General features: G+C 50.8%; 1 protein-coding gene across 1 annotated transcript; it reads left to right on the top strand.

Moving 5' to 3' along the window:
* The first annotated feature begins 38,310 nt into the window (after positions 1–38,310).
* LOC123371168 (scavenger receptor cysteine-rich type 1 protein M130-like) lies at positions 38,311–70,108 on the top strand. The gene is made up of 6 exons (XM_045018463.1): positions 38,311–38,432; positions 40,147–40,458; positions 47,477–47,791; positions 48,264–48,392; positions 69,555–69,623; positions 70,104–70,108. Exons 1-6 carry the CDS (start codon positions 38,372–38,374, stop codon positions 70,106–70,108), a joined length of 891 nt encoding a protein of 296 aa, XP_044874398.1. The 5' UTR covers positions 38,311–38,371.
* The last annotated feature ends 1,229 nt before the right edge of the window (positions 70,109–71,337 follow it).

The raw sequence follows: 71,337 nt of genomic DNA, 5'->3' as shown, positions 1-71,337 counted from the left end.
TGATCAGGAACAGTCAACATGGATTCACCAAGGGCAAGTCATGCCTGACCAACCTGATTGCCTTCTATGATGAGATAAATGGCTCTGTGGATATGGGGAAGGCGGTGGATGTGATATATCTTGACTTTAGCAAAGCTTTTGATACGGTCTACCACAGTATTCTTGCCAGCAAGTTAAAAAAGTATGGATTGGATGAATGGACTATAAGGTGGATAGAAAGCTGGCTAGATTGTTGGGCTCAATGTGTAGTGATCAACGGCTCGATGTCTAGTTGGCTGGAGGGTAGGGATAGGGTCCAGAGTGACCTAGACAAATTGGAGGATTGGGCCAAAAGAAATCTGATGAGGTTCAACAAGGACAAGTGCAGAGTCCTGCACTTAGGAAGGAAGAATCCCATGCACCGTTACAGGCTGGTGACCGACTGGCTAAGTGGCAGTTCTGCAGAAAAGGACCTGGGAATTACAGTGGATGAGAAGCTGGATATGAGTCAGCAGTGTGCCCTTGTTGCCAGTAAGACCAATGGTATATTGGGCTGTATTAGTAAGAGCATGGCCAGCAGATCAAGGGAAGTGATTATTCCCTTCTATTCCTCACTGGTGAGGCCACACCTGGAGTATTGCGTCCAGTTTTGGTTCCCCTGCTACAGAAGGGATGTGGACAAATTGGAGAGAGTCCAGCAGACGGCAACAAAAAGGATTAGGGGACTGGAGCGCATGACTAATGAGGAGAGGCTGAGGGAACTGAGATTGTTTAGTCTGCAGAAGAGAAGAGTGAGGCGGGATTTGACAGCAGCCTTCAACTAACTGAAGGGTGGGGTTCCAAAGAGGATGGATCTAGGCTGTTCTCAGTGGTGGCAGATGACAGAACAAGGAACAATGGTCTCAAGTTGCAGTGGGGTAGGTTTAGGTTGGATAATAGGGAAAAAAATGCACTAGGAGGGTGGTGAAGGTGGGTTACCTTCACAAGGAGGGTTACCTAGGGAGGTGGTGGAATCTCCATCCTTAGAGGTTTTTAAGGCCCAGCTTGACAAAGCCCTGGCTGGGAAGATTTAGTTGGTGCTGGTTCTGCTTTGAGCAGGGGTTGGACTAGATGACCTCCTGAGGTCTCTTCCAATCCTACTCTTCTATGATTCTATGATTCTACGGGACCCCCAATGACACGGGAGCCCCACAGTGGAGCAGCACAACAAAGAAAACAAATGACTCATTTTCCAACTTTGTGCTGTGTGTTTATGTTTACTCTTGTAGTAATGCCCACAAGGTATTTAGCCAGCACATGAAGGCAAGGGACAAGTCAAATAATGGAATTGAAAGGCTGAATGGCATATTAAGGAACGCAATAAACCCCCATGGTCGCACCCCTCATCAGCCCTGACACCCAACCCTGTCTACACTTGACCTAATGGACTTTTCCCCTCACAGAAAGGGAAGGGGCAGGCAGCGTTGTTTGAGGACCCCAGAAAGATGAGCCAACCAGGGAGGGGCTAGCTGGGGAGTGGGGCTGGGGTAGTTCAGCCTGGCTGGGGACTGCCCCTTTCTGGGGCTCATCTCTGATGTCTCCCAGGCCAGGAGGTGCTAGAGTCCTGCTTCCTCTTGGTCAGTGACTCAGGGCCTGCCCAGGTGAGCCCCTCCCCCGCATCACCTCCAGCTTGCTTCTGGAACTTCAAAGGTGGCAGCAGTGGCAATTGTACTCCTAATGCACCAAGGAGCACAGATGCCCAAGGGCTCACCTTCAAGCAGTTCAAGAGGGAACATTACCTAATCCAAACTGTAGCGAGCATGCCACCCTTGCTATGTGACTGCGCTTACCCATAGAATGGATCTATTGACTGCGTGCATCTCCATAGGTATTTTCATGTTGAAGGTTGTACTCACTAAAGAGTGAAGGTGTCTATGGGATGAAGAAGGAAAGCCCATTCCTGCCTTCTGGAGACACAGGTTATGATGATGTAGGACATGGTGACTCCCCTCAGAGTCATAATCAGTATCAGAACAAATTGATGAGATCAAATAATCTTGTGATGATGTAAGAGCTTTGCCTCTTTCTTTCAGAAATGCTTCTTCCGGCATGATTGGCTTACCTGATGCATAGACAAAACAGGCATTTCTATAGTGTGAGTATTGATCAGTGGAGAAGTCAGGAATGTTCACTGGATGAATCCTCCGTGAAATTAATACTAGAATGTAAGCAGAGTACATCACTATTTCACAGAAAGGCCTTTACTATGAAATGCTGCACACAAATGCTGCATTCTGTTTTGGTCTCTTCATCTCTAAATAATAAAATGGAAATAGAAAAGGTTCGGAGAAGGTGAATACTGATTATTGGAAGCAACAGCGCAAGGACTCATATGAAGATAGATTAGAAATAAAATAATGTAGTTTTGAGAGGAGAAAAATAAAGTCAGTATAGAGGCCTGTAATAGGGTGTACTGACCCTCAGAGACTAAGGATGGAAGTTGCTGTGATCATGCTAACCTTTCTGAGGTGTTGCAACCTCAAAACAGATCTGGGGACAAAGAAATCAACCATTCAGAGAGAGGAATAGGTCACAGGGTGGACGTTTGTGTTTTGGCAGCAACCCATTCTCCTGACTCTGCCTAAGGTCTAGGATTACAGCTGTCATAAACAGATAGTTAAGGGTTAAGGTCTCTTTTACCTGTAAAGGGTTAACAAGCTCAGTAACCTGACGAACACCTGACCAGAGGACCAATCAAGGGACAGGATAATTTCAAATCTCTGTGGAGGGAAGTCTTTGTCTGTGTTCTTTGTTTGGGTCGCTGTTCTCTCTTTGGATCTAAGAGGGGCCAGACATATATCCCAGCTCTCCAAGTTTCCTGAAGTATTTTCTTCTATTCAGTATAGTGAGTATTAGAAAGGCGGATTAGTCTTATAATTAATTTCTGCATTTGCAATTGTGTGTTTGCTGGAGAAATCTCTTTATTTCTGTTTGCTGTTACTTTGATTATTCTGAGAAAGGAGAGGGGGAAGTCTTTCCAAGTTCATAAGTTAGACCCTGTATATTTTTTCATCCTGGTGATACAGAGATAGTGTACTTTTTTCTTTCTTTTAATAAAATCCTTTTTTTTTTTTTAGAACCTGATTGATTTCTTCCCTTGTTTAAATTTTCAGGGGAAGGGGAGGGGGGAAAAGTGAATCCCTCTTTGTTTTGATTTAAGGAGTTTGAATCTGTGGTGATCTCTCCCAACGGCTAGGGGAGGGGGGAAGAAGGTGGGGGGGAATGGTTTATTTCCCTTTGTGTTGAGATTCAAGGAGTTTGGATCTGTGTTCCCAGGGAAAGTTTTGGGGGAACAGAGAGTATGCCAGACACTAAAACCTGACTGGTGGCAGCGTACCAGATCTAAACTAGGATTTAAGTTTAGAGGAGCCTATGCAGGTCCCCATTTTGTGAACGCTAAAGTTCAAAGTGGGGAATAAACCTATGACAACAGCCTTCAAGGGTGAGTGGGTAAAGGCGACCCTCTTCTTTAAGGGTGAAGGAAACCTGGCAAATGTATTGTCAGGGGCCGCTGGGATCTGGATGCGTCCACAGCCAGGCATGCTGAGAAGGGAGCAAATTAAGCAGCTTCCTTCTTTGTAATGGAGGATACTGCAGAAGGATCGGGAGCTGGAGCTGCTAACAGTCTCTTGTGCAGATGGGGAACCCTATTGTTTAATTTTTACTTTATCCATTAGGTCTCTGGGGATAGTGTGAAACCCCAGCAGGAATGCTGGGAGGCAGAAACCCGAGGGAAGAGTGATTTGTTTTTATTTGAACTTTATTTCAAGACTGTCACATTATTTATTTGGACTGTGCCACCAGATTTCTGGAGAGAGTCCGGTTCTCCAAAGAAAGTGGTATTTTTAAGAGAATTCTAGAGGTGTGGTGGCTTTCTGCAGGTGTCACTCTGCTATACTGTTCATAAAATAACATACTCTGATTACCCCTTGGGAACTTAGATTCACCTTTGCCTGTATAGCACATTAATACAGAGACACTCAGTATGGCATCTGTTGACATCAGCACAACTATAGCACTGGAATCTTACTTTAGTTTACATCTGCTCAGATTTATGTTGTTGATTTAATGAATGGAAGGGAACTAGCTGTCTTGGTGCAGTTTGAGAAAGAAGGTATTTTTTTAATAGTTCACTATTTCACTGATAATCAGGGCTATATTTTTAAAACTCCTGTGTACAGTAGCCAGAATCTCTGAGTAGGCTCTTGTCCCTAATAATATTTTTGAAAGTTTCTGTGTCTACATCTGAGTGTTAGAAATTTATCTTACATTTGCTGAAAGTTGAATTAGTTTTGCATACAAAATAATGTAAGTAGCTCTCAAAACCTGAGAATCTAGGAGGAGTCTGACGAGAGAAAAGATTTTCCAGTGGTTAGAGCTTTATCTTTTGGGAGACTCCAGTTCAATTCCCGCTCTGCTGCTAACATCCTATATGACTCTGAGCAAGTCACTTACTCTCTGCATCTCAGTTCCCCACCTGTAAAATGAAGATACCATCACTTCCCTGTCTCATTTGGGTTTTGTGAGGACATTGGAGGTTCTCAGATACTGCAGTAATTAGGGACACAGAAAAACTTAGAAGAATAGATAAGGGTTACAGGGACCTAGGAATTGCTAGATGGATCAGAGCAGGGATCCATCCAGTGGCCAGTACCAGCTGATTCAGGGGCAGGCGCAAGAACCCCTTGCAGATAACCTGGCCCCAGGAAAAGTTTCTTCTTGACCCCCAGTACCTAGACATTGGCTCCTGCCTGTGTTGCCTTCATGACCACTGAAATTAGCTGAGAGACTTTTGCTTACACATTCTCAATTTAAATTAATTTTGGCGGGCGGTTGAGCTTCTCTTCTGGAGAGACCTAGGGTGAATAGGTCCCTTTGAAGTCAGTAGGAGCTTTTTCATTGATTTCCATGGGGCTGGGATTTCACCCATAGAGTGTGGATGTTTCCCCTATATGTCAGAGAGAGCCAAAGTTTGCTGATCAACAGGGCAAAGACTAAGACTTGGCTATATACTGATAATGGACCCTGAAGAGACTGTATTTTATAGCGATAATCTCATTGTGTTATCATTTATTAATACATTATGTCTGTGTTAACTTCTTCTCCTGTCCCTGGAGCCTGGGCAATAGAAGCATTTTATACCTCTAGGGGAAAAAATAAATGCAGAAGATAATACCTGCCCCTGTCTATCAATAGGGATGATTGTAAATACACCTTTATTTACACAGACAGGAGGCTATGAAATGACACAGTTGAAATCAAACACACACATCCAGAGATATTGCTGAAGGCATTTAAAAATGAAGTCTCAAACAGTATTTTCTTGTTGTGATCATGTGATTAATCAACTCAAAGTTTGGATTCCAGATTCAGAAGCCACAGTGTAAAGCAATTTATCAACATAAGACATGCATCAGAGGGGTAGCCGTGTTAGTCTGGATCTGTAAAAAGCAACAGGGAGTCCTGTGGCACCTTTAAGACTAAGAGATGTATTGGAGCATAAGCTTTTCACCCACGAAAGCTTATGCTCCAATACATCTGTTAGTCTTCAAGGTGGCACAGAACGTAAGACATGAACTCCCTCCATCAGGGCCAGAACAAGGAAAAAAGTAGTTTTACCTCTGTGATGCGTTGTCATCCCAGGGGTGCATCCTGGGAGCTCTGCCCCTCTAATCTCCCATCTGGGCTGACCTTTTTCTCTCACTGCCTGGTTGGAGACACAGTCAGATGCACCAGGCCCTGCTTTCATCTAACACAACAGCAGGTGGCACCACTCACCCAAACTGAGATACCTGAATTCAGTACCTAAGCCACCCCAAGTACAAACAGCAAACACTTGCCAATTTCCCACCTCCCCAGGCTTGCACCTCCTGCTGGATTATAAACCTGAAATTGTACCACTTTGCACAGCACAATGTAAGCTCATAAATAGTGCACTCTCCCCTCAGTGTAGAAAAGATATGCAAGAGTCATAGAATCATAGAACTGGAAGGGACCTCGAGAGGTAATCAAGTCCAGTCCCCTGCACTCAAGGCAGAACTAAGTATTATCTAAAACGTCCCTGACAAGGTGTTTGTTTAACCTGCTCTTAAAAATCTCCAATGATGGAGATTCCACAACCTCCTTAGGCAATTTATTCCAGTGCTTAACCACCCTGACTGTTGGGAAGCTTTTCCTAATGTCCAACCTAAACCTCCTTTGCTGCAATTTAAGTCCATTACTTCTTGTCCTATCCACAGAGGTTAAGGAGAAAAATTTTTCTCCATCCTCCTGTAACAACCTTTTAGGTATTTGTAAATGGTTATCATGTCCCCTCTCAGTCTTCTCTTATCCAGACTAAACAAACCCAATTTTTTCAATCTTTCCTCATAGGTCATGTTTCCAAGTCCCCTAATCATCCTCCTTGCTCTTCTCTGGACTCTCCAATTTGTCCATATCTTTCCTGAAATGTGTCACCGAGAACTGAACACAATACTCCAATTGAGGCCTAATCAGCATGGAGTAGAGTAGAAGAATTACTTCTTGAATCTTGCTTACACTCCTACTAATACATCCCAGAATAATGTTTGCTTTATGGCAACAGCGTTACACTGTTGACCCATATTAACTTGTGGTCCACTATGACCCCTAGATCCCTTTCCGCAGTACTCCTTCCTAGGCCCTCATTTCCCATTTTGTCTGTGTGCAACTGAATGTTCCTTCCTAGGAGGAGTACTTTGCATTTGTCTTTACTGAATTTCATCCTATTTACCTCAGACCATTACTCCAGTTTCTCCAGATCATTTTGAATTTTCATCCTATCCTCCAAAGCACTTGCAGTCCCTCCCAGCTTGGTATCATCTGCAAACTTAATAAGTGAACTCTCTATGCCATGATCTAAATCGTTGATGAAGACATTGAAAAGAACTGGACCCAGAACTGATCCCTGTGGAACCCCACTCGTTATGCCCTTCCAACCTGACTGTGAACCATTGATAACTACTCTCTGGGAACAGTTTTCCAACCAGTTATACAGCCACCTTATAGTAGTTCCATCTAGGTTGTATTTCCCTAGTTTCGTAATAATAAGGTCATGCAAGACTGTATCAAAGCTTTACTAAAGTCTAGCTATACCACATCTACTGCATGTCCCCTATCCGCAAGGCCTGTTACCCTGTCAAAAAAAGCTATCAGTTTGGTTTGACATGATTTGTTCTTGACAAATCCATGCTGATTATCACTTATCACTTTATTATCTTCTAGATGTTTGCAAATTGATTCCTTAATTATTTGTCATTATCTTACCTGATACAGAAGTTAAGCTGACTGGTCTGTAATAGTCTGGGTTGCCCTTGTTTCCCTTTTTATAGACAGGCACTATATGTGCTCTTTTCCAGTCTTCTGGGATCTCCCCTTCTTGGTGAAAACCGAAACAAAGAACTCATTAAGCATTTCTGCCATTTCCACATTTTTTGTTATTGTTTTCCCCTATTCATTGAGTAATGGGCCTATCCTGTCCTTGGTCTTCCTCTTGCTTCAAATGTATTTGTAGAATGTTTTCTTGTTACCCTTTATGTATCTAGCTAGTTTGATTTCTTTTTGTGCCTTTGCCTTTCTAATTTTGCTCCTACATACATGTGTTATTTGTTTATATTCCTCCTATGTTATTTGACTTGTTTCCACTTTTTGTAGGACTCTTTTTTGATTTTTAGATCATTCGAAATCTCCTGGTTAAACCAGGGTGATCTCTTGCCACTTCCTGTCTTTTTTACACAGTGGGATAGTTTGCTCTTGTGCCCTTAACAATGTCTCTTTAAAAACCATCCCCTGCCTTTTATTGTTTTTCCCTTTAGACTTGCTTCCCATGAGATCTTACCTACCCACTCTCTGAGTTTGCTAAAATCTGCCTTCTTAAAATCCATTGTCTTTATTTTGCTGTTTTCCCTCCTACCATCCCTTAGACTCATGAACTCTCTCATTTCATGATCACTTTCACCCAAGCTGCCTTCCACTTTCAAATTCTCAACCAGTTCCCCCTCCTTTGTCAAAATCAAATCTGGAACACCCTCCCCGCTAGTAGCTTTCTCCACCTTCTGGAATAAAAAAATGTCTCCAATACATTCCAAGAATTTATTGGGTAATCTGTGCCCTGCTGTGTTCTTTTCCCAACAGATGTTTGGGTAGTTGAAATCCCCCGTTATTACCAAGTTCTGTGCTTTGGATGTTTTTGTTAGTTGTTTGAAAAACTCCTAATCCACTTCTTCTTGGCTAGGTGGTCTGTAGTAGACCCCTACTGTGACATCACCTTTATTTTTTACCCCTTTTATCCTTACCCAGAGATTTTCAACAGTCTGTCTCCTATTTCCATCTCAACCTCAGACCAAGTGTATACATTTTTAATACCTAAGGCAACACCTCCTCCCTTTTTCCCCCTGCCTATCCTTCCTCAGTAAGCTGTACCCTCCTATACCAATATTCCAATCATGCGTATTGTCCCAGCAGGTGTCTGTGATACCAACTATGTCATAGTTGTGTTTATTTACTAGCACTATGAGTTCTTCCTGCTTATTCCCCATACTACTCGCATTAGTATACAGACACTTAAGATACTGATTTGATTCCCCTCCCCCCCAAGTTCCATCTTGTATCTTGTTGATCCCTTCTATTACATCCCATGCTCTCCCCAATTTCTGACCCTTCTCCCAGATCTCCATGTATTTGACCTACCTGTGGACTTTGGTCTTCTGCCCCCTTCGAACCTAGTTTAAAACCCTCCTCAGTAGGTCAGCCAGTCTGTTTCCAAATATGCTCTTCCCCTTCCTCGATAGGTGGACCCCATCTCTGCTTAGCAGTCCTTCTTCCTGGAACAGCATCCCATGGTCAAGGAAGCCAAAGCCCTCCTGGTGACACCATCTTTGCAGCCAGGCATTCACCTCCAGTATGCCTCTGTCTCTGCCCGGGCCCCTACCTTTGACTGGAAGGATAGAAGAGAACACCACCTGCACTCCGAACTCCTTCACCCGTACTCCTAGAGCCCTGTAGTCACTTTTGGTCTGCTGAGGGTCATACCTCACAGTATCATTAGTGCCCACATGGATGAGTAGCATGGGATAGTAGACAGAGGGCCAGACGATCCTCGACAATCTCTCTGTAACATCTAGGATATGGGTCCCGGGCAGGCAGCATACCTCCCAGGATGCCATGTCAGGGCGACAGATGGGTGCCTCCATCCCCCTTAGAAGAGAGTCTCCAACCACCACTACTCTACGTTTCCTCCTGGGAGTGGTGGCTGAAGACCTCCCAGCCTTGGAGGTACGTGGCTTCTCCTCCACCACCTTAGGGGGAAATTATTCATCTCTCGTTGCCAGAGCAGCATAACGGTTCTCCGTCAACATAGGGGGTGGGATGGATGTACTGGTGGAACATTGCCTGTTGCCAGAAGTAACCAGTTGCCATTGTCCTCCCTCTGACAGAGCCATATCCTCCTCCCCCAGGGGTGTGACAGCAGTCCTCTGTAGCTGGATAGCTTCCCCTGTCTTGGACATCTCCATAGCTATACTCTCATTGAATTCCTCATAAGCATGGATGCTCCTCAGCCTAGCCACCTCCTCCTGTAACTCTCCCACTTGCTTCCTGAGAGATTCTACCCACAGGCACCTTTCTCATTGGATGGTCCCTCCAGCCTAGTTTTCTGTGAGTGGGTAATGCAGGCCACAGTCTCTGCAAAACCACACCAGGATCTGGGTAGAGGCATCCATGGTTGGGCTGTCTGTCTCACTACAGGCACAAGTGGAGGAGACAGGAGCAGTGTTGGCACAGGCGAGCTGGCCCTTCCTAACCATAGTCACTATCTCAAGACTCCCTTCTACAAACTCCCTCTCAAACTTCCCTGGCTGCTTAGCCTCTGGCTCATTGCTAGGTCAGTCCTACCCCCTCGTTAATCACACAGAGGGAGGGTGATTGAGGCTGATCGAGGGTGATCAAGGGAATAAAGGCTCCAACAGTCCCCAGACACATAATCCCAACTGACCCAGTAACTGAAATAGCTGAAATAAACCTGAAAGTGAAAGAAAGACACAAACAAACAGTCAAGCAAACAGAATACTCAGACTCACTCACCACAACGTTCATACTCACACCTTGTTCGATTCAGCAGGGGATCTCCTTCTCCTTCTCCCGTCTCAATTTCCTCTATTTGTGGTCCTCTGTTCGCTAGTTCCCCTTGGTCGCTTTTCCTGTGCTTAACCAAGCTGAAATTTTCCCCCAGACACTTCACTAAAAGGCATGCTGGTTTAGATAAAGCAAAAACCAAGTTTATTAACTACAAAAGATAGATTTTAGTGATTATAAATGATAGCAAACAGATCAAAGCAAATTACCTAGCAAAGAAAGAAAACACAGACTAAGCCTAACTTCTCTCCCTGGCTGATGATACAAGCAGTTTACCAAGTTTTCATACACAGGCTAGAAATTCATTTAGCCTGTGTCCAGAACTTCCCTCAATTTAGTCTTTGTTCCTCAGGTGTTTCCAGGAGTTCTCTTGTGTGGGGAGTGAGGCCCCTAGATGATGTCACACCCCACCTTATATAGCTTTAAAATATGGTGGGAACTCTTTGTTACAAAAACACTTCCCATCCCAGTTTGTGGAAAATACAGGTAAACAAAATGGAGTTCAGTGTCATGTGGTCTGGGCACAAGTAATGGCTGAGACATAGCAGCCATTACTTACAGGCTGGCTGAAATGTTTACAGAAAGGCTAAGCTCTGCCACAGCCCATCGTCTTTGCTGACGGGCCATCAGCACTGTTTAGCTTCTTTATGTTGTACCTGAAATGCTAGCTGTGGGTGTTTTCCAGAGTGAGCACATTTGAAATACAGATACATAGTCAATATTCATAACTTCATGTACAAAAATGGTACATGCATGCATATAGGATAATCATATTAATCAAATCATAACTTTTCCAATGACACCTTACATGCCCCATCTTGTACGAAATACATTACAACTATGTCTAAATCATATCGTAATTACGCCACTATGAAGAATATGGGCTGTACTCCCTCCATTCATTTCTTACCTGCAAAACTTAATTTTTAATGAGCTAGATAACATCAATTGAGCTTCGTTTTCCATTCAGACCAGCTGGTTGTAGGCATTTCCCTCCTATGGAACAGCAGAGAATTCATCACTTCGCTACACAAGAAGTGTGCTGGCTTCAGCACAGTAACGTCCCCCTTGTATTATTTGCTACAGATTTTATGAATTAATTGTTATCATATTCAATATTTTGTAAAAGCTTTAATTTATGGATTGTTAATTTGCTGTGAATGTTCATGCAAGTCTCCCCTATAAGTGACTTGCTATTCTCATTGCATAACCTTTAAAAAAGGGAAGAAGGAAGATCCAGGGAACTACAGGCCAGTCAGACTCACCTCAGTCTCTGGAAAAATCATGGAGCAGGTCCTCAAGGAATCAATTTTGAACCACTTAAAGGAGGGGAAAGTGATCAGGAACAGTCAGCATGGATTCACCAAGGGCAAGTCATGCCTGACTAACCTAATTGCCTTCTATTATGAGATAACTGGCTCTGTGGATGAGGGGAAAGCAGTGGATGTACTATTTCTGGACTTTAGCAAAGCTTTTGATACAGTCTCCCACAGTATTCTTGCCAGCAATTTAAAGAAGTATGGGCTGGATGAATGGACGGTAAGGTGGATAGAAAACTGGCTAGATGGTCGGGCTCAATGGGTAGTGATAAATGGTTCCAGGTTTAGTTGGCAGCCGGTATCAAGTGGAGTGCCCCAAGGGTCAGTGCTGGGGCCGGTTTTGTTCAATATCTTCATTAACGATCTGGAGGATGGTGTGGACTGCACCCTCAGCAAGTTTGCAGATGACACTAAACTGGGAGGAAAGGTTGATACGCTGGAGGGTAGGGCTAGGATACAGAGGGACCTAGACAAATTAGAGGATTGGGCCAAAAGAAATATGATGAGGTTCAACAAGGACCAGTGCAGAGTCCTGCACTTAGGACAGAAGAATCCCATGCACTGCTACAGACTAGGAACCGAATGGCTGGGCAGCAGTTCTGCAGAAAAGGACCTAGGGCTTACGGTGGACGATAAGTTGAATATGAGTCAACAGTGAGCCCTTGTTGCCAAGAAGGCTAATGGCATTTTGGGTTGTATAAATAGGGGCATTTCCAGCAGATCGAGGGATGTGATCATTCCCCTCTATTCAGCACTGGTGAGGCCTCATTTGGAGTACTGTGTCCAGTTTTGGGCCCCACACTACAAGAAGGATGTGGATAAATTTGAGAGAGTCCAGCGGAGGGCAACAAAAATGATTAGGGGGCTGGAGCACATGACTTCTGAGGAGAGGCTGAGGGAACTGGGATTGTTTAGCCTGCAGAAGAGAAGAATGAGGGGGGATTTGATAGCTGCTTTCAACTACCTGAAAGGGGGTTCCAAAGAGGATGGATCTAGACTGTTCTCAGTGGTAGAAGATGACAGAACAAGGAGTAATGGTCTCAAGTTGCAGAGGGGGAGGTCTAAACCTCCCCCTCTGCAACTTTTTCACTAGTAGGGTGGTGAGGAACTGGAATGGGTTACCTAGGGAGGTGGTGGAATCTCCTTCCTTAGAGGTTTTTAAGGTCAGGCTTGACAAAGCCCTGCCTGCGATGATTTAGTTGGATTTGGTCCTGCTTTGAGCAGGGGGTTGGACTAGATACCTCCTGAGGTCCCTTCCAACCCTGAGATTCTATGATTCTATGAACCTGTACCCTAAGTCATTAGAGTATTGCTTCTGCTCACTGACTGGATGACTGAAATATTTATAACCCACAGGAAGCAATGCCAACTTTAAAAAAGGCTCCAGAGGCAATTCTGGCAATTACAGTCCAATAAGCCTAACTTCAGATCAGGCATATTGATTATAATAAATCATAGAATTATCAGACACAAATATGGACACATTATGTTGTGGAAGAGTGAACACAGCTTTTGTAAAGGGAAATCATGCCTCACCAATCTATGGGAATTCTCTCAGGGGGTCATCAAACATGTCAACAAGGGCAATCTGGTAGATATAGTGTACTTGGACTTAGAAAATTCTTAAGGTCTGTCACCAAAGGCTCTTAAGCAAAGTATGATTAGGCATATGAAACAGCTTCCACATGAACAGAGAATCAAAAGACTAGGATTGTTCAGTTTAGGAAAAAGAGACGACTAAGGGGGGATATTATAGAGGTCTACATAATCATTAATGGTGCAGAGAAAGTGAATAAGGAAGTTTTATTTATCCCTTTGCATAACACAAGAACTGGAGGTCGCCCAATGAAATTAATAGGAAGCAGGTTTGAAACAAACATAAGGAAGTGTTTTTTCACACAAATGTATAGTTGACATGTAGAACTCATTGCTAGGGGGTGTTGTGAAAGCCAAAAGTATAGCTGGCTTCAAAAAAGAATTAGATAAGGAGAATAAGTGCATCAGTGGCTATTAGCTACGATCATCAGGGATACAGCCCCATGCTCTGGGTGTCCCTAAAGCTCTGACTTCCAGATGCTCGGACTGGAAAACAGAGGATGGATCACATGAGCCTTTCCCTGTGCTATTTATTCCCTCTAAAGCACCTGGCTCTGGCCAACATTCAAAAGACAGGATACTGGGCCCAGAGGGAGTACTAGTATGACCCAGGATTCTTATGTTCTTACGTTAAGTAAATCAAAATCTTTTCCAGATGACTGTGTAAATAATTGCCATGTGAATACTTGTGAGAATTATATATTTGTGAGAGTATTACCTCCAACACCATTTTGCTTTCCATAAACGTTCCTGGAAATAAAAATTAACTAACCTGGATATTCCCAAATTATTAAATAAAAAGTAGGGCTGTCAAGTGATTAAAAATCGTGATTAATGGTAAGATTTAAAAAAATTGTGACTAATCACAGTTTTAATCACACAATATAATACCATTTGTTTAATTAAATATTTTGGATGTTTTCTAAATTTTCAAATATATTGATTTTAATTACAACACTGAATACAAAGTGTACGGTGCTCACTTTACATTATTTTTATCTTTTTTTTACAGTGAAATTTTAATAAACGAAAGAAATAGCATTTTTCCATTCACCTCATACATGGACTGTAGTACAATCTCTTTTCTGTGAAAGTGCAACTTTCAAATATTTGATCCAGACTGACTAAGCTAGTGAGGAGGGCTTTAAACTAAGTTCAATGGGGGCAGGCGACCAAAGCCCATGGGTAAGTCAAGAACATGGAGACCTGGGAGAAGGGCCAGAAATTGTGTGTGTGTCGGGGGGGGGGGGAGCCTGGGCTGTAAGAGCAGGGATAAAGGAGAGACAAGTGAAAACCAGTGTGCGGGGGGATCAAATCAGTATTTTAGATGTCTGTATACTAATGCGAGAAGTATGGGGAATAAGCAGGAAGAACTCATAGTGCTAGTAAATAAACACAACTATGACATAGTTGGCATCACAGAGACTTGATGCGATAATACACATGACTGAAACATTGGTATAGAAAGGTACAGATTGCTCGGGAAGGATAGGCAGGGAAAAAAGGGAGGAGGTTTTTCCTTTTCTATTAAAAGTTTATACACTTGGACTGAGGTTGTGATGGAAATAAGAAGCAGCAAAGAATCCTGTTGCTGCTTCTACAGAACCAGACTAACACGGCTACCCCTCTGATACATGGAAATAAGAGACAGACTTGTTGAAAGTCTATGGGTAAGGGTAAAAAACAAGGGTGATGTCACGGTAGGGGTCCACTACAGACTGCCTAACTGGGAAGAAAGGTGGATGAGGCATTATTTAAAACAGCTAACAAAATCATCCAAAGCACAGGACTTGGTGGTAATGGGGGACTTCAACTAACCAAACATCTGTAAGGAAAATAACACAGCAGGAAGTAGGTTATCCAACAAGTTCTTAGAATGTATTAGAGACATTTTTTTATTCCAGAAGGTGGGGAAAGCAACTAGGGAAGAGGCTATTCTGGATTTGATTTTGACAAACAAGGAGGAACTGGTTGAGAATTTGAAAGTGGAAGGCAGCTTGGGTGAAAGTGATCATGAAATGAGAGAGTTCATGATTCTAAGGCATGGTAGGAGGAAAAATAATATAAAGACAATGGATTTCAAGAAGGCAGAGGTTAGCAAACTCAGGGAGTTGGTAGATGAGGTTCCCTGGAAAGCAAGTCTGAGAGGAAAAACAATTGAAGACAGTTGGCAGTTTTTCAAAGAGACATTATTAAGGGCAAAAAAGCAAGCTATTCCACTGCATAGAAAAGATAGGAGATATGGCAAAAGATCACCTGGGCTTAACCAGGAGATCTTGAATGATCTAAAGATCAAAAAAGAGTCCTATAAAAGTGAAAACTAGGTCAAATGACAAAGGATGAATATAAACAAATAACACAAGTAAATAGGGGCAAAATTAGAAAAGCAAAGACACAAAACGAGATCAACCTAACTAGAGACATAAAGGGTAACAAGAAAACATTCTACAAATACATTAGAAGCAAACGGAAGACAAAGGACAAGGTAGGCCTGTTACTCAATGAAGACGGTAAAACAATTAACAGAAAATGTGGAAATGGCAGAAGTGCTTAATGACTTCTTTGTTTCGGTTTTCACCAAGTAGTTTGGTGGTGACTGGATGCCTAACATAGTGAATGCTGGTGAAAATGAGGTAGAACCAAAGGCTAAAATAGGGAAAGGACAAGTTAAAAAAGTTAGATGTCTTCAAGTTGCCAGGGCCTGATGAAATACATCCTAGAATACTCAAGGAGCTGACTGAGGAAATATCTGAGCCATTAGCGATTATCTTTGAAAAGTCATGGAATACAGGAGAGATTCCAGAAAACTGGAAAAGGGCAAATATAGTGCCCATCTATAAAAAGGGAAACAAAGACAATCCAGACAATTACAGACTAGTCAGCTTAACTTCTGTACCAGGAAAAATAATGGAGCAAATAATTAAGGAATCAATTTGCAGACATCTAGAAGATAATAAGGTGATAAGTAAAAGTCAACATGGATTTGTCAAGAACAAACCATGTCAAACCAACCTGATAGCTTTCTTTGACAGGGTAACAAGCCTTGCAGATAGGGGATATGCGGTAGATGTGGTATAGCTAGAGTTTAGTAAGGCTTTTGATACAGTCTTGTATGACCTTATCATTAAGAAACTACGGAAATACAACCTAGATGGAACTACTATAAGGTGGCTGTATAACTGGTTGGAAAACTGTTCCCAGAGAGTAGTTATGAAGGTTCACAGTCAGCCTGCAAGGGCATAATGAGTGGGGCTCCACAGGGATCAGTTCTGGGTCCAGTTCTTTTCAATGTCTTCATCAACTATTTAGATCATGGCATAGAGAGTTCACTTATTAAGTTTGCAGATGATAGTAAGCTGGGAGGGGTTGCAAGGGCTTTGGAGGATAGGATGAAAATTCAAAATGATCTGGGCAAACTGGAGAAATGGTCTGAAGTAAATAGGATTCAGTTCAGTAAGAACAAATGCAAAGTACTCCTCCTAGGAAGGAACAATCAGTTGCACACATACAAAATGAGAAATGACTGCCTAGGAAGGAGTACCATGGAAAACAATCTAGGGGTCATAATGGATCACAAGCTAAACATGAGTCAACAGTGTAACGCTGTTGCAAAAAAAAGCAAACGTCATTCTGGGATGTATTGACACGAGTGGTGAAAGCAAGACACGATAAATAATTCTTCTGCTCTACTCTGCGCTGATTAGGCCTCAAATGGAATATTATGTCCAGTTCAGGATGCTACATTTCAGGAAAGAAGTGGACAAATTGGAGAAAGTCAGAGAAGACCAACAAAAATGATTAAAGGTCTGGAAAACATGACCTATGAGGGAAGATTAAAAAAATTGGGTTTGTTTAGTGTGGAAATGAGAAGACTGAGGGAGGACATGGTAAACGTTTACAAATACCTAAAAGGTTGTTACATGGAGGATGGAGAAACATTGTTCTCCTTAACATTTTAGGATAGGAGAGGAAGCAATGGGCTTAAATTGCAGCAAGGGAGGTTTAGGTTGGACAATAGGAGAAACTTCCTAACTGTCAGAGTGGTTAAGCACTGGACTAAATTGCCTAGTGTGTTGTGGAAGCTCCCTCACTGGAGATTTTTAAGAACACGTTGGACACACACCTGTCAGGAATGGTCTAGATGGTGCTTGGTCCTGCCATTAGTGCAGAGGGCTGGACTTGATGGCCTCTCGGGGTTCCTTCCAGTCCTATGATTCTATGAAATGTAGATTTTTTTTACATAACTTCACTCAAAAATAAAATAATGTAAAACTTTAGAGCCTGCAAGTCCACTCAGTCTTATTTCTTGTTCAGCCAATTGCTTAGACAAACAAATTTGTTTATAGTTATGGGAGATAATGCTGCCTGCTTCTTATTTACAATGTAACCTGAAACTGAGAACAGGCATTTGCATGGCACTGTTCTAGCCGGCTTCCACTATGAAATCTACAGCCACTGCCTATTTTCTTCTAATGCTATCTGTTGTAAAACAGTTTGCTTAGAATATTCTCTATTAGTGGCAGTTTGCTTAGAATAGTCACTATTAGTGTCTGACTGGGCCTGTGCCCAGAGGTCCTGGACAACTGGTGAGCCACCAGAAAAATCTGCCACCACCGGCATAAACCTCAAGCCCTGGCTGCTGGGTGGATAAGACAGGGGACGTCCCTGCACTCTGACCCCACTCTGAGGCAGCAGTGCTGGCAGGGGAAGCCCCTTTCCCCAGTGGCCCCCAACTCCATACACGGCAGCAGCCGCGGATGGGGAAAGTCTGTCTCCGGTGGCCCCCGACTCCCCCCAGTAGAACCTGGAGGATAAGGGAAGCTCCCCGCAGTAGCTCTTTCCCCAGCAGCAGCTGTGGGGAAGGGGAAGCCCCCACCAGCACCCCCAACCCATTCCCGGCAGAAGCCACAGGGCGACGGAGCAAGCCCCCACGCTGGACCCACTCTCCAGAAGACACGGCAGATGGGCAAGGGAGGAGAAGCCCCAGCACCCTGACCCTGGTCCCCTACAGAAGCCCAGGGTCACAGGGGAAGCCTCAGCACCCGGATCCCCGGGTGGCCCTGGGCCTTGAGGAGCTCTCACTCCCTGATGAGGCACTGGGCTGTGGCGTGGGGACAGAGCCTCTCCAGTCATGGGTCCACAGGAGGGTGGTGGGGGGCAGAGAGGAGAAAAAGGGTTTGTGGAGCTGCAGTGGGTGGGTGGTACTGGGGAACCATGGGTGGAGTGGGGTGGCCTGGGGAAGGGGCAGAGAGGGACGGGGCTGTAGGTTGGGCTGCAGGCGGAAGGGGTCGGTAAGGGTCCCCAACTTGTTCTGGCCCAGGGCCCCAGGAAACCTCAGTCCAGCCCCGTTCACTATGTGCTTCTGCGCGGAGCCAGGGAACGTGCGTGTTAGACAGGAAGGTTTATGCTGCAGTTAACGGCTGTGTAGCTGAAATATTTACTTCCAAAACCATTGAAGATTAACTCAGTAACTTTTTCATTCTCACGATCTCATTTTTTTTGAGCGCATGCTTGTATTCCTGTATTCCTAACTTTTGTTTCCGGTTACATTATATTAAGAGCTAAGAGTGGAAGGACCACATGCATATTGACCTATCAAGTTTTAGATCTTTTTCCATTCGGGGTACAAAATGAGATGTTAAGGGTGATTCCCTTCTGTAGGAATACAGGCCCACATAGATTTAGGTGAGCTGTGGTTTTTAATTGAGTTGGGATATTAGCATGAGCCATAGATCCAAAGCGTGTGATCAAAAAGAATGAGATCGTGAGAACGAAGAAGTTATTGAGTTAATCTTCAATGGTTTTGGAAGTAAATATTTCAGTTACACAACCATTAATTGCAGCATAAACCTTCCTGTCTAACATGCACGATCCCTGGCTCCACGCAGAAGCGCATAGCAAACAGAAGCGGATTAAGGTTTCCTGGGACCATGGGCCAGAGTAAGTTGGTAATGTCAGCACAAAGCAGTCAGCAAACTTTGCATCCTGTATTGCATTTTCTAACTGAGAGGAGGCATCTTGATGAGGAGAATATCCATTACTAGTGCACATTCACTTCCCATTTTAGTTTTATTTTTGAGCCAGTTCCTTTTGCCTTTCAGAAAGCTCTTAAGGTCTGTCACCAAAGGCTCTTAAGCAAACTAAGCTGTCATGGGATAAATGGTCAGTTTTCACAATGGAGGGAGATAAATAGTGCCCCCCACCCCCCACCCCACAAGGACTAAGCCATATTAGGCCAGTGCAGTCCAACATATCCTTAAATGATGTCTGGAAGAAGAGGTAAAGAGTGAGGTGACAAAGTTTCCAGATGATACAAAATTACTCAAGATAATTAAGTCCAAATTACTCAAGTGAAAAGTTACAAAGGGATCTCACAAAGGTGTGTGACTGGGCAACACAACGGCAGATAAAATTCAATGTTGAAAAATGCAAGTAATACACATTTGAAAACATAATCCCAACTATACATACAAAATGATGGCGTCAATATTAGCCATTACCACTCAAGAAAGAGATCTTTGGGTCGTTGTGGATAGTTCTCTGAAAACATCCGCTCAAAGTTCAGCAGCAGGCAACAAAGCTAACAAAATGTTAGAAACCTGCTAATGTTAGAGCTCCTGGCCGTCAGAGACCATGTACAGGCTTTGGAGACCAGAGTGCCTGAACTGGAGGAGCTGGGGGAGTCAGAGAGGTACATAGATGAGACTTTCCAGGACACAGTGGAGTGGGAGGGCCTGTGTCCCCCTACCCTGGCCACCCCATTTGTGAAGAGGCAATGCTTCCAACCACTCGCTGTCCTCCTGCCCCAGAACCCCAGTCCTGGAGGGGCACGAGTCCCAGTGACCCCCCACCCTACTGATCCGGATCACAAGGATGGGTCCTGAAGATGACCCAGAGGCATTTTTGATCACTTTTGAGAGGATTGCCTTGGCTGCCATGTGGGTCCCAGAACAATGAGCCACGCTCCTAGCCCCATATTTGATGGGGGCCACCCAGATCGCCTACCGGGGTGTTACGTTCCAGGGGAGCTGTAGGCCCTCCCAGGGTGCTCTGTAAGAACGAGGCCCACACACACTGTGAGTTATTGGCTTTAATGAAGGTAAAGTGACACATCCGCAACGGGGACTCCAGGCATTGCTGTCACGGAGATGGGGAACCCAGCGCCTTAGAGCTCGGCCTGGTTCGGAGTCCGAAAACAAACACAAAGCATGCTCATTTTATACAAACAACAGCAAACCAGCTCATACATAATGCAATAGGAACTCTCCACCCTCCGGGGCTGCCCCCCTGGCCAACAGCCTAGGGGCTTGCCACCCAGCAGTCCCAGCCGGTTACGGCAGGTTAAAACTAGCATGCCGTGTCCTACAATAACCTGAGGCTGAGAAAGCGGAACTGCCTAAGCTAAGCCGTAACAAAATCTTCCGTGGTTCCCTAACCTCCTACACGGGGCCTTCCTAATGATGAGGCCCGACACTACAGGGCCATTAAGGCTGCTATTTTGGATGCTCTGGACATAACACCCGAAACCTTCCAGCATAAGTTTCGTGGGAAGACTTATCTGCTGGGGGCGCAACCCTGCGTCGTGGCCCAGGAGCTTAAGGATGCCTGCTGGCGCTGACTCCAACCGGAGCAACACACAGCCACAGAAATGGCCAAGCAGGTGGTAGTGGAAGAATTTTTCCACGTCCTCCCACCTCGAGGGAGGGCGTGGGTCCTGCGGCACTCGCCTACAACTCTGAAGGTGGCAGTTGGACTTATGGAAGACTTCTTAGCAGCTGAGGCCCCGGTGACCCCCGGATCTCCAGACCCAGTGCGGACCCCCCTGCCAAATCGAGGAAAGCACTCCGTACTTTCTGTGACACCCCGCCCACCTTCAGGCTGCAAAAACAGCCGACACAATGAAGGCCCCCCTAGTTTGACCCTGAAGTCCCCCTGCCCTCTTATGAGCCATGACAGTGGACGAAGGACTCCTCTGAGAGAGATCCCGGATCGTCCTCTGAATTCGGAGACTCGACTGGATCCCACAGTGATCAGCTCCTGCTTCCAGTGTGGCCAGTTAGGGCACCTCCAGAGGCAGTGCCCTGCCATGGATTGTTCCTTCGGTGAGATCTATGCTGGAGATGCCCAGGCCCACCAATATTCCAGTCCGAAAGTGACCATCCTGGCCAGTCTCGGGGGGAAGCCAGTGGAGGCCATTGTGGATTCGGGGTGCAGCCTAACAATGGTGCAGGGAAGCCTTGTCCCAGCTGACTGCTTGACCCGCAGGCCCATCCAACTCCACTGTGTACATGAGGATGTGAAGGTGTACCCCAGTGCTCCACTGTCCCTCACAATTGAGGGAGTGACCCGGAGAATGACAGTGGGAGTCGCCCCGAACCTCCCCTATACCATCATCCTCGGAAGAGACTGGCCAGAGTTCCGCCATGTCCTGCGTGCAGCAACCCTCCAGATGCACCGGAGAGGCTGAGGTTGGAAGGAGACCCCCTTGAGGGTGACGAGGCAGGACAAAACCCCAGAGACCCTCTAGACTCCCCTGAGGGAGGTCTGACTAACTCTCCAGATGAACCCCGGGTGGCGCCCGAAGACCAAGGACCTCTCTGGGGCATAGATGGGGACTTCTGTCGAGATCAGAGAGAGGACCTCACCTTAAGCTGGGCCTATGACCAGGTGGCATATGTCGATGGCATCACTACAGACCCCCAGTGTGTGACTCAGTGGCCCCAGTTTGAACTCAAGGGTGATCGCCTTTGCTGGGTTTACCAGGACCCTCATACCTATGAACCCCTCTCCCAACTGGTGGTACCACATTGTCACCAGCAGACGGTGTTGAGGATGGCCTATGATATCCCCGCTGCGGGCCATCTGGGCCAAGACATAACCCAGGCTCAAATACTAGCCAGGTTCTACTGGCCAGAAGTACACCAGGACATCAAGAACTTCTATGCATCCTGTCCCAAATGCCAGCAGGCCGCATTGGCCAGAGTTCTGAAAGCACCACTGGTCCCTGTGCCAATGGTGGAGACCCCTTTTTAAAGGGTTGCTATGGACCTAATTGGACCCCTCACAAAGTGCACAGCAGGCTTTTGTTATATCCTAGTCATCATGGACTATGCTACCCGCTTCCCCGAGGCCATCCCCATAAAGTCTATCACTGCCCAGAGCATCACGGCGGAACTTCTGAAGATCTTTGCTCGGGAGATACTAACCTACCAGGGAACGAATTTCACCTCCCGGCTGCTCCGTGAAGTTAGTTGCCTGTTAGGGATCCAGAAGTTGCAAACCTCAGTTTATCATCCTCAAACCAATGGCCTCGTGGAATGATTCAATCAGGCACTAAAGGGGATGATGTGAAAATTTCCCCCAGAAGAGTTGTGCCGATGGGACCAACTCCTCCCACTGTTGCTACTGGCTATTCAAGAGGTACCACAGCTTCCACTCAATTTTCCCTGTTTGAGTTACTGTACGGACACCAGCCACAGGGGCTGCTGACCCAGGGGCTCCTGCAATACGTGATGCGATTGCATGAAAACCTGAGACAAGTTGGTGACCTAGCCAAAGGGAACCTGCAGGCCACCCAGTGATCCCAAGCCTACAACCGAGGAACCCGAGCCCAGACCTTCGAATCTGGGGACCAGGTCCTGGTATTGCTCCTCTTGGAGGAGTCCAAGCTGTTAGCCCGGTGGCAAGGCCCCTACAAAGTGGTTCACCAAGTGGGTCCAGTTAACTACAAGATACACCAGCGGGGGTGGTAGAAGAAACACCAGATTTACCATATCAATGTCTTAAAGGCCTGGCGTGATTGGGGCAGACCCAACATAACCACATATCCCCCAGGACCCTGAACTGAGGCCTCAGGTGCTTATTCCGATGGAGTGAGAAGAGCCCTTCCTTGGCGAAACTCTCACTTCTGAGCAAATAAAACAGACCAGATGCTTTAATTAAATTAATATGGAGAGATACCTAGCTCATAGAATTGGAAGGGACCTGGAAAGGTCATTGAGTCCAGTCCCCTGCCTTCAATAGCAGGACCAAGTGCTGATTTTGCTCCAGATCCCTAACTGGCCCCCCTCAAGGAGGGAACTTACAACTTGGGGTTTAGCAGGCCATTGCTCAAACCACTGAGCTATTCCTCTCCTTCCCTCTTCTCCCAAACTTTCATGGTTGCACCAGGGCAGACCCAACATACCCCCCTCCCTCTGTGGAGGTGGTATGGGAAACCACCTGACCCCTCCCACACTGATTGCGGGAGGCAATGGAGCAGGAAGTACAGGCCATGTTGGAGTTGGGGATCATAGAACCCTCCCAAAGTGAGTGGCAGAGCTCCATCATTCTGGTCCCCAAATCAGATGGGACCCAAAGATTTTGTATTGATTTCCAGAAAATTAATATCATTTCTAAGTTTGATGCGTACCCAATGCCCCGGATCGACGACGTCCTGGACCGATTGGGCAACGCCAGCTATATGACCACCCTGGACCTGACAAAAGGATATTGGCAGATTCCGCTCCAAGTCAACTCAAAGGAGAAGACCACCTTTGCTACACCTAGTGGGCTCTACCAATTTACCCACATGTCTTTCAGGTTTCATGGGGCCCCTGCAACATTCCAATGGTTAATGGACCACCTTCTTCATCCACATCTCGAATATGCCGCTGCCTATTTGAACGATGTGGTGATTTACAGCCGACACTGGGAAGAGCACATAATTGGGTGGTGGCCGTCCTGTGATCCATCCCAGCCACAGGCCTGACAGCTGTCCCCAAGAAGTGCTGAATTGGCTTCCAGGAGACCACCTACTTAGACTGATCACCAGCAGGGCACTACCCAGGGGCTGCTGGCCCTGCTTGAGAAACAGCAAGGAAGAGTGGTCTCCCACCCTGCCAGAAGGGGAGAGACCCACACCCCTCCGACAAGGAAGAATGGGCTCCACCTAACCCAAAATGGAACCAGATTGCTGGCACTTACCATTAAAAAGGTCGCAGAGCAGTTTTTAAACTAAGGGCTGGGGGAAAGCCGACAGGTGCGAAGGAGCACGTGGTTCAGACATCTCTTAGGGGAGGATCTGTTAATAGAGAAACTCTATGTCCTAGCAAGGATGAGAGGATGGAAAATGATAAAATACTTGCAGGGTCTGATCAGAAACAGTCAAATAAAAAAGAGTCTCATTCAATTACATCGTGTAATGGCAGACAGCTAAAAGGAGACAAGTTTTTAAAGTGGTTCTGTCATAACTATAAAGGGAAGGGAATAGCCCTCCTGTGTACAATACTATAAAATCCCTCCTGGCCAGAGACACCAAAATCCTTTTACCTGTAAAGGGTTAAGAAGCTCAGGTAACCTGGCTGACACCTGACCCAAAGGACCAATAAGGGGACAAGATACTTTCAAATCTTGGTGGGGGGAGGCTTTTGTTTGAGTGCTCTTTGTTTTGGGGGTTGTTCGCTCTTGGGACTAAGAGGGTCCAGACATCAATCCAGGCTCTCCAGATCTTTCTGAACCAGTCTCTCGTATTTCAGACTTGTAAGTAACAGCCAGGCAAGGCGTGTTAGTTTTATCTTTGTTTTCTCAGCTTGTAAATGTTCCTTTGCTAGAGGGTTTATCCCTGGTTTGCTGTAACTTTGAACCTGAGGCTAGAGGGGGTTCCTCTAAGCTCTATGAATCTGATTACCCTGTAAAGTAATTTTCCATCCTGATTTTACAGAGATGATTTTTACCTTTTTTTTAATTAAAATTCTTCTTTTAAGAACCTGATTGATTTTTCCTTGTTTTAAGATCCAAGGGTTTGGATCTGGGCTCACCAGGAATTGGTGGGAGGTGAATTAGTCTCAAATCTGCCCAGGAAAGTGGGGGGCTAGAGACTTGGAAAATATTTGGGGAAAGGCAGAGTTCCAAGTGGCTCTCCCCTAAGATTTGGAACATGCTTGGTGGTGGCAGCTTCCTGTTAACCTAAGCTGGTAAATAAGCTTAGGGAGCTTTCATGTGGGTCCCCACATCTGTACCCTAGAGTTCAGAGTGGGGAAGAAACCCTGACAGGTTCTATACCAATGCTAGAAGTCTAAACAATAAAATGGGTGAACTAGAGTGTCTTGTATTAAAGGAGGATATTGATATAATAGTCATCACAGAAACTTGGTGGAATGAGGATAATCAATGGGATACAGTAATACCAGGGTACAAAATATGTCGGAAGGACAGAACAGGTCGTGCTGGTGGGGGAGTGGCACTGTATGTGAAAGAAAGCGTAGAATCAAATGGAGTAAAAATCATAAATGATTCAGACTGTACCATAGAATCTCTATGGATGGAAATTCCATGCTCTAATAATAAGAATATAGCAGTAGGGAGATATTACTAACCCCCTGACCAGGATGGTGATAGTGACTGTGAAATGCTCAGGGAGATTAGAGAGGCTATTCAAATAAAAAACTCAATAATAATGGGGGATTTCAATTATCCCCATATTGACTGGGTACATGTCACCTCAGGACGGGATGCAGAAATAAGGTTTCTTGACATCTTAAATGGCTGCTTCTTGGAGCAGCTGGTCCTAGAACACACCAGAGGAAAAGCAATTATTGATTTAGTCCTAAGTGGAGAACAAGATCAGGTCCAAGCGATGAATATAGCTGGACTGCTTGATAATAGTGACCATAATATAATTAAATTTAATATTCCTGTGGCAGGAAAAATACCACAGCAGCCCAACACTGTAACATTTAATTTCAGAAAGGGGAACTACACAAAAATGAGGAGGTTAGTTAAACAGAACTTAAAGGGTACAGTGTCAAAAATGAAATCTCTGCAAGCTGCATGGAAACTTTTAAAAGACACCTTAATAGAGGCTCAACTTGAATGTACACCCCAAATTAAAACACACAGTAAGAGAACCAAAAAAGAGCCACCGTGGTTAAACAACAAAGTAAAAGAAGCAGTGAAAGGCAAAAAGGCATCCTTTTAAAAAGTGGTAGTTAAATCCTAGTGAGGAAAATAGAAAGGAGCATAAAGCAGTGAGAAGCAAAAAGGCATCCTTTAAAAAGTGGAAGTCAATTCCTAGTGAGGAAAACAGAAAGGAGCATAAACGCTGGCAAAAGAAGTGTAAAAATATAATTAGTAAGGCTAAAAAAGAATTTGAGGAACAATTTGAGCCAAAGACTCAAAAAGTAATAGCAAAAAATTTTAAGTACATCAGAAGCAGGAAGCCTGATAACCAATAGGCCACTGGACGATCGAGGGGCTAAAGGAGCACTCAGTGACAATAAGGCCATTGCAGAGAAACTAAATGAATTCTTTGCATCGGTCTTCACAGCTGAGGATGTGAGGGAGATTCCCAAACCTGAGCCATTCTTTTTAGGTGACAGATCTGAGAAACTGTCCCAGATTGAGGTGTCATTAGAGGAAGTTTTAGAACAAATAGATAAATTAAACAGCAATAAATCACCAGGACATGATGGTATTTACCCAAGAGATCTGAAGGAACTCAAATGTGAAATTGCAGAACTATTATCTGTAGTCTGTAACCTATCATTTAAATCAAGTTCTGTACCAGATGACTGGAAGATAGCTAATGTAAAGCCAATTTTTTAAAAGGGCTCCAGAGGTGTTCCTGGCAATTACAGGCCTGTAAGCCTGACTTCAGTACTAGGCAAACTGGTTGAAACTATAATAAAGAACAATATTGTCAGACATATAGGTGAACATAATTTGTTGGGGAAGAGTCAACATGGTTTTAGTAAAGGGAAATCATGCCTCACCAATCTTCTGGAATTCTTTGAGGGGGTCAACAAGCATGTGGACAGTGGGGATCCAGTGGATGTAGTGTACTTAGATTTTCAGAAAGCTTTAGACAAGGTCCCTCAACAAAGGCTCTTAAGCAAGGCTTAGTCTACACTATGAGTTTATTTTGAATTTAGCAGCGTTAAACCGAATTAAGGCTGCACCCGTCCACACAACGAAGCCCTTTATTTCGATATAAAGGGCTCTTAATATCTATATCTGTACTCCTCCTCGACGAGGGGAGTGGCACTGAAATCGGTATTGCCATCTCGGATTAGGGTTAGTGTGGCCGCAATTCGACGGTGTTGGCCTCCGGGAGCTATACCACAGTGCACCATTGTGACTGCTCTGGACTCATAGACTCATAGACTTTAAGGTCAGAAGGGACCATTATGATCATCTAGTCTGACCTCCTGCACAATGCAGGCTACAGAATCTCACCCACCCACTCCTGTAACAAACCCCTAACCTATGTCTGAGTTATTTAAGTCCTCAAATTGTGGTTTGAACACTCTGAACTCGGATGTACTGGCCAGGTAGACAGGAAAAGCCCTGCAAATTTTGAATTTCATTTCCTGTTTGCCCAGCGTGGAACGCTGATCAGCACAGATGACCATGCAGGCCCAGAATCAAAAAAGAGCTCCAGCATGGACCGTATGGGAGATACGGGATCTGATCTCTGTATGAGGATATGAATCTGTTCTATCAAAACTCCGTTCCTATAGACGAAATGCCAAAACATTTGAAAAAATCTCCAAGGCTATGATGGACAGAGGCCACAACAGGGATTCGACACAGTGCTGCGTGAAACTTAAGGAGCTGAGACAAGCGTACCAGAAGGCCAAAGAATGAAATGGACGCTCACGGAGGGAGGGGCGACTGACGACAGTAGCTATCCCACAGTTCCCGCACTCTCTGAAAACCATTTGAAATCTTGGCTGAGCTCCCAAAGCCTGAAGGGTCAAAAACTTTGTTGTGGGTGGTTCAGGGTATATGTCATCAGCCCCCTCACCCTCTCCCCCTGTAACACCAAAGGGGAAAAAATCGTTTCTTGCCTTTTTTCAATGTCACCATATGTCTACTGATTGCTGCTGGCAGATGCTGTGCTGCAGCGCTACAAACCAGCATCCCCTTCCCTTCCCTTCCGGACGGCTGATGGTGCAGTATGATTGATATCCGTCATCGTCATCCCGTGAGTGCTCCTGGCTGGCCTCGGTGAGGTCGGCCGGAGGCGCCTGGGCAAAAATGGGAATGACTCCCAGTCATTATCTCCTTTAAGTTTTGTCTAATGGAGATTCAGTCCTGCCTAGAATATCATAGCAGCTGGAGGCTGCCCTCCCCTCCCCTCTTTGATCTCTGCTTGCAGAGGCAATAAAGTCAGTGTTGTTTCTTATTCCTGCATTCTTTATTACTTCATCACACCAATGGGGAGATAACTGCCACGGTAGCCCAGGAGGGGTGGTGGATGAGGGAAGCAACGGGTGGGGTTGTTGCAGGGGCACCCCCTAGAATGGCATGCAGCTCATCATTTCTGCGGGATGTCTGGGGCTCTGACCCAGGGCAGCCGTTTGCCTCTCTGGTTCTTTAGTAGGCTCGCCTGATATTCTAGGCAGGACTGACTCTCCATTAGACAAAACTTAAAGAAGAGAATGACCAGGGGAGTCATTCCCATTTTTGTCCATGTGCCCCCAACCGACCTCACTGAGGCCAGCCAGGAGCACCCATGACAGCAGCAGACGGTACAGTAGGGCTGGTAACTGTCTTTGCTAACTTGCAAAAGGCAAGGGGATGCTGCTGTGTAGCACTGCAGTACCACGTCTGTTAGCAACATCCAGTAGACATAGAGTGACAGTGAAAAAAGGCTGAATGGGCTCCATGGTTGCCGTGCTATGGCGTCTGCCCAGGCAATCCAGGGAAAAGGGCGCAAAATGATTGTCTGCCGTTGCTTTCACGGAGGGAGGATTGACTGACAACATTTACCCAGAATCACCCGCGACACTGTTTTTGCCCCATCATGGGGATCTCAACCCAGAATTCCAATGGGCGGGGGAGACTATGGGAACTATGGGACAGCTATGGGATAGCTACCCACAGTGCAACGCTCAGGAAATCGACGCTACCCTCAGTACATGGACGCACACTGCCGAATTAATGCGCTTAGTGTGGCTGCGTGTATTCGACTTTATACAATCTGATTCCATAGTGTAGACATACCCATAAATAAACTGCCATGGGATAAGAGGGAAGGTGCTCTCATGGGTTGGTAACTAGTTAAAAGAGACGAAACAAAGGGTAGATATAAATGGTCAGTTTTCAGAATGGAGAGAGGTAAATAGTGGTGTCCCCCAGGGGTTTGTTCTGGGACCAGTCCTATTCAACATATTCATAAATGATCTGGAAAAAGGGGTAATCAATGACGTGGCATAATTTGCAGATGATAGAAAATTACTGAAGATAGTTAAGACCCAGGCAGACTGCGAAGAGCTACAAAAGGCGCTGTCAAAACTAGGTGAGTGGGCAACAAATGGCAGTGTAGTGAGGCGGTTATCCCGCTCCGTTTTGGAAGGAGTTAAAAACAGCCCTGGAAAAGGGCTGCCCCAGAGAGCCAATCACGAGCAGGCTTGAGGCAGCCAATCAGGGCCCGGCCAGGCCAGTGATGAGATAACTGGCTCTGTGGAAAAGGGGAAAGCAGTGGGTGTGATATATCTTGACTTCAGCAAAGCTTTTTGATACGGTCTCCCACAATATTCTTGCCGGTAATTTAAAGAAGTATGGGCTGGATGAACAGACTATAAGGTGGATAGAAAGCTGGCTAGATTGTCAGGCTCAACAGGTAGTGATCAATGGCTCCATGTGTAGCTGCCAGCCGGTATCAAGTGGAGTGCCCCAGGGGTCGGTCCTGGGGCTGGTTTTGTTCATCATCTTCTTGAATGATCTGGAGGATAGGATGTATTGCACCCTCAGCAAGTTCACAGATGACACTAAGCTGGGGGGGGCGGGAGAGGTAGATACACTGGAGGGTAGGGATAGGGTTCAGAGTGACCTAGAGAAATTGGAGGATTGGGCGGAAAGAAATCTGATGAGGTTCAACAAGGACAACGGGGGGATGGGATAGCTCAGTGGTTTGAGCATTGGCCTGCTAAATCCAGGGTTGTGAGCTCAATACTTGAGGGGGCCATTTAGGGATCTGGGGCAAAAAACCATCTGGGGATTAGTCCTGCTTTGCGCAGGGGGTTGGACTAGATGACCTCCTGATGTCCCTTCCAATCCTGATAGTCTATGATTCTAAAGGCTCCTGTGGAGAAAGAAGTCAGTCTTGCTCCAGCAGTGGAGCAAGAAGGACCTAGCTGCCTCATAGAGACAGGATTTACTTTGGACAGAGCACTGCTGGGAAAGGGCAGGCTGAGCTGGGGAATTCTGGCCTGGCGACTTCCCAGACTGAGGCCTTACAGCAAAGGCCTGAGGAGGTACCGGGGATGCAGCCAGGGCAGGAAAAAGCAGCCGGTCCAACCCCATTGCTAGTGATGAGTGGCCATTACAGACTGCAGTTTGCCCCTGAGAGAAGGGGCTAGAAGATGACTGGCAGTAGCCACTGAGGCCAGGTGGGTATAGGGGATTGGGGTTTCCCTGGGAGGAAAGACCCAGAGTGTGGGGACACTGCCAGGGGCAGTACCCCAAGGGAAGGGGAACTGGGGTCCGGGAGGGATGTGGGGCCTGAACTTGTGGAGATAAAGGGACTGCAGAGGGGCAGGTAAGGGCAGGGGAGAAACTGGCCAGAGGAAGGCACTCCTGAGCTGGATGAACTAATTCCCATACTGACCAGCAGCAGGTGCCATGGTGGTGAGTCACACCCTGCTACAGGCAGATGAAATTTATGTTGATAAATGGAAAACATAATCTCATACTATACAGATAAAATGATGGAGTCTAAATTAGCTGTTTCCACTCAAGATAGAGATCTCGGAGTCACTGTGGATAGTTCTCTGAAAACATCCACTCAATGTGCAGCAGCAGTCAAAAAAGTGAACAGAATGCTGGGAATAATTAAGAAAGGGATAGATAATAGGACAGAAAATATCATATTGCCTCTATATAAATCCATTTTACACCCACATCTTGAATACTGTGTGCAGATGTGGTTGCCCCATCTCAAAAAAGATATACTAGAACTGGAAAAGGTTCAGAAAAGGGCAACAAACATGATTAGTGGTATGGAACAGCTTTCATAAGTGGAGAGATTAATAAGACTGGGACTTTTCAGCTTGGAAAAGAAATGGCTAGGGGGAGATATGATCGAGGTCTATAAAATCATGACTGGTGTAGAGAAAGTAGATAAGGAAGTGTTGTTTACTACTACTTATAACACAAGAACTAGGGGTCACCAAATGAAATTAATAGGCATCAGGTTTAAAACAAATAAAAGGAAGTATTTCTTCACACAATACACAGTCAACCTATGGAACTCCTTGCCAGAGGATGTTGTGAAGGCCAAGACCATAAGTGGGTTCAAAAAAGAACTAGATGAGTTCCTGGAGGATAGGTCCATCAATGCCTATTAGCTAGGATCAGCAAGGATGGTGTCCCTAGCGTCTGTTTGTCAGAAGCTGGGAATGAACAACGGGGGATGGATCCCTTGATGATTACCTGTCCTGTTCATTCCCTCTGAGGCACCTGGCAGTGGCCAGTGTTGGTAGACAGGATACTGGGCTAGATGGACCTTTGGTCTGACCCAGTATGGCCAGTCTTATGGTTCTTAACCATTAGGAAAGGAATAGATAATAAGACAGAAAATATCATAATACTGTGACGGGTTTGGTCACAGAGATCCCCTTAAGACTGCCACTTGATGAGCTGGGATACCACTGAGAAACCTCCTTGCAAGAATGGGCACCCCTCTGCAGTTCCTTAGACATTGAGAGTCACTCAGCCCTGGGGCATCTCAGTTAACAGGGACTTGTCCAGCGCTCTGTGTACCACCTTTTTGGGAGCCTGAACCCCAAATAAATCCATTTTACTCTGTATAAAGCTTATTCTGGGGAAACTCATAAGTATTTGCCCTCTTTATCATTGAAAGAGAGATTGCATAGCAATTTGCCCTCCTCCCCAGTAACAATTACTTACACTGGGTTTATTAATAAACAAAAGTGATTTTATTAAGTATAAAAATAGGATTTAAGTGGTTTTAATTAATAGACAAAACAAAGTAAGTCACAAAGCAAAATAAAACAAAACACACAAGTCTAAGCCTAATACACTAAGAAAATGATTACCTGTAATATCTCATCCTCAACGACGTTCCAATGATCTTCTTTCACAGACTAGGATGACACAAAGCTGGGAGGTATTGCTAACACAGAGAAGGACCGGGATATCATAGAGGAAGATCTGGATGACCTTGTAAACTGGAGTAATAGTAATAGAATGAAATTTAATAGTGAAAAGTGCAAGGTCATGCATTTAGGGATAAATAACAAGAATTTTAGTTATAAATTGGGGATGCATCAGTTGGAAGTAACAGAGGAGGAGAAGGACCTTGGAGTATTGGTTGATCACAGGATGACTATGAGCTGCCAACGTGATATGGCCGTAAAAAAAGCTAATGCGGTTTTAGGATGCATCAGGCGAGGTAGTTCCAGCAAAGACAAGGAGGTGTTAGTACCGTTATATAAGGCACTGGTGAGACCTCATCTGGAATACTGTGTGCAGTTCTGGTCTCCCATGTTTAAGAAGGATGAATTCAAACTGGAACAGGTTCAGAGACGGGCTACTAGGATGATCCGAGGAATGGAAAACCTGTTTTATGAAAGGAGACTGAAAGAGCTTGGCTTGTTTAGCCTAACCAAAAGAAGGTTGAGGGGAGCTATGATTGCTCTTTATAAATATATCAGAGGGATTAATATTAGGGAGGGAGAGGAATTATTTAAGCTTAGTAACAATGTGGACACAAGAACAAATGGATATAAACTGGAGACTAGGAAGTTTAGACTTGAAATTAGACAACGGTTTCTAACCATTAGAGGAGTGAAGTTCTGGAACAGCCTTCCAAGGGGAGTAGTGGGGCAAAAGACATATCTGGCTTTAAGACTAAGCTTGATAAATTTATGGAGGGGATGGTATGATGGGATAGCCTAATTTTGGCAATTAATTTGGCAATTGAGCTTTGATTATCAGCAGGTAAGTATGCCCAGTGGTCTGTGATGGGATGTTAGATGGGTTGGGATCTGAGTTACAACAGAGAATTCTTTCCTGGAAGCTGGCTGGTGAGTCTTGCCCACATGCTCAGGGTTTAACTGATTGCCATATTTGGGGTCGGGAAGGAATTTTCCTCCAGGGCAGATTGGCAGAGGCCCTGGAGGTTTTTCGCCTTCCTCTGCAGCCTGGGACACGGGTCACTTGCTGGAGGATTCTCTGCAGCTTGAGGTCTTCAAACCGCAATTTGGGGACTTCGATAACTCAGACATAGGCTAGGGGTTTGTTATAGAAGTGGATGGGTGGGATTCTGTGGCCTGCATTGTGCAGGAGGTCAGACTAGATGATCATAATGGTCCCTTCTGACCTTAAAGTCTATGAGTCTATGACTAGACTCCTTCCTAGTCTGGGCCCAATCCTTTCCCCTGGTTCAATTTTTTAGTTCCAGCAGACATCTTAGGTGGTAAATGGTTTTTTTTTCATGACTGGTAGCCCACTTGTCCTGCTCCACTCCCTTTTATAAATTTGGCAGAAGTTTTGTGTCTCCATTTGACGCCGTCCCCCACTTCTGAATGGAAAGATACAAGGTTTAAGATGGATTCCAGCATCAGGTGACATGGTCACACGTCTCTGTGAGACCCCAGTCTCCATTACCCATGGGCTGGCTTACACATACACAGGAAGGCTTTCAGGTAAACAAGGCCATTTTCAGCCAATTGTCCTGGTAAATGGGAGTGATCAAGTTCCTAATGCCCCATTGACGACCCTCACCTTGTATGACTTCATCAGTAACACAAGTTCATATCTCATACTTCTAACTTTAGATATAAGAATGATACATGCATACAAACAGGATGAACCCATCCAGTAGATTATAACTTTTTGAATGATATGTTACAAGAGGTATTTCACATAAAGCATATTCCAGTTATGTCATATTCATATTCATATGCATATTTTCATAAAGCATATGGAGTGCAACATCACAAATCCCACTATATAAATCCATGGTACTCCCACACATTAAATACTGCATGCCGTTCTCATCACCCCATCTCCGAAAAGAGGTATTAGACTGCGGAAAAGTTCGGAGCATATTGACCTATCAAGTTTTAGATCTTTTTCCATTTGGGGTACAAAATGAGATGTTAAGAGTGATCCCCTTCTGTAGGAATACAGGCTCACATTAGATTTAGGTGAGCTATGGTTTTTAATTTAATTGGGATATTAGCATGAGCCACAGGTTCAAAGCATGTGATCAAAAAGAATGAGATCTTAAGAAAGAAGTTATTGAGGTAAACTTGTAGGGACCCTTCAAAATACTCGAGTTAACTTATTTAAGGTTTGGACTGAAGTAATAGAATAAAACATGCTTAATTGGGTACCAGGTGCAGTAAATAACTGTCTATAGAAGAAACTGCTTTCATTGGCCCCAGCTAACATCTGATAATAGGCAATGACACCACTTCTTTGCTCAAGAGTATAAACATAATAATCCATTAACAGGTTCATTGTTAATAGCTACCTGACCAAGCTGGAGCTGATCAATATTGGTCTAAGTACTCTTGGATTTATCCTCTTTGTAATTATCTTGATCAAATGCTTATCAATGTTTTGTTCCTGTTTGTGTAGTAAATCGCTTATTATTTAAGCTTTTTAGGCATGTTTAAAGCAATTGTATAAATACAGTTCAGCCTTTTTATTTAATAAAGGGATGTATGGTGAAATTAGTGTTGTAGTACTACCTTGCATAAATAATAAGAATTCCAACATCTTCCTTTCTCTAAAATCTTGTGGAAACTAGTTCAGTGAAGTTTCAGGCATTTCCCAGAGCACTGCAGTTGGTGCTGGTAATGTCAGCACAAAGCAATTAGCAAACTTTGCATCCTGTATTGCCTTTTCTAACTGAGAGGAGGCATCTTGATGAGAATGGCCCTGACTAGTGCACATTCACTTCCCATTTTCGGTCTGATTTTTTATCAAGTTCCCTTTGCCTTTTAGGGGCAGTGACTCATATCAGGGTTTCCTGGGCTTCCTTTTCTTTTTTCCGCACTTGAATAAATCTTTCTTTCACATGTAACCCTTTTGCCCCTCCGAGTTGGCAGCAACAAGGGCCGGGTTCAGAATCCAGGGGTTCCGTTTCAATAACGCAGTACAAAACCGGCTCAAGCCCCCACACAGTGACCTGGGACAATTACATACCACGCCCCCGGGCGCCTCTAGGAGGCAATACTTCCCCTCTCACAAGCATGGAGTCCGAGTGTAGCAAAATCCTTTTAATAAAGGAGGGAAACAATGCAGCATTACGTTGGAGAAACATCACAAACAAGATTTTAACACAAACCATGAGCAAAAGATCCACCTCCAAGTACGTTTGGCAATGTCCTTTTCCCCTCAGGGTCTTAAGTCCAAATCACCCCAAAGTCCAACAACCCCAAAAGTCTCTGTCCCTGGCCAGTGCCACCCCAGAGTTCAAAGTTCATCTGCAGAGTTTTACCCCTCCAGCCTGGGGTGGAAATGGGGGGGCACACAGAGTGTAAAGGGGCACCTTACATGGGCCGAGGCCAACTGCCCCGCCTCTCCGTGGAGATCTGCTGCAGCCTTCACCGCGAACGGCTCTGCTCCGCTCCTCCAGCAGTCCCCGCAACTGCTCCACTCTGCTCCACTCACTGTTCCATGGGCCACTCCAACCATCCAGCAAACTGCTCTGCCAGCCGCTTAGCAATATAGCTTCAGGCTCCTCCACTGATTAACACAGCACTCAGTGACCTTAGCTCAGTAATTTTAGCTCTTTTAGTGATTTCAGCTCTTAGTGTCCTCAGCTTGCAGTAGGGGAGCCCCACTGCTGGTGCACCATTGGTCCAAAGTGAATTCAGTTCAGCAGCCTCTAGCTAAACTCCTAATAGAATTAAAATTAGCTCTGCTATTTAACAGTTGAGAGAGAGAAGGAGATGCAATTGATATGCCAGGCCCTCAAAGGGAACCCATCCTATCAGATGCACACACCTGTCCCCAACCTCTCTCAGTTCACTGGGCTTTGGCACCCATGTCCCTTGTCTAGCGAGTGCTACTTAGTTGATGGTGAGACTCTCTGTCCTAACACAGTCTCATAGTTCCACAGTCACATAATCAGGGTGACAACACTTTATTCCTCCTGCCCCAATAACAAAGAAATTGGGGATCCCACAGCTGTCAAAGTAACCATTTTAGGCTGTCGTGGGCTATGCTAGGCGGGGTGGGTGTGCCTATGCAAACATGATAAGCCCCTAAAATTCTTTTCCACACTCGCCATAATTTACCACCAGAGCTCATCCTGACTCTGCTCACACACAGCAACTGGCCGCTGGCAGGCAGGTAGCTTTCTGCAGAAAATGCAGCACATTCAGTCATGCAGGGAGGGAACGAGAAGGCTAAAAGAGCAGCCTGCTGGTCTCAGGAGCTCACTCCCCCATTTCTCTCCACATTTGTCACTTGAGGACATACACATGGTCTTTTTCCAAGGCTCAGTTGCAACGAAACAGATGCCCAAACCCACCATACCTACAGTTATGCTAATGGGTGTTAAGGACAGAGAAAGAGCATTGCACCCTCAAAGAGATCTATTTTTTAAGTTTTATATTCTGATTTAGATGTAATTATGTGAATGAATTTAAGTTTGTAGTTCTAATACATTCACTTTTGCCTTTTAGCTATAAAAACCAGATGGACACTGGGCTGCTGCTGCTAACACTAAAGGAAGTCTCTAGGAAATAAATAAATAAATGCTAATTAACGCCGGGCAGCTGCAGCATGACATGGGCAGCCAGATTAGGTTTCAGCACCTGCCAACTGGCATCCTGCAAGATGGCATGTTTTGAAGATAAGGGCTGGGAGGACAGAAACACTGGATACAATGTTACACAGTATAGACAGCAAATGACTTAGGAATGAAAGTTGGATTGTTCCATTTTGCAAGACATCCTGCAATTTTGAACAAAAGGGATTAAAACCCAAAGAATTCAACCTTTCCCACAAAACAAAATTCTGGGGGGAAAATAATTTTGGGTCAAGCAAAATGTTTCATTCTGATAAAATCAAAACATTTTGCTCCAATTTAGACTTTAAAAAATAATATGAAATACATTTAATTGCTAAATGAAAAATTGAAATGTTCTATTCAAAAAATATCAAATGGGACAGCTGCTACAATATCAGTTATGCATGGGTAGCATTTGTCTACAGTGTTTTTTAACCATGTAAAAAGAATGGAAAAAATGCACCAAGACAAATCAACTGTATCATTTTTTATTATAACAGCCAAAGCAGAGCCCTCACCATCAGTAATGTTCACAGCTTAGAAAGGGTAATTGAAAAATTTCTTCTACCTCTGAGAGCACCTGCTATAATTGATAGACATGTGCCTGTGATACAGCATGGCCAGAGGACAGCAGGAGAGTGTTACAAGGGAGCCTTATTCCCTGTAAGGGGAAGAAAGTTTGCTATAGATTTACTAGAGCACCTGGAGCCAATTAGAGCACCTGCAGTCAGTCACATGATAAAACCCCCTGCTTCAATCAGACAGTGTGGGAGTTGGAGCAGAGAAGATTGGTGTTGGAGCAGAGAACAGTTTGAAGAGAAGCAGAGGAAAGTTTGGAGGAGTGCTGCGGTGGGCTGAGAAGTCCAAGACCCTAGGTAAGGGGCACCTGGCTTGTGCAGATGCAGGGCAGGAAGCCCCCCCACAAGCTGAAGGGCAGGAGAGGGAAGTAGCCCAGGGGAAGGAACCGCCAGTTCAAGTGGTTCACCACTATCCTCAGGGCCCCTGGGCTGGGACCTGGAGTAGAGGGCGGGCCCAGGTCCTTCCCTCTCCACTTCCCTCCTCAAAGACACTAGTGGGGCAATTAATATTCCATTTCAGGGGCAAGAAATGGTTCCCTGAACCCCCCCCCCAAACAAGAGAAAGCACGAGACCCATCATAATAGTGCCGGCAATTTGCCACATGCCATACAGGAAATCTTAAGAAACTGTGTTTTCACTACTGGTCTTTATGGTCCATGTATGAAGCTCTAACAAGAGGAACGAAAGAAATTCCTCTTTTCTGATATAGCTGATCCTAACTGCCAAAAAAACCTCTAGTTCTGTGATGTGTGTGTAGCTGCAGATGACCCCCACACTGTGGGTGTGAGTTTCCAGAAGTTCTGGTTTGTTTTTTCCTGCACTTGATGCCAGCAGCGGAATCTATATATTTCCCTTCCACTTCTTTGTGGTCACATCTCAAACACAGATAAGCCTTGGTAGGGTGTTTAGATGCAACCAGTGCAGTGTCGGAGAAAGACGGGTCAGAGTGACAATGAAGGAACTTCTCTCTATTCAGTTGCTTTGGCTTCTCCTTTCTTTTCACTCCACCATAGGTAAGTACCTGCTTTAATTCACACGTAGAACTGAGACAAACTGACCCTAAAGGATTGTAATTTGGGGTCCAATAGGTTTTAGTGGTTTTTTTTTGCTTTCAGTCACCAATGATGTAAAAAGTAAAAACTGTCTTCTCATAGAAAGAAAATTAAACTAAAGTTGTGTCTGTCTCCTGTAGATGAGTACCAGGGAGAAAGTTTATATACTTCAATAATTAGTTCTCACTCACAGATTATGCATATTGTTCAAAATATCATGCCCCTGGAGCACTGTGAGCCTGGAACTGTTTATTAGCAGAGCCAATGACTCCAGAACTAATTACCACTCAAGTAAAAAGCATTAGGACCAGATTCTCTCCTCAATACAAGACAGAAGAATGAGGAAGTTCTAGGGACTTAGACCATCTGGGAAATGGCAGTGCAGGTCCCCTTCCATCCCCTATGTGCTCCCTGCACCAAGAGTTGGTGAAGGAACCAGGTACACTGGCTTTACAGCAGCTGAGAGCTCTTCCTTTCTGGGAGAATTCTGAGCAGGGCAGTTAGCACCAGACTCTGGCCACTCTGCACTTCCCGAGCGACTGAAAAGGAGCAGACTGGGGGAAGAAAGTTTGGCCTTAAACGAGGGAGGCCTTTGGCTGGATTTTCTCACTCCAACCCTCTCCCCAACTCCCAAATTCTTCCTGTATGCCCCTCTCTGACCCACACTAAATCATCCTGTGGGAAACTTTCCAGCCTCCTAGCCTGAGTCAAATGTCTGTCTTTTCACTTTGAAAATCTAGTCACCCTACTCTCTGGGCAAGGGAAAGGGGCAGCAGTGGGCATGCGGGAGGAGCTGGGGTCCACTGACTGGGTACAGGAGGGATGGGTGAGGGGGGAAGAGGAAGAGAGGTGATGCACGGCACTGATTAGGGGAGGGTGGTGAGGGAAATGGGCAGGCTGAGGAGTAGGGGCACCATTTGCAAGTGGAGCAGTTGCCCCCCTCAACTTTTCATATATTTCCCAGTATGTCTTCCAGCAGCACCCAGCCTTTGCAGGATAGACTATCCCATATAAAGGTCTAAAGCTGACATAACTCCCGCACCCCTTCTTTTTTCTGAAATGCCCCCTTGCTGGGGAGTTCTGTGAGAAGCAAGGGATTCAACAGCTGGTGGGTGTGGCTGATGCAGTGGGTAACCGCAGGTGCTCAGGTAAAAGGGGGGTTTGCTGGTTCCCAATGAGAATGTTTTCCAGTGATTTGGCGGGAAAGGAAGGTACTTGGTGTCTGGAGGAATTGGATCTAGTGGAGGGTCTCTTGAGGGCTGCCAGGAACATTGCTGTCTATCTTTCAGCTGAGACTATGCTCATATGCAACAGCCCAGTCTGATGGTACAGGAGAAGATGAGTGGGATTTGTGAAGGCAACACCTTCCACCAGGGGTTGCCACCACTATGTTGTGTGACAAACGCTTGACAAAATTACCGTACTAAGTGACAGACATTGTGGGGGAGGTTGTCATTCAGTCTTTCAATATTTTTTTAAATTACCACGGACCCCAATTTTTACCATGCTGCTGACCCCTGCCTTCCATTGTCTGATTATTGTGAGGGACATGACTGGGAGAGGGGAGATGAAGCCCACTCTGGGATTTGATTCATGATATTGACAGAGCCAGATGGGATAATTGACAACAATAAGGATGTTCTCACTTGTAACCCTGTTCTGTGTCTGTCTGAAGGTGCTGATGTACTGAGGCTGGTGGATGGAGGCAGCCCCTGTGCTGGGAGAGTGGAGGTTAAGCACCAGGATCAGTGGGGAATGGTGTGTAATGATGATGAAACAGAGCGGCAGTATCATTCAGTCATTTGTAAACAGCTGGGATGTGGATCTGCTGTTGCCACGTCTGAAGCTTTAATTTTTGGAGAACATTCTGGACTGACATGGCTCACAGAAGTTATTTGTCATGGTAACGAGTCAGCTCTCTGGGACTGCAAACATGGAGGATGGGAATTGAAATCTTGCCCTTATCCTGCTGGAGTGCTCTGTTCCGGTAAGAAATCAGCCATCCGACTCCCCCAAGGCAAAATGATGTGTATCCATGGGTGGCGGGTAACATAGGCAAGGAAAGGTATTGCCTTCCCAGGCTCCCTGTACAATGCCTTCCCAAAATAACAGGGGTGACCCCGACCATGCTCTGGACGGCCAGGAAGGCTGGGGCAGCAGCGTGGATACCAGGTTGCTCCTGGGGTCAGAGCCATGTGACTGTCTGACCAGCCGGAAAGGCTGGAGCCACGGTGTGGCTGCCTGGCTGCTCTGGGGGCTGACAGGGAGCTGGGGCCATACAGCTGTCTGATGCTGCTGGGGGAAGGGGAGGTGCTAGCCATGGGCAGGGGCCAGGGGCCATAATGGGGAGGGGGATTGGGGGCACAGGGCAGGGGCCAGTGGCCACAATGGGGCTGGGCTCTGGTGGGTGCGGAAGGGGTGTGGACTTGGGCAGAAGGGGCGGGGCTGGGGCTTGCCTCCCCAAGCCAGCCATTCACCCACCGCTCATGTGTGTATCACATTTCTATGGCCTGAGGGAGAAATGAATACAATCTGGATTAACTCCTGTAACTGTTGTTATTTATATCACCGGCTAATGGTGTGACTGCTGTGATTTGTAAAGGTTCTGAATTATGCAAATTCCAGTCTTGGCATGAAAGAGCCCTTTGTAAAAAGGCAGAGATTCCGAGGTAGACTCCTCCCTAGCCAAATGGTGTTAATTCCTCTCAGTATTGGTGATTTGATTGTCAGCGCATTCTTCTCTGAACTGTTATGTGGGTGTTTCAGGGATGGACAGCACAGCTCCTCTTACTGCTACCTGCTGGAGAAACAGCTTCACTCAGGGCATTGTTTCCAAAGCAATGGCACACACAGCTATCTGATTCACTTATAGGGTGACCAGACGTCCCGATAAAATCGGAACCGTCCTGATATTTAGATCTTTGACCCGCATCCCGACTGATCTTTGGTCGGGAGGCAATTTTCCCGCTATTTTGTTCCGCCGACAGCACTCGGCTTTTTTTTGCTCCGCCGGCAGGCCTCCCTCCCCAGGTGTCCCAATATTTTCTCCCTCTCATCTGGTCACCATATTTGCTTATGTCATCTTGAGTCTTCTTGGACAGTGGATTACGTTTTCCTTCCCTCCCATGACAAATGGGAAGGTGTTTGGGAATGGCAGAGGTGTCTCACAAAAGGTAGAGCATTTTTCTTTAAACTTAAACACGCAAGAGCTCAATCCTTGTCCCATTAAAGTCAATAGCAAAATTCTCATCGCCTTCAATTGGAGGAGAATCCAGCCCTCAAGTTGTATCCTCTGCTACTTCCAGGATGAAACCTTTTGTATGAAGAGTGAAATTTATTATTATTTTATAATCACCTCTATTAAGTCCTTCTATTGCATCTCACCTGATTCCTGTGGGAAACAAGTGTTGTTGTTTTTTTAAGCATTGTAAATATTACCTTTCCCATTAGTGTTACAAAAACGGTTCTTTCTCTCCACTATCTTAACTAGCATTTATGTGAAACTAGTGCTTGAGTCTCTCTATGTAAGTTTGAAATTCTTTTTTTTAACTGGAAAATTTCCATATTTCTGTCTTTTTCCTCCCTTCTCTTTAACCAGGAGATTGGTTTCTTTCTCTGCCTCTTCACACTCTCCAAGCTGTACATTTGTTTTTAAATCTCTCTCATCTCCACTTCTCATTTTGGTTTGTTTTAATGCAACATGGTAAGAATTTTCAGTAGTTTGTACAGCTGAAATTAGAAGCTTCAGCAGCTAGAGATCAGCCGCCTTTTGGATATGTTTGGCATTTTAAAAAATAGGGTGTAAATGGCCCTAAAAGGAGCCTGAGGGTTAGTCTCACTAAGGAGATTTAAGTGTTACACCTCATCACCCAGTGGAATTCAAAAAAGTCTGATTTTTAGCCACCCAGGCTCCCTGTACAATGCATGGGGAAAGTCAGATGCCTCAGAGTGGGATTCACAAAAGCCAGCATGTTGAGTGAGAAGCTGCCTACGCTAGCCAAGACTAGATGCTAAGGAGAGACGTGTGTCCTAACCCCTGTCCCTCAAAGGGAGTTAGGTGCCTAAGTCTGGTCTGGAAGCTTACAAGAAGTGGAAATTTGGACAGGTGACTAGGGAGGAGTATAAAAACATTGTTCGGGCATACATGGGGTGTAATCAGGAAGGCCAAGGCACTACTGGAGTTGCAGCTAGCAAGGGATGTGAAGGGTAACAAGAAGGGTTTCTACAGGTTTGTTAGCAACAAGAAGGTGGTCAGGGAAAGTGTGGGACCCTTACTGAATGGGGGAGGCGACCTAGTGACAGATGATTTGGAAAAAGCTGAAATACTCAATGCTTTTTTTGCCTCAGTCTTAACAGATGAGGTCAGCTCCCAGACTGCTGCACTGGGCAGCACACTATGGGGAGGAGGTGAGCAGCCCTCAGTGGTTAAAGAACAGGTTAAGAACTATTTAGAAGAGCTGGACATGTACAAGTCCATGGGTCCAGATCTAATGCATCTGAGGATGCTGAGGTAGTTGGCTGATGTGATTACAGAACCATTGGCCATTATCTTTGAAAACTCGTGGTGATCGGGGGAGGTTTTTAAGGCCGAGGTTGAATCATAGAATCATAGACTATCAGGGTTGGAAGGGACCTCAGGAGGTCATCTAGACCAACCCCCTATTGTTCCTGGAGCAAAAAGTCTGCTGGTGGAGAGGCACCTCTGGTGAGTGCACATTTGTAATGACACTGCAAGAGTTAAATGCAATTATGTTTGATCTGCCCTGAACAATTCGGATGCATTCACGGCCAGTACAGCTAATAGAAAAGTCTGATTAAGTGTCTGCGAATGGAGTGGGAATCCTCCAGGGACATCTCCATGAAGGTCTCCTGGAGATACTCTGAAAGCCTTTGCAGAAGGTTTCTGGAGAAGGCTGCCTTATTCTGTCCTCCACTGCAGGACACTTTACCACGCCAAGCCAGTAGTCTGGAATCAATGCAGCACAAAGCATAGCAGCAAAGGGTCCTGGGTTTTGGCACATTCCTGCAGAATGCACTCCTTATCTTGCTGTCTTAACCTCAGGAGACTGATATCGCTCATGTCACCTGGTTGAAATAGTGGAAGTTTAATAAGAGAAGAGTAATCCCCTCTGTGTGCTGACCCCCAACACATTATGATCCCAGATACATTGTACAGCCCAGTATATCTTCTGTAAAGTCTACCCTTGCTCTTTCCCCCCCGCAGCTGAAAATGTGTCTATGCTCCCTGCATCAACTCCATCCCTGGGGTTATCGCAGATTAGAAGGTGAAAAAGCGCACTCGCGATGCCATGTTTGCAGAGCTCATGCAGTCCTCCCACACTGATAGGGCACAGCTGACTGCATGCAGGTGTATGATGTCAGAGGCCAGGAAAGCACGCAGTGAGCATGATCGTAACACACAGGATGAGATGTTGAGGCTTATGGGGGAGCAAACAGACATGATGAGGCGGCTGGTGAAGATGCAGGAAAGGCAGCTGGACTACAGAGCCCTACTGCAGTCACTGATGAACCACCTGCCCTCCTCGCCAAGTCCTGTATCCTCCTCACCCAGACGTCCAAGAACATGGGAACAGGAAGTCTCTGGGCACCCTGCCACTCAACTCCAGGGGATGGTTCAAGCAGCAGAAGGCCGTCATTCAAACAGCTTTAATTTATTTATGTAGTTACAATAAGCTATGTGACCTTGTCCTTGCCTCCTTCCTCCCCGTGTTATCAGACCCTTTGTACACCCAGGCTTCCTTTACTATTCAGCAGCGCCTGTGATCTCAGGGTTTTTTATGAACTTTATTATGAGCTGTGGTTGGAGCAGGGATTGGGTTACAGGGAAGTACATTCACCGACGGGGGTGGCTTTGCATCAATGACAAACACACATATCACACAACTGCCTGAAAAAAACCTGTTTTTCAAAGCCCCCTGATGTGCTGCATGCCTCAATGTGCTCTTCTAATTGCCTTGGTATCTGGCTGCTCCAAATTGGCCACGAGGTGATCTGTCTCGACCCCTTATTCTGCCAGAACATCTCCCCCTTACTTTCACAGATATTATGGAGCACACCGCAAGCAGCAATATACAATGGGAATATTGCTTTCACTGAGGTCTAACCTACTCAGTAAACTGTGCCCTTTAGAAGGCCAAATGCACATTCTACCACCATTCTGCACTGGCTCAGCCTGTAGTTGAACAGCTCCTGACCACTGTCCAGGCGGCCTGTGTACGGCTTCATGAGCCATGGCATTAAGGGGTAGGCTGGGTCCCTGTAAAGGTGGCCGGCCGAGGCCCGTCCCTCAGCGGGGCTGTGGGGTATCCCACCACCTCTTCTAGCTCGCCGTCAGTCTGGGCTCTGCGCTAGTGGGGGACCGCAAACACATGGTTAGGGGCTCAGGCCCTTTCAGCCGGGGCTGAGCCAAGAGTTCTAGAGCAGCCCAGGCCCTAAGTCAGGGCGGGGCCGCAACCAAACAGTCAGGGACTCAGGCCCTTAAGCAGGGGCTGAGTCAGCAGTTCAATAGCAGCCCAGGCCCTAGGTCAGGGCAGGGCAGCAAGCAAATAGTCAAAGGCTCAGGCCTTTAAGCAGGGACTGAGTCAGCAGTTCAATATCAGGAGGTCCTAGCCTCTCCAGGCCAGGGAAAAGGGGGAGTCTGCCACCCAAGGAGTGGGTGGCAGGAGGGACGCAGGCCCTCCCACTCCACTGTGTCCCAGCCTGGAGCCCTAGCAGCAGCAGAAACTCGCTGCAGTCAGTGGGGATCCTGGCCGCAACACACTGACATCGGCTCTGGCAGTGTTACAGCCAGACTGGGGTCGGCTGCCCCCGGGCTACTTCCACACTCCCCCTCGTAGGGTGCCTGAGTCATCGTAGCGTCGCTGGCGGTCTCGAACACCATTGGTTCCTCAGCTCCTCCTCGGCGTAGCTGGCAAGAGGCCGGCTCGGCTCCTCCTCGGGGTAGCTGGCAAGAGGCCGGCTCGGCTCCTCCTCGGGGTAACTGAAACGGGGTAGGCTCGGCCAGTCCTCCTCGGGGTAGCTGGGGAAGGGCAGGCTCAGCCAGTCCTCGGGGTAACTGAAGCGGGGTAGGCTCGGCCAGTCCTCCTCGGGGTAACGAGCGAGGAGTAGGCTTGGCCGGCCCGGTGCGACCTCAGTCCGACCGCGGCCTTCTGCTGTCTCCCCAGAGGGAGCTCGGTCACAGACGTCTGGTCTCTCCAGCGGCTGGTTCCCAACTGAGTTCTGCCGGTGAGCTTTTATACTTCCGGGTCTGTGCCGTGACCTCTGAGGTGTGGGCGCAGGACCCAGTGGCTCCGCCCACATTGGTGTTAGGGGAGGTCCATCCCTCGGCGGGGCTGTGGGGTATCCCACCGCCTTGCTACAGTCCCCAAGGATAACTATTGGCATTTCAATGTCACCAATGGTTATTGTCCAGTCTGGGAAGAAAGTTCCTTCTTGCAACTGCTCGAACAGCCCAGAGTTCCTAAAGATACGCATGTCATGCACCTTTCCTGACCATCCCACACTGATGTCGGTGAGACGGCCCTTGTGATCCACAAGTGTTTGCAGCACCATTGAGAAGTACTCCTTGTGGTTTATGTACTCTTTGGCAAGGTGGTCTGGTGCCAAGATAGGGATAGGGAACCCCATTGCAACAAAGCCATCCACTATGACCTGCACGTTTCCCAGAGTCACTACTCTTCTTAGCAGAAGGGTATTGATTGCCCTGGCTACTTGGATCACAGCAGCCCCCACAGTAGATTTGCCCACTTCCAATTGATTCCCGACAGACCGATAGCTGTCTGGTATTGCAAGTTCCACAGGCTATCGCCATGCGCTTTTCAACTGTCAGGGCAGGTCTCATCGTGGCATTCCTGCACTTCAGGACGGGGGAAAGCAACCCACAAAGTTCCATGAAAGTGCCCTTACGCATGCGAAAGTTTCGCAGCCACTGGTCATCATCCCAGACCTGCAGTACTATGTGGTCCCACCAGTCTGTGCTTGTTTCCCAGGCCCAGAATTGGTGTTCCACTGTATCAACATGCCCAGTGCCACCATGATATCCCAATTGCCACATCCCGTGCCTTCAGGCACATCTGTCTGCAGCTCCTCATTAGGCTTTGCACATAATGCAGGATAATGCACGAGGTGTTTGCAATGCTTGCAAAGCAGTGTACAGCAGAGTGGGATCCATGCTTGCCATGCTATGGCGTCTGCATGGATAACCCAAGCAAAAAGGCATGAATTGATTGTTTGCCGTTGCTTTCAAGGAGGGAGGGAGGGAGGGAGGGGAGACTGATGACATGTACCCAAAACCACAACAATGTTTTTGCCCCATCAGGCATTGGGAGCTTAACCCAGAATTCCAATGGCAGCAGGGACTGTGGGATAGCTACCCACAGTGCACCACTCCGTGAGTCGATGCTAGTCAAGGTATTGAGGACGCACTCTACCGACATAATGTGCTTAATGGGGACATGCACCATCGATTTTATAAAAATCAGTTGCTAAATATCATCTTTATAAAATCAACCCAATTTCATAGTGTAGACATGCCCTTAGGTGCCTAAAATTAGTCTCCTAAATCCATATTAAGACACCTACGTAAGAGCATTTATTTGGGTACCTAAATATCAATTTATAAGTCAAAATTTAGGTACTTATATCTGAAAAGCCTGACCTATGTGTTTCAAGCATAACCTGACTTTAAAAATGTTTGTGTAATAGTGTCTGTGTGTGAATTCAAAGTGAAGAATGGATGGTAATAAAACAGTAATTAACAAAAATAATGTATTAGTTTAAAAACATTGTTAACAACTGTGTTTTTTAAATTATGTTGTCTAACTCTGCATTTTAAGCATATAAGACACTGCATCATTGAAACATACTCACTGCGTTGTCTTATGGTTTCCAGTGAAAATATCTGAAAGTAATATTTTTCCAGATCAAGGTGTATAAGATGCTGCAGAATGTCAGTGTCTCACTCGCTGGCTTTATTGATTCTCTAGGCCATATTAAGTCCCGGCTGATTGGAGGGGAGAGTATCTGCTCAGGACGTGTTGAGATAGAACATGGAGAAACATGGGTTACAGTCTGTGACGCTGACTTCAGTCTCAAAGCTGCCAGTGTTATCTGTAGTGAATTAAACTGTGGAGTAGTGGTATCGATCCTGAGAGGAGCTCACTTTAAAGAAGGAGATGGGCCAATCTGGAATGAAACACTTCAGTGTGAAGGGAATGAGTCACAACTCTTCTATTGTCCCAGGGTCTCACATCTGAATGAGACATGCTCACATGCAAATGATGTCAGCATTGTGTGCTCAGGTAAGAATTAAAGTGATGACTCTAAAATACCAGAGATGGTTGTTCTAGACTCATGGTGTAACAATAAAATGTCTTTACTGCAGGGAGCTCAGATCACTGGGTTGGTATTCAATTGTTTCAAACAAAAAATACCAAAACATTTGTCATGACAATAAAAGAATCAGCCCCCTTCTTTCTCCAGTTTCATTTTCTTCAAATATTTGTTATTTAAAGAGATCAAAATCAAAGAGATCCTCTCTCCAAGATCATGCAAGGCCTAAGTAAGGAGCAGTGATCCTGTGTAAATAATAGTCATGTAATTTAAAGAGTGTATCATAATGCATATGCCCAAAGGAAACAAATTAAGGATACATGGGAAACTTTAACTCTAGAATTTACTTTGCATCTCTCTCTTTCTCTCAAATGAATAATAATGATGGCTCTGTGGCTCAATGCTCTCTCCAGTAACCCCACAGTGTGTCTCTTTTTGAAGGAGCTACTGAGGAGCTGAGGCTGGTGGATGGAGGCAGCCCCTGTGCTGGGAAAGTGGAGGTTAAACACCAGGATCGGTGGGGGATGGTGTGTGATGGTGTCTGGGAAATGGAAGATGCTGAAGTTGTTTGTAGGCAGTTGGGATGTGGATCTGCTGTTAGTGTCCATGATCAAGCTTATTTTGGGTCCAGTTCTGGGCCAATTTGGCTGGATGAAGTTGCCTGTGACGGTACTGAGTCATCTCTCTTGGAGTGCAGACACAGAGGATGGGGTGTGCATGGCTGTGATCATCATATGCCTGCTGGAGTCACCTGTTTAGGTAAGAAATCCAGCCTTAAAGGTAAAATCCTCCTGAGAGAAAAGGGAATTAATCTAGAGTGTCACATTCCTCTGACCTTAATGAGAAATAAAAATAGAAACCTGCTAATTCTTATTAACCTTACGGACACTGGGGAGACATTTGTGCAATTCACATTCTCAGTCACTTGTAAACAATTTTCACTATTCCAGCCGTGTTTCAATTTTTATACCCCTCCCATTTTACAGCAATTTACAGTTCATTTTCTTAATTCCAGTCAGTGGCAGAGGGGAATCATAGCTCACCAGGAGATCCAGGGCTGTGGTGCAGGTGCCTGAGGCCTCTTTGTTGGACAGTTTGCTGTCCTGAGCATTGGCTGTCACTGGTTCTGCTCTGTCTGCCCAGGAGACATGCCGCCTGTCGCTGTTCTCTGCTCCCCTGCAGATCTGGAGGGATGCAGACACATAGAAGAGTTACAGCGAGGGAGCAGGCAGCTGGTGGAAGAGGCGCCCACAGCTGTATGCACGCTATGGCCAGTGTGTAACATTGGCAGCAGTCAGGAAAAGCAGTCAGGCTGCCCCACTCAGGTTTGTCCCCATTGGCCTCCTATCCTGGCGGGGTCAGCAGCGCCAGACCTGAGTGGGCACACTGGGCAGTGGGCTGGCCAGCACTGCTCCTCCTCTCCATTGCTATTCGGCAGGTCCTGTGCTAGAACTCCCTCCCTCCCTCCTGCCCAGGCATGACCAGCATCCAACTGCCTATGTCCCTTCTCAGGGACAGGGAGTGACACTGCACCTGGATGGGCCAGGTTAGAAGGTGGGGGCTGAGCATTCAATGGGTGAAGTGATGGGGATAGCAACTGCAGTGGGCATGGCCCCACAGGGAGTGACAGTGCATGCCGTGGGGAAGTTCTGGAGGTGCCCTGGTTGGTTCCTCTCACTCTTCCACTTCCCACTCTCTAGAGCAATGGGCTTTCTACTTCTGGGGTCCCCATCTCTCCCTGCTGACATTCCCTTTCCCTTTTAAGGTCCCTCTGTTTCCACCTCTGCAACATCACCCCTCACTCTGCTAACCCCAATGTTCCCTTGTCCCTCCCCACTTCTCTTGGTCTCCTCAGTTACCCCTGACCCTCTCTCCCTTCCACATGTTTCTTCTCCCATTTGCCCCTTCCCGCAAGGTCCCGAGTCCCGACTGGAATCCTCAGCGGGGAGGGGGCAGGGACAGACATGGGGAGGAGGCTGGCTATGCATAAGCAGGGAGTTACAGCTACTAGACACAGGGCTAGATTTTAAAGGCATTGGGGTGCTGTATCTATTGGGTTTCCAGGAAATGGGGCGGGCGAGCCCGCCCCATGCTAACGGAACCCCCCCCAGCCTAAGGGGAGGTGCCACAGAGCCTCAGAAACCCACTAATTGCGGGGGACAACTAATAAAAGAACAGGGACAGGAGTGCGGTCAAAGGGTCATAAGAAGGGAGCCTGACGGGGACACCGAGCAGAGAACCCCGGACAGCGCCCACTGCTCCTCGAAGGCGTCAAGGGAGCCAGCGGACGCCGCCCAGAGGAACTCTGCCCGGAGACGTGAGCGGACTAAGGATCGGAAACAAGCCCCACAGTCGCAGGAGTCTCCATTGGCCAACCGCCTCTCCCTGGTCGCGTAGATGGCCATTTTTGCCAGGGCGAGGAGGAGGTTGACCAGGAGGTCCCGCGACTTCGTGGGGCCACGGATAGGGAGTGCATGGAGAAGGAGGTGTGGGGAAAAGTGCAGCCAGAAACGCAATAGGAGATTAGTGAGGAGCCGGTAGAGGGGCTGCAGCCTGGCGCACTCTATGTAAATGTGCGCCAGGGTCTCCCTCACGCCGCAGAAGGGGCAGGTGTCTGGGACAGGGGTAAACCGCGCCAAGTACACGCCCGTACTCACGGCCCCGTGGAGGAGCCGCCAACTGATATCCCCGACGGGCCTCGGGACCAGGGTGGAGTACAGGCTGGCCCACCGGGGCTCCTCACCCTCCAGAGGTGGCAGGAGGTCCCGCCACTTGGTGTCGGGGCGGGACACGAGGGTGAGGAAGTGAAGGGTGTGGAGCACGAGCGCGTAGAGCTGCTTCCTTGGCGCGGTTTGGAAACGGACCGGCTGCAGATCGTGCAGCCGGCTGGCGGAGAAGGGGCGGGGGGGGGCGGTCGGGTCCACGGGGCAGGGGCCCGATGAAAAGGTCTGGAGGGCTCGGGGTGGGGGGTGGGCGGGGCGTGCCCTCACGCAGGACCCGGTCGAGGTAGGCCCGAGCAGCGGGCGGCAAAGCGGCCTTCACCTCCTGTAGTACGAGCCGGGGAGTACAAGGTCTGGAGAGCCCCATACGCCGAGCGAGCGTCGGGGGATCCAGCCAGTCTCCCCGGTCGTAGTCCAGGAGGTCTCCGACCCTGGTGGCTTCTGCCAGGACCAACCTCTGGCGCACCGCGGGGGACTCCGCCACCTGCACACGGAGCTGAGGGTTGTGTAGCAGGGGCTCCGCGAGGAGGTCTGCCCCCTCGGTGGCCGCCACGGACCTGGTCGCAGAGAACAGCTTCCAGGTCCGGAGGAGGTCCTGGTAAAAGACCGGCAGCCCGGAGAGGTCTCGCGGAAGGCCCCTCGGGTTGAGATAAAGGAGCTGCCGGTCGTATCGGAGCCCTCGGAAGCGGCGTAGGAAGGCATGTGCCAGAGCTCTCCATGCCGGACTACCCACACCATAAAGGAGCCTCTGCAGTGCCTGGAGGCGGAAGACGTGGACCTGAGTGCGCAGGCACTTCAGGCCCTGCCCTCCCTCCTCCAGGGGCAGGTGGAGCACCCCTGCAGGGACCCAGTGCAGTCCTGGCCAAAAGAACTCCAGAACCACCGTCCGGAGTTCGGTCAGGAACCCCGGGGCCGGGACCAGGGTGTTGAGCCGGTACCAGAGCATGGACAGGACCAGTTGATTGAGCACCAGTGCCCTCCCTCGGAGGGAAAGGCACCGGAGGAGTCCTGTCCATTTCCGGAGCCGCTCCGCCACCCTGCCCTGCAAACCTTGCCAGTTCTCCGGCGGAGAGGGATGCGTGGCAGAAAGGTAAACGCCGAGATAGAGCAGCGGACCCGCGCTCCACCGGATGGCCTGAAGCGCGGTTGGGAGGGAGCTCGCCTGCCACCCGTCCCCGACCACCAGGCCAGAGCTCTTGACCCAGTTGACCCGGGCGGAGGAGGCTGCCGAGTACACAGCCTGGCAGGCCTCCACCCGCGCCAAGTCGCCCGGGTCCTGGACCACGAGGAGCACATCGTCGGCGTATGCCGACAGGACCAGCCGCAGCTCCGGCTCCCGAAGCACCAACCCCGTCAACCTCCTGCGGAGGAGACAGAGGAAGGGCTCGATTGCCAGGGCGTACAGCTGGCCCGAGAGGGGGCACCCCTGCCGCACTCCCCGCCCGAAGCTGACCGGCTCGGTCAGGGTCCAGTTGAGCTTGACCAGACACTCTGCGGAAGCGTACAGCACCTGGAGAAAACCCACAAACTGGGACCCGAAGCCTAACGCCTGCAGAGTGCCCAGGAGATACCCGTGGTCCACCCTGTCGAACGCCTTCTCCTGATCCAGGGACAGGAGGGCGAACGACAGACCATCCCTGCACCCAAGCTCCAAGAGATCCCGGACCAGATACAGGTTGTCGAAGATGCTACGGCCCGGGACGGTGTAGGTCTGGTCTGGGTGGATCACGTCCTCCAGCACGGCCCCCAGCCGCAGCGAGATGGCCTTGGCTACGATCTTGTAGTCCGTGCTGAGGAGCGAGACGGGACGCCAATTCCGTAAGTCGCGGAGGTCCCCCTTCTTTGGCAGTAAGGCGAGCACGGCTCGCCTGCACGAGAGAGGGAGGACCCCGCTCCGCAAGGACTCGGCCCAGACGCTGACCAGGTCCGGGCCGAGGACGTCCCAGAACACGCGGTAGAACTCCACGGTCAGCCCGTCCATGCCCGGAGACTTGTTGGTGGGCATGCGGCGGAGGGCTTCCGAGAACTCGGCCAGAGTGAGAGGCAGCTCTAGCCGGTCTCGGTCGCCCGCGCTGACCGTCGGGAGCCCGTCCCAGAGCACTCTGCAAGCGGCAGGATCGGTCGGATCCGGGGAGAAAAGGCGCGCGTAGAAGGTCCGGGCCCTCTCGCACATCTCCGCCGGATCCGTGAGGGGGGAGCCGTCCTCCGCCAGAAGGCAGGTGACGTGCTTCTTGGCCCCCCTCCTTTTCTCCAGGGCGTAGAAGAAGCGGGAGCCGCGATCCATCTCCCGAAGGAGGCGGATGCGGGATCGAACAAAGGCGCCCCGGGCCCGATGGTCCTCGAGGACCCGGAGCTCCTCCCGCTTCTCCCGGCACGCTCCGCAAAGGGATGGATCCTCGGGGCTGGCGGCCAGACGCCTCTCCAGCTCCAAGACCTCCCGCTCCAACTGCCCTATCGCCGCATCCCTCCGTCGGCTGGCGCCCCGGGTGTAGTCACGGCAGAAGAGCCGGGCGCGCACCTTCCCCACATCCCACCACCGCCGCGCCGAGGGAAAGGCACGCCGCTGCCCTCGCCAGGCCAGCCAGAACTCCCGGAAGGACGCCACGAAGCCCCCATCCTCCAGCAAGCTGTTGTTAAAGTGCCAATAGGCCGGCCCCGGCCTCTCCGCACAGAGAGAGGCCGTCACGGTGACGAGGTGGTGGTCCGAAAATGGGGCCGGCCGGACGCTGGAGGACTGGGCCCGTGAGAGATGGAACCGTGATAAATAGATGCGGTCCAACCGGGAGCGGCACGACCGATGGGCTTCCACCCGGACATAGGTGAACGTGGAGGCATCGTCCGGGTGGTGGTCGCGCCAGACGTCCACCAGGGAGTGATGGGTGACAATCTCCCGGAGGACGTCCGCGGCGGCTGGGCTCTGCTCGGTCCCCGAGCGGTCCCGCTCCTCTAGGACGGTGTTGAAGTCCCCGCCCAGGACCAGGCACTCGCGAGGATCCAAGGAGCCGAGGAAGGCGGACGCCTGGTGATAGAACTGCAGCCGCTCCGGGGGCAATGTCGGGGCATAGACATTGACGAGGTTGACCACGAGCCCCTCCATGCGGACCCGGAGGTGCAGCAGGCGGCCCGGCACAGCCTCGGCGACCCCCAGCACCTCAGGCCGTAGGTCGGGGGAGAACAGGGTAGCCACTCCAGCCCGACGGGTTGTGAGATGGCTGAAGTAGACCTCGTCCCCCCACTCCAGCCGCCAGCTAGCTTCGGCGGCCGGATCCGTATGGGTCTCCTGCAGGAAAACCACAGAGTACCCTCCCTCCCGAAGGAAGGAGAGCACCTGGCTCCTGCGGAAGCCCACCCTACAGCCCCGGGTGTTCAGTGTGGCAAAGGTGACGAGTGCCATGAGGAGGGCTGGGGGGGATCCTCGTCGGCAGGGGCGCTCACGGCCCCCGTTGGGCCGCGCAACAAACCGTGGCCCATCCCGAAGGTGAGCAAGGAGTCACGGAATTTGCGCGCCCGATGGTAAGCCGCGGCACCCTGCTTCCCGGTCCTCTTTCCCTCCCCCATGAGGGCCCTCGTGGCCAGGAGGATCTTGTGAAAGTCCCCCCAGCGCTGGAGAGCAAGCGGGATCTTGTTGCGGGAGCCCCGGACGTCCTCCAGGAACTCCTGCAACTCCTCCCGCAGCGTATGGGGGGGCGGGGTCACTGGCCTCCGGGGGTCCACCGGTGGGACCTCTGGCGCAGCCCCGTGGCCCACCGGGACGGGCAAGCAAGGGGCGGGCCCTGGCTCAGTGGGGGGCGGCGGAGGGAAGAGTACAGCCCCGAGTGGGTCGGGACTGTGAAATTCAAAGGCCGCTCCCTGGGAGTCATCCTCTGGGAAAGGGAAGGAGACAGCCCCAGGGGCGGCAATGACATCATGGGAGGTGGAGGGGGCAGGGCTGGGGTCAAGAGCAGGGGTGGGGGGAGGGAGAGAGACGGAACCCTGGGCCGCAGGAGCTGAACCATCGGTAAGTGGCTCCTCGCGGCCAGGTACGGGAGTTGGAGGGGTGGGGAGGGGGTCCCCAGTGACACCGGGCTCAGGCTCAATGGCAGGTAGAGCAGCCTCGGCGCAGAGAGATGCAGAACCCTCAGAGGGGCCCCCACCCGGGAAGGAACCCGATTGCTCCGCACCACCGAGGGACACCCCCGGTAGCCCATCTCCCTGCCACGAGGCACCGGCCGTTGCCACAGCAGGCTCGGCAGCCAGCAGCAGGGTGCCGTCTGCAGCCGGGCAGGCTGAGGAGTCCAGGGGACCCTCAGAGGCGGGAGCGGACGCAGCGGGAGGGTCGGTGGAGCACGGGGAAGGGGAAGCTGGGGTGAGGTCGGCTAAGTCGAGGCCCGTGGGCAGAGGGTCGTCCTCCCCCGGGGTGACCGGGGTCAGACCCAGGGACTCGATCTCCGCGAAGATGGAGGGGAGCTCACCTCCCACCACCCCGGGGTCCTCCCCACTCGCACCCGAGGCGACGCTCACCTCGGGTATTGCAGGGGATACAGGCGGCAAGGGAACAGGAGGGGCCGCAGCGGAGGCCTCCGCAGGGGGGGACTGCGGAGGGGGGATGGTGGTACCTTCCGGTGCTGCCACGTCTTCCCTAGCCGTCATCGGCAGATGGGTCAACCCCTGGGGCACGGCGGAAGGCTCGGTGTCGGCGGCCTCCTTCCTGGTCTTGCGGGGGGCTTCCGCCTCAGGTGGCACGGGCGGAGCCCGAGCCTTCCGCTTGCCCCGCTTACCCTGTACCCGGGTCCAGCCCTCCATGGCATCGTCTTCGGGCTGGTCGACAGGGGTTGGGTTGGGGGGCAAGGATTCCTGTTCGGGGGCTTGGAGAGGCACTGGGGGGACAGTAGGAGAGAGGGAAGAGTCCCCCTGGGGAGAACCCTCTCCCACGCCCGGCAGTACCCCTGCCGCACCCTCCTCCACAGGCCCCGCCAGAGTGCAAGCAGCAGAGGCAGGGCTCTCCCGCTCAACTGGGCGCACTGGAGGACGGACCCCTGAGGCCCGAGCGGGAGCAATGATGGGCTGAGGAGGAGGAGGGGCGACTCTGGGCACCGGGCGGCCAGGGGCGCCGGCGATGACGGGGCCGGCACCCTGCCGGGGCTCGGGGGTCCCGGGCGCTCCCCCGTGCCGGGCCAAAGGGCAGTCCCTCCGAACGTGCCCCGTCGCCTGGCAGAGGTAACACCGGGCCTCCCCCGTCGAATAGTGCACCCGGTAATGGGCCCCCTGGTAGGGGACCAGGAAAGACCCCTCGAGCGCCTCTCCGCCACGCGCCGCCGGCGGCAGTTGAAGCTGCACCTGCCGGCGGAACGAGAGGACGTGACGGAGGGCGGGGTCCTTGCAGCCCAAGGGAAGAGGGCTCACAATGGAAATGGGCTTCCCCAGGGTCGAGAGGGCGGGTAACAGGGCGGCATTGGGCAGGAAGGGAGGGACGGAGGTCAGGACGACACGGACCCCCAGGTCCTCCAGCGGCTCGAGGGGGACGAACACGCCCCCCACCGCCAGGCCCTTCTCCACCGCCTCCTGGGCAGCGGCCTCCGAGGCAAGGAAGAAAACCACCTTGCCGTACATTTTGGAGGCCGCCACGATGGCCGTGGGCCCCACCACCCTCGCCAGCGCCCGCACGTAGGTCTCCACGTGGGGCGAGGCGGGCACCAGGAGGCAACGGATGCCGTGCTTCCGGGTCAAGGTGGGGAAGGGGCCCCGGCCGCTGTAGATGGTAGCGGAGGCGGCGGTCGGGGGAGATGACATAGCGGCGGGCGGGGGGGCCGCCGCCACCTGGGCGTATGCTCTGGGGGCCGAGGGAGGGGCACCCGCAGAGCTGGTGGAGGGGACAGCGGGGAGGGACGCCGCGGCCGGTGGCGGGGCCGCGGCAGCGGTGGCAGGCTCCGCCATGGAGGGCTTTGTCTTTCTAGCGGGGCCTTTTCCCTTCTTTTTGCCCTGGCCCTTTCTGCCGGCTGGGGGGGCTCCCCCAGAGGCGGAAGGGGCGAGGGACGTGGCAGCAGCAGAGGGCACCCCGTCGGTCGCCGCTGCCGGCGCCTCAGCGGGAGCGGTGGCAGGTGGTCCGGCAGCACTGGTTGAGGTCAAGACTGGGGGGTTTTGGGGGGGAGCAGGCGGGGGAGGGGGGACAGGCATTGTCCCAGGGGTCCCACCCGCCGCGTCTCCCGCCATGCTGAGTCGGGAGGGAGGGCAAACACCGGAGAAAGGGGCGAGGGGGAAGAACAGGTCACCCACTCCTCCCTGCTAGGCTGTGGGCTGGGGAGGAGGGTGCCAAACCGGGAGAGGGGGGGCAGATATGGGGAGTATCAATGACTCGGGGGGGGGGGTCAGTCACCGACACAGGATCGAAATCCGGCTTCTCTAGCTGCACGGGGGCGGGGGGAAACAAGAGCAATGGGGGTGCAGTGCAAGAGGGGCAACTTAAACAAGGGAGAGGCACAAGCGCACTGATGGGGCTATGGGCGCACGAGGGGAGGGGCTAATCAGGGCAAGGGGCCGTGGAGGGAGGGGAGCAACCAGGCTGGGAGTGGGGCAGAGGGACCAAGGGGCTGGTTTCAGGGCTGGGGCAGGACAAACAAAGCTTCAAAGGGAGACGGGTGGGGCAGGCAAACAAACTGAAGCTGGGCCGGGGGGTGGGGGGGGAAGCTACTAGGGGCAAAGCTAGGGGGCCTGCTGCAGAGGGGAAGCGGTCAGTCCGGGGAAGGGGGGGGGTGCGTGCACCCACAAGCACTTGTGCAAAGTCAATGGCTGGCTGGCTGCTGCTGGAAGCCCAAATGGTGGCAATAGGGCGTGGCAAGCCAGGCGAGCAGCTGGGTCCCAGAGGCAGGAGCAGAGGCAGATGGTAAGCAGCTTGCGGGGGTGGTGGAGGGGGCAGCGGTGGTGGTGGGGGTAGGGGGGGGGACACAGATGGACCAGGGGGCAGGCTCCACACCACACCCCCTGTGTCCCCACAAACACAGTCTAAACCCCCACCACTAGAGCACAGTTAAAGGGTTACTCAGTCTTTGGGAGCCCCCTCCTCAGTGGTCTTTGGTGTTCTGTGCGCTCCCCAGCAGCCGGTGGTCTTTTCAGTCCTCTTCTCCCTCCTCCTCCAGGCTCCAGCAGCTCCCCAGGACAAACACAGCTCCAGCAGCAGTAGCAGCAGCAGCTCCTTCTCTAGCAGCCCCAGTGGCTAGGCAGGAAGGACCCCCCACAGGTGGCAGCTGTAGTGGTGGTGGGGTCCTGGCTTCTCCCTCCAGAGGTGGGGGAGTGGGGGCTGGCCAGCAAGGCCCCCCCACCCCTCACTCACCCGCTCAGCAGCAGTTGCAGCAGCAGCAGCAGTCCTGGGAAGAAGCACTCCAGCCAGCAGCAGCAGCCCAGGAAGGGAGAAGGAGCTCCAGCTAGCAAGGCAGCCAGAGAAGGGGGAGCCCTCCAGCCAGCAGGGCAGCCCAGGGACACAGAGAGGTCCCTGTATCTATTGGGTTTCCAGGAAATGGGGCGGGCGAGCCCGCCCCATGCTAACGGAACCCCCCCCCAGCCTAAGGGGAGGTGCCACAGAGCCTCAGAAACCCACTAATTGCGGGGGACAACTAATAAAAGAACAGGGACAGGAGTGCGGTCAAAGGGTCATAAGAAGGGAGCCTGACGGTGACACCGAGCAGAGAACCCCGGACAGCGCCCACTGCTCCTCGAAGGCGTCAAGGGAGCCAGCGGACGCCGCCCAGAGGAACTCCGCCCGGAGACGTGAGCGGACTAAGGATCGGAAACAAGCCCCACAGTCGCAGGAGTCTCCATTGGCCAACCGCCTCTCCCTGGTCGCGTAGATGGCCATTTTTGCCAGGGCGAGGAGGAGGTTGACCAGGAGGTCCCGCGACTTCGTGGGGCCACGGATAGGGAGTGCATGGAGAAGGAGGTGTGGGGAAAAGTGCAGCCAGAAACGCAATAGGAGATTAGTGAGGAGCCGGTAGAGGGGCTGCAGCCTGGCGCACTCTATGTAAATGTGCGCCAGGGTCTCCCTCACGCCGCAGAAGGGGCAGGTGTCTGGGACAGGGGTAAACCGCGCCAAGTACACGCCCGTGCTCACGGCCCCGTGGAGGAGCCGCCAACTGATATCCCCGACGGGCCTCGGGACCAGGGTGGAGTACAGGCTGGCCCACCGGGGCTCCTCACCCTCCAGAGGTGGCAGGAGGTCCCGCCACTTGGTGTCGGGGCGGGACACGAGGGTGAGGAAGTGAAGGGTGTGGAGCACGAGCGCGTAGAGCTGCTTCCTTGGCGCGGTTTGGAAACGGACCGGCTGCAGATCGTGCAGCCGGCTGGCGGAGAAGGGGCGGGGGGGGCGGTCGGGTCCACGGGGCAGGGGCCCGATGAAAAGGTCTGGAGGGCTCGGGGTGGGGGGTGGGCGGGGCGTGCCCTCACGCAGGACCCGGTCGAGGTAGGCCCGAGCAGCGGGCGGCAAAGCGGCCTTCACCTCCTGTAGTACGAGCCGGGGAGTACAAGGTCTGGAGAGCCCCATACGCCGAGCGAGCGTCGGGGGATCCAGCCAGTCTCCCCGGTCGTAGTCCAGGAGGTCTCCGACCCTGGTGGCTTCTGCCAGGACCAACCTCTGGCGCACCGCGGGGGACTCCGCCACCTGCACACGGAGCTGAGGGTTGTGTAGCAGGGGCTCCGCGAGGAGGTCTACCCCCTCGGTGGCCGCCACGGACCTGGTCGCAGAGAACAGCTTCCAGGTCCGGAGGAGGTCCTGGTAGAAGACCGGCAGCCCGGAGAGGTCTCGCGGAAGGCCCCTCGGGTTGAGATAAAGGAGCTGCCGGTCGTATCGGAGCCCTCGGAAGCGGCGTAGGAAGGCATGTGCCAGAGCTCTCCATGCCGGACTACCCACACCATAAAGGAGCCTCTGCAGTGCCTGGAGGCGGAAGACGTGGACCTGAGTGCGCAGGCACTTCAGGCCCTGCCCTCCCTCCTCCAGGGGCAGGTGGAGCACCCCTGCAGGGACCCAGTGCAGTCCTGGCCAAAAGAACTCCAGAACCACCGTCCGGAGTTCGGTCAGGAACCCCGGGGCCGGGACCAGGGTGTTGAGCCGGTACCAGAGCATGGACAGGACCAGTTGATTGAGCACCAGTGCCCTCCCTCGAAGGGAAAGGCACCGGAGGAGTCCTGTCCATTTCCGGAGCCGCTCCGCCACCCTGCCCTGCAAACCTTGCCAGTTCTCCGGCGGAGAGGGATGCGTGGCAGAAAGGTAAACGCCGAGATAGAGCAGTGGACCCGCGCTCCACCGGATGGCCTGAAGCGCGGTTGGGAGGGAGCTCGCCTGCCACCCGTCCCCGACCACCAGGCCAGAGCTCTTGACCCAGTTGACCCGGGCGGAGGAGGCTGCCGAGTACACAGCCTGGCAGGCCTCCACCCGCGCCAAGTCGCCCGGGTCCTGGACCACGAGGAGCACATCGTCGGCGTACGCCGACAGGACCAGCCGCAGCTCCGGCTCCCGAAGCACCAACCCCGTCAACCTCCTGCGGAGGAGACAGAGGAAGGGCTCGATTGCCAGGGTGTACAGCTGGCCCGAGAGGGGGCACCCCTGCCGCACTCCCCGCCCGAAGCTGACCGGCTCGGTCAGGGTCCAGTTGAGCCTGACCAGACACTCTGCGGAAGCGTACAGCACCTGGAGAAAACCCACAAACTGGGACCCGAAGCCTAACGCCTGCAGAGTGCCCAGGAGATACCCGTGGTCCACCCTGTCGAACGCCTTCTCCTGATCCAGGGACAGGAGGGCGAACGACAGACCATCCCTGCACCCAAGCTCCAAGAGATCCCGGACCAGATACAGGTTGTCGAAGATGCTACGGCCCGGGACGGTGTAGGTCTGGTCTGGGTGGATCACGTCCGCCAGCACGGCCCCCAGCCGCAGCGAGATGGCCTTGGCTACGATCTTGTAGTCCGTGCTGAGGAGCGAGACGGGACGCCAATTCCGTAAGTCGCGGAGGTCCCCCTTCTTCGGCAGTAAGGCGAGCACGGCTCGCCTGCACGAGAGAGGGAGGACCCCGCTCCGCAAGGACTCGGCCCAGACGCTGACCAGGTCCGGGCCGAGGACGTCCCAGAACACGCGGTAGAACTCCACGGTCAGCCCGTCCATGCCCGGAGACTTGTTGGTGGGCATGCGACGGAGGGCTTCCGAGAACTCGGCCAGAGTGAGAGGCAGCTCTAGCCGGTCTCGGTCGCCCGCGCTGACCGTCGGGAGCCCGTCCCAGAGCACTCTGCAAGCGGCAGGATCGGTCGGATCTGGGGAGAAAAGGCGCGCGTAGAAGGTCCGGGCCCTCTCGCACATCTCCGCCGGATCCGTGAGGGGGGAGCCGTCCTCCGCCAGAAGGCAGGTGACGTGCTTCTTGGCCCCCCTCCTTTTCTCCAGGGCGTAGAAGAAGCGGAAGCCGCGATCCATCTCCCGAAGGAGGCGGATGCGGGATCGAACAAAGGCGCCCCGGGCCCGATAGCCTTCGAGGACCCGGAGCTCCTCCCGCTTCTCCCGGCACGCCCCGCAAAGGGATGGATCCTCGGGGCTGGCGGCCAGACGCCTCTCCAGCTCTAAGACCTCCCGCTCCAACTGCCCTATCGCCGCATCCCTCCGTCGGCTGGCGCCCCGGGTGTAGTCACGGCAGAAGAGCCGGGCGCGCACCTTCCCCACATCCCACCACCGCCGCGCCGAGGGAAAGGCATGCCGCTGCCCTCGCCAGGCCAGCCAGAACTCCCGGAAGGACGCTACGAAGCCCTCATCCTCCAGCAAGCTGTTGTTAAAGTGCCAATAGGCCGGCCCCGGCCTCTCCGCACAGAGAGAGGCCGTCACGGTGGCGAGGTGGTGGTCCGAAAAAGGGGCCGGCCGGACGCTGGAGGACTGGGCCCGTGAGAGATGGAACCGTGACAAATAGATGCGGTCCAACCGGGAGCGGCACGACCGATGGGCTTCCACCCGGACATAGGTGAACGTGGAGGCATCGTCCGGGTGGTGGTCGCGCCAGACGTCTACCAGGGAGTGATGGGTGACAATCTCCCGGAGGACGTCCGCGGCGGCTGGGCTCTGCTCGGTCCCCGAGCGGTCCCGCTCCTCTAGGACGGTGTTGAAGTCCCCGCCCAGGACCAGGCACTCACGAGGATCCAAGGAGCCAAGGAAGGCGGACGCCTGCTGATAGAACTGCAGCCGCTCCGGGGGCAATGTCGGGGCATAGACATTGACGAGGTTGACCACGAGCCCCTCCATGCGGACCCGGAGGTGCAGCAGGCGGCCCGGCACAGCCTCGGCGACCCCCAGCACCTCAGGCCGTAGGTCGGGGGAGAACAGGGTAGCCACTCCAGCCCGACGGGTTGTGAGATGGCTGAAGTAGACCTCGTCCCCCCACTCCAGCCGCCAGCTAGCTTCGGCGGCCGGATCCGTGTGGGTCTCCTGCAGGAAAACCACAGAGTACCCCCCTCCCGAAGGAAGGAGAGCACCTGGCTCCTGCGGAAGCCCACCCTACAGCCCCGGGTGTTCAGTGTGGCAAAGGTGACGAGTGCCATGAGGAGGGCTGGGGGGGATCCTCGTCGGCAGGGGCGCTCACGGCCCCCGTTGGGCCGCGCAACAAACCGTGGCCCATCCCGAAGGTGAGCAAGGAGTCACGGAATTTGCGCACCCGATGGTAAGCCGCGGCACCCTGCTTCCCGGTCCTCTTTCCCTCCCCCATGAGGGCCCTCGTGGCCAGGAGGATCTTGTGAAAGTCCCCCCAGCGCTGGAGAGCAAGCGGGATCTTGTTGCGGGAGCCCCGGACGTCCTCCAGGAACTCCTGCAACTCCTCCCGCAGCGTATGGGGGGGCGGGGTCACTGGCCTCCGGGGGTCCACCGGTGGGACCTCTGGCGCAGCCCCGTGGCCCACCGGGACGGGCAAGCAAGGGGCGGGCCCTGGCTCAGTGGGGGGCGGCGGAGGGAAGAGTACAGCCCCGAGTGGGTCGGGACTGTGAAATTCAAAGGCCGCTCCCTGGGAGTCATCCTCTAGGAAAGGGAAGGAGACAGCCCCAGGGGCGGCAATAACATCATGGGAGGTGGAGGGGGCAGGGCTGGGGTCAGGAGCAGGGGCGGGGGGAGGGAGAGAGACGGGACCCTGGGCCGCAGGAGCTGAACCATCAGTAAGTGGCTCCTCGCGGCCAGGTACGGGAGTTGGAGGGGTAGGGAGGGGGTCCCCAGTGACACCGGGCTCAGGCTCAATGGCAGGTAGAGCAGCCTCGGCGCAGAGAGATGCAGAACCCTCAGAGGGGCCCCCACCCGGGAAGGAACTCGATTGCCTCACACCACCGAGGGACACCCCCGGTAGCCCATCTCCCTGCCACGAGGCACCGGCCGTTGCCACAGCAGGCTCGGCAGCCAGCAGCAGGGTGCCGTCTGCAGCCGGGCAGGCTGAGGAGTCCAGGGGACCCTCAGAGGCGGGAGCGGACGCAGCGGGAGGGTCGGTGGAGCACGGGGAGGGAGAAGCTGGGGTGAGGTCGGCTAAGTCGAGGCCCGTGGGCAGAGGGTCGTCCTCCCCCGGGGTGACCGGGGTCAGACCCAGGGCCTCGATCTCCACAAAGATGGAGGGGAGCTCACCTCCCACCACCCCGGGGTCCTCCCCACTCGCACCCGAGGCGACGCTCACCTCGGGTATTGCGGGGGGCAAGGGACCAGGAGGGGCTTCATCGGAGGCCTCCGCAAGAAGGGACTGCGGAGGAGGGATGGTGGTACCTTCTGGTGCTGCCACGTCTGCCCTAGCCGTCATCGGCAGATGGGGCAACCCCTGGGGCACGGCGGAAGGCTCGGTGTCGGCGGCCCCCTTTCTGGTCTTACGGGGGGCTTCCGCCTCAGGTGGCACGGGCGGAGTTCGAGCCTTCCGCTTGCCCCGCTTACCCTCTACCCGGGTCCAGCCCTCCATGGCATCGCCTGCGGGCTGGTCAACAGGGATTGGGTCAGGGGGCAGAGAAGACAGTTTTGGGGCTTGGAGAGGCACAGGTGGGACAGCAGGAGGGAGGGAAGAGTCCCCCTGGGGAGAGCCCTCTCCCACGCCCGGCAGTACCCCTGCCGCACCCTCCTCCACAGGCCCCGCCAGAGTGCAGGCAGCAGAGGCAGGGCACTCCCGCTCGTCTGGGCGCACGGGAGGACGGCCCCCTGAGGCCCGAGCGGGAGCAGTGATGGGCTGAGGAGGAGGAGGGGCGGCTCTGGGCACCGGGCGGCCGGGGGCGCCGGCGATGACAGGGCCAGCGCTCTGCCGGGGCTCGGGGGTCCCGGACGCTCCCCCGTGCCGGGCCAAGGGGCAGTCCCTCCGAACGTGCCCCGTCGCCTGGCAGAGGTAACACCGGGCCTCCCCCGTGGAGTAGTGCACCCGGTACTGGGCCCCCTGATAGGGGACCAGGAAAGACCCCTCGAGCGCCTCTCCGCCACGCGCCGCCGGCGGCAGTTGAAGCTGCACCTGCCGGCGGAACGAGAGGACGTGACGGAGGGCGGGGTCTTTGCAGCCCAAGGGGAGAGGGCTCACCACGGAGATGGGCTTCCCCAGAGTAGAGAGGGCGGGCAACAGGGCGACATTAGGCAGGAAGGGAGGGACGGAGGTCAGGACCACACGGACCCCCAGGTCCTCCAGCGGCTCCAGGGGGACAAACACGCCCCCCACCGCCAGGCCCTTCTCCACCGCCTCCTGGGCGGCGGCCTCCGAGGCAAGGAAGAAGACCGCCTTGCCGTACATTTTGGAGGCCGCCACGATGGCCGTGGGCCCCACCACCCTCGCCAACGCCCGCACGTAGGTCTCCACGTGGGGCGAGGCGGGCACCAGGAGGCAACGGACGCCGTGCTTCCGGGTCAAGGTGGGGAAGGGGCCCCGGCCGCTGTAGATGGTACCGGAGGCGGCGGTCGGGGGAGATGACGTAGCGGCAGGCGGGGGGGCCGCCGCCACCTGGGCGTACGCTCTGGGGGCCAAGGGAGGGGCACCCGCAGAGCTGGGAGAGGGGACAGCGGGGAGGGACGCCGCGGCCGGTGGCAGGGCCGCGGTGGCAGGCTCCGCCATGGAGGGCTTTGTCTTCCTAGCGGGGCCCTTTCCCTTCTTTTTGCCCTGGCCCTTTCCGCCGGCTGGGGGGGCTCCCCCAGAGGCGGAAGGGGCGAGGGACGTGGCAGCAGCAGAGGGCACCCCATCGGTCGCCGCTGCCGGCGCCTCAGCGGTAGCGGTGGCAGGAGGTCCGGCAGCGGCGGTTGAGGTCGAGACTGGGGGGTTTTCGGGGGGAGCAGGCGGGGGAGGGGGGACAGGCGTTGTCCCAGGGGTCCCACCCACCGCGTCTCCCGCCATGCTGAGTAGGGAGGGAGGGAGAACACCGGAGAAAGGGGCGGGGGGGGGAAGGACAGGTCAACCACTCCTCCCTGCTAGGCTGTGGGCAGGGGAGGAGGGTGCCAAACTGGGGGAGGGGGGCAGATAGGGGAAGTATCAACGACTGGGGGGGGGGAAATCAGTCACCGACACGAGGTTGAATTCCGGCTCCTCTAGCTGCACTAGGGGAGGGGAGGGGGAAACAAGAGCAATGGGGGGTGCAGTGCAAGAGGGGCAACTTAAACAGGGGAGAGGCACAAGCGCACTGATAGAGCTATGGGTGCACGAGGGGAGGGGCTAATCAGGGCAAGGGGCCGCGGAGGGAGGGGAGCAACCAGGCTGGGAGTGGGGCAGAGGGACCAAGGGGCTGGCTTTAGGGCTGGGGCAGGACAAACAAAGCTGCAAAGGGAGGTGGGTGGGGCAGGCAAACAAACTGAAGCGGGGGGGGTGGGGCAGGGAGGCTACGAGGGGCAAATGGGGCAGGCAACAAGGGGCAAAGCTAGGGGGCCTGTTGCTGAGGGGAAGGGGTCAGTCCAGGGAAGGGGGGGGGTGCGTGCACCCACAAGCACTTGTGCAAAGTCAATGGCTGGCTGGCTGCTGCTGGAAGCCCAAATGGTGGCAATAGGGCGTGGCAAGCCAGGCGAGCAGCTGGGTCCCAGAGGCAGGAGCAGAGGCAGATGGTAAGCAGCTTGCGGGGGTGGTGGAGGGGGCAGCGGTGGTGGTGGGGGTAGGGGGGGGGACACAGATGGACCAGGGGGCAGGCTCCACACCACACCCCCTGTGTCCCCACAAACACAGTCTAAACCCCCACCACTAGAGCACAGTTAAAGGGTTACTCAGTCTTTGGGAGCCCCCTCCTCAGTGGTCTTTGGTGTTCTGTGCGCTCCCCAGCAGCCGGTGGTCTTTTCAGTCCTCTTCTCCCTCCTCCTCCAGGCTCCAGCAGCTCCCCAGGACAAACACAGCTCCAGCAGCAGTAGCAGCAGCAGCTCCTTCTCTAGCAGCCCCAGTGGCTAGGCAGGAAGGACCCCCCACAGGTGGCAGCTGTAGTGGTGGTGGGGTCCTGGCTTCTCCCTCCAGAGGTGGGGGAGTGGGGGCTGGCCAGCAAGGCCCCCCCACCCCTCACTCACCCGCTCAGCAGCAGTTGCAGCAGCAGCAGCAGTCCTGGGAAGAAGCACTCCAGCCAGCAGCAGCAGCCCAGGAAGGGAGAAGGAGCTCCAGCTAGCAAGGCAGCCAGAGAAGGGGGAGCCCTCCAGCCAGCAGGGCAGCCCAGGGACACAGAGAGGTCCCTGTAGCAGGGTGGACCCTGCTCCGGCTCTGAGGGCTTTGACAAAGCAGCCTGGCAGGGCCTGAGAGCTGTGGCTGGGAGCTGGGCTGATTGGGAAAGTGGCTGCAGCTGGGGGCCACGCCCCAAACTGAAGCCCTGGGGCTTATAAGAAGCAGGGAAGCCAGAGCCCAGGGAGAGTCTCTCTCTGCCTGCAGAGAGGGATGGGCCTGGCTGCTTAGCTGGAGGCTAGATACCTGAGGGAAGCAGAGCTGGGAGATAGGCTGAGGAGCCAGGGAAGCTCTAGCCAGGACAGCCCCAGGCTGCGGCCTAGCGAAGGGCCATAGGTACTGCGGGTTGCAGAGGGCAGCCCAGGGGTAGGACGAAGCAGCAGGTCCAAACCCCCTTTGCCTGTGATGAGTGGGCTGATACTGCAGTCTGCCCCAGGGTGTGGGGCTAGACCATGACTGTCAGTAGCCACTACTGAGGCAAGGCGGGGATAGTAGCGCGGGGTTCCCCTGGGAGGGGGAGACCCAATTATAGATAGCGGGGACCGGGTCCAGGGAGGGACGCCGGGGCCAGAGAACAGGCGGGTCACCGGCCTGCCGGGGGCGCTCCAGGGCCGGACCGAGGGACATTCCGGGACCGACCAGCAGGAGGCGCGGCAGGGGTGAGTACGGCCCGTTTACAGGTGCCTAAAGAAGAAGACAGGCACCTATTGGAATTTTCAGAAGTGCCTAGGGACCAAACTTCCATTGAAATCACTTCCCACCACTACCACCAGTCCCTGTCTCCCATTGCTCCCCCACCCCTTTCTGGCTACTATCTCCTTCTCCCTCTGCTTCTCCTTACGCTCTCCTCAGGACTACCTCCACATTACTCACCCGCTGCATTCTAAGTTAAGCTGCTTTCCCCTTCTTGCTGCCTGGGAGTAAGCAGGGGGCAAGAAGGGAGACATCTCCCTCCCAGCTCTGGTGCTCAGACCACCTCAGCCTGGAACAGCAATTGAAGGGAAAATCCTACTAAGCCCCTGGGATGCACAGTCCAGTCACATATAGGAGCTGTGAGGGGCTGGCGTATGTTCAGTATGGAATCTTCAGAGAATTTAGCAACTGAACTCTAACAGGTCTCCGCAGAACATGTGTGAATTGCAGTTATTCAAAGGCACCTAACTTGGCCTGATTTGTGTAGGTTTTAATGAAAAACAAAACAAAACAAAAGTCACATCCCTGAGACCAGAGTGACCTCCCTTCCAAATTACAAGTCCCTGCTCCAATGTAAGGAAGGACGAGAGCTTCTCAATAAAATTTTATAAGCAATTCATCACTTGAGAAAAACATAATGTTGTCTAATCTCATTCTTGTAAACAGCTCAACTGTCTTTAAAAACAAAAACAAAACAAAAAAAGTCATATACTTGACATGGACAATTTCAGCGCAAATTGTTAAAGTTTGGCAACGTTCCCAAACAATGTAAAACCAGATTTTACAATGGGAAGTGGCAGGAAATCTTAACTATAGGCATTACCACTTGCAGGTGCAATGTATGTGTAAATTCTGCATAATGTATGTATCCATTTTTATATTTGTTTACATACAGAGTGTGTGAATACATATGCAAGAATTCGAATTAGCAGAATGTAACAACTTTTAAAAATCCTTATAATAATCTGTTAATAATGATTTTTCTTCTCTCTCCCTATTCTCCTCCTCATGTTTTTCAGTACCATTCATTGTGTCTTTGTCTATATTTTAAATTGGAAGCAATGCTGGCTAGAAACTGTAATTTTTATGTGAGTGAATGATGTCTAGCATGCTTTGGAGCACTCAGTGAATAAGTAATAGTTACACAATATTTTAAAAATATTTATTTTCTAAATGGCAGTAGCAGATTGTGATTTAATGTTATGCTAATTATGATAATCGATTCAATGCATACATTTTAATGATATAGCTATATCCTTAGATTGTACAGGACCAAATTTTATTCCTTTATTCATGCTGAATTGCATATTACTCCACAGCTAGTGGCATTGAAATTAACATTATAATACATATTGTACATTGTTCTAATATTCTCACTGAATATTTCCAGGTCATATTACACCCCGACTTGCTGGAGGGGACAGTGTCTGCTCAGGACGTGTTGAAGTAAGACATGGAGAAGAAACATGGTCTACAGTCTGTGATTCCCACTTCAGTCTCAATACTGCCAGCGTTATCTGCAACGAACTAAACTGTGGAACAGCCATATCTATCCTGGGAGGAGCTCAGTCTGGAGAAGGAAATGGGACAGTCTGGAACGAAACATTCCAGTGTGTAGGGAATGAATCCCACCTTGTGTACTGTCCCAGAACATCACATGTGAATCAGACATGTGGTCCTGCTAATGTTGTCAGCATCATATGCTCACGTAAGACTTCAAAAGGATGACTCTAAAATGCCAGTGATATATTCTAGTCTACTGTGTGCTGTATCCCTTGAAGTAGAAAAAAAGACAGGACTCAGCTAGAATCATAGATCATAGAATCATAGAATATCAGGGTTGGAAGGGACCTCAGGAGGTATCTAGTCCAACCCCCTGCTCAAAGCAGGACCAGTCCCCAACTAAATCATCCCAGCCAGGGCTTTGTCAAGCCTGACCTTAAAAACCTCTAAGGAAGGAGATTCCACCACCTCCCTAGGGAACCCATTCCAGTGCTTCACCACTCTCCTAGTGAAAAAGTTTTTTCCTAATATCCAACCTAAACCTCCCCCACTGCAACTTGAGACCATTGCTTCTTGTTCTGTCATCTGCCATCACTGAGAACAGTCTAGATCCATCCTCTTTGGAACCCCCTTTCAGGTAGTTGAAAGCAGCTATCAAATCCCCCCCTCCATTCTTCTCTTCTGCAGACTAAACAATCCCAGTTCCCTCAGCCTCTCCGCATAAGTCATGTGCTCCAGCCCCCTAATCATTTTTGTTGCCCTCTGCTGGACTCTTTCAAATTTTTCCACATCCTTCTTGTAGTGTGGGGCTCAAAATTGGACACAGTACTCCAGATGAGGCCTCACCAATGTCGAATAGTGAATGCAAAGGTGTTTGTTTGTTTAGGACACTGGAAACAGGCCATATGATTGCCCATGTTTATAAACTGTAAACTTGGAACACAAACTGCTGCACAGTTTTGTTACAAAGAAACTCCCTAAATCCTAGGTCAGATTAAACAGTTATGGAAAGTATTCTGTACTACATTAATAAATATACTAATAAAATGTCCTTACTACGAATGGAACTTGGATCACTGGGCTAGTATAAATTTGTTCTAAAACACAGAAACAGAAACATTTTGATGGTATAAAGGAATAAAATTCCCTCATAATACTTGATAATAAATCGCTCGAAAGGTCCCTCTCTAAACCCTTCTCCTTCTCCTCAGGGCACACAGGGTTCCGGCTGGTGAACGGCAGCACAGAGTGCTCAGGGAGAGTGGAGATCCAGGTGCATGGTGCCTGGGGAGCCCTGTGTGACTCACGTTGGGACTTACCCATCGCCAATGTCCTTTGCAATCAGCTTGACTGTGGATTTGCCATATTGGCTCCGGGCGAAGGATATTTTGGGGAAGGAAATGGCTCTGAGTGGACAGACTCACTTCACGATAAGAGTTCTGAACCGCATTTGGGTCACAGCCCTGTTACCATGTTGGAGGCGTCTCAGTGCCCACATGGTAATGATGCCAGTGTGATTTGTTCAGGTAAGTGCAGGAGAAATGCAGGATTAATGACACCTGCCCTTCAGTGTGTGACCCTGCCTTCCAGCACAGGAGGACCTCTGGGGACAGGCAGAGGAATAGTGGTCTAGATTCTAAATCCAGCTGTAAAAGGAGCAAAAGCAGCAGCCACATTGGGGGCACAACTGAGGTTTTATCTTCAAATTTGGCACAGCATCCTTGTCGCCTTTTTATTTTCTTTTTCTCTTCCTCTTACAGAATAGGCACCACAACAGCCACTTTCCAGGCTTTGAGAACAGTTGCTGTTCAAGGATTGGGCATAAAGTTGTCATTAATTCCACTATTTCACACTTCACTTCTTCCAGAATCCATGAGTGCCATCATCTGGATTTGAGTCTCATTTGTCCACATGTGGATATAAATGGAAACCTTGAGACACAAGCAGGTCCTTGGCTCATGATAGCAAATTGGGTACTAAATGGCTATTAGCCAGGATGGGTAAGAATGGTGTCCCTAGCCTCTGTTCGTCAGAGGATGGAGATGGATGGCAGGAGAGAGATCACTTGATCATTGCCTGTTAGGTTCACTCCCTCTGGGGCACCTGGCATTGGCCACTGTCGGTAGACAGATACTGGGCTAGATGGACCTTTGGTCTGACCCGGTACGGCCTTTCTTATGTTCTTATGTAACCCTTCTGATTTAGTAACTTACGATGGTAATTCATATGTATAGGCTATATCAAATCTAATATACAGTAGTTAGTTCTAGACCCCTATTCAGAAAAGCACTTCAATCCCATTGAAGTCATTGAGACTTGAGCATATTTTAAAGGTCTTACATGAATCAGACCTATACTGTTTCCACTCCAGAGCATAGGTAGAGCCCTGCAAATCCGCAGATATACGCTTTATATCCACATGGATCATGAATTGATGTAGATCCAAACTTTGTATCTGTGCAGGGCTCTAAGCATAGGACACTCTCTCTGAATAGCTGAAACTTTTAATGAATGTAATTGGTATGTGGAGTAAGATGAGATTCCCCTTTATGGTATGTCAGAGTCCTGGATGAGCTGTGGAACATTAAGTGTCAAGATGCAGAAAGTTTACAACCAAAGCTAGATTTTTGTCAAGACAAAAATTCAAAAGTCAATTTTAGTTTAAAAACATAAGGAGTCATGACATCCTATGACATCATTAGTGATGCAAAACTATAAAGAAATCAGCTAGTCTTTATTTTACATGAAACATTGTTTGACGCCATGTAATGATAGTTTTAAACTATGAGTTGACTATTGGTAAGCCCTTAGTGCGCTACACTGATCCTAAGCCCTGTGAACTCAATGGAAACACTCCCCTTGGCCTAATCCAAAGTGGAACCAGACTGCTGGCACTAAACATTAAAAAGGTTGTAGAGCAGTTTTTAAACTAGGAGATGGGGGAAAGCCGACTGCTGCAGAGGAGCGTGTGGATTGGACACTGACTTCTCTTAG

The sequence above is a fragment of the Mauremys mutica genome, chromosome 5 (genome assembly GCF_020497125.1).
Source record: "Mauremys mutica isolate MM-2020 ecotype Southern chromosome 5, ASM2049712v1, whole genome shotgun sequence".
In the NCBI taxonomy this organism is placed as follows: Eukaryota; Metazoa; Chordata; order Testudines; family Geoemydidae; genus Mauremys; species Mauremys mutica.
The sequence above is the reverse complement of the archived record's forward strand: the minus strand, read 5'-3'. Positions and strand labels throughout refer to the sequence as shown.

Bases quoted from the DNA above. Each gene is read 5' to 3' on its own strand.
- LOC123371168 (XM_045018463.1), top strand. From the start codon at position 38,372: ATGAAGGAACTTCTCTCTATTCAGTTGCTTTGGCTTCTCCTTTCTTTT. The intron at 38,433-40,146 runs GTAAGTACCTGC...GTCTGTCTGAAG, and splicing joins TTCTTTTCACTCCACCATAG to GTGCTGATGTACTGAGGCTG. The intron at 48,393-69,554 runs GTAGGCAGTTGG...CCTTCTCCTCAG, and splicing joins GGAAGATGCTGAAGTTGTTT to GGCACACAGGGTTCCGGCTG.